Genomic DNA, 72,089 nt, shown 5'->3' with positions numbered 1-72,089 from the left:
TCAGTTTAACTTTTTCCTTAAACTTTTTTACCAATTATGAGTTGGAAACTGGATCACTTCACAAATAATGATCCTGATTCGTTAAAAATTTGTGCAACCTATCTTGACCCTACTTTACAAACTTGCTATAACATATTTCTTTTTATAAGGGAAAAGGGCTAAATTGTGATGACCCAAAATATCATCTTTAAATTTGATAATTAATTCTGTATTCTAAGATCTCTAAAAATACTAATTATCATTCCCCGACTTGCGTGCGCAGTCCGTACAATTTTTCAAAAAGTTTTTATGTGAAACAATGGATTAAAATACGAAATAGAACTTTAAAACTTAACTGAGTTGACTTTAGTAAATATTTTGAGCAAATGGACTCGGATCAGTATTTTGACAGTTCCGGTAGGTCCGTATCGTGATTTTGGACTTGGACGTATGCCCGGAATCGAATTCCGAGGTCCCTAGTCCGAGATATGGAATTTTGATGAAAAATTAAACGTTTGAAAGCTTAATAATTTTTAAGAATTTACTGATGTTGGATTTATTGATACCAGGTCAATATTTTGGTTTCGGATCCTGGTATAGGTCCACTATAATATTTATGACTTGTCTGCCGAATTTGGCGAGAAACGGAGTTGATTTAACGTGATTCGGACGTCCGGTTGTGAAAATATAAGTTTTAAAGTTTTCTTGAAAATTTCATTCGATTTGGGGTTCAATTCGTAGTTCTAGGTGTTATTTTGACGATTTGATCACACGAGCAAGTTCGTATGATGTTTTAGGACTTGTGTGCATGTTTAGGGTGGAGCCCCGAGGGCTCGGTGGAGTTTCAAATAGGCTACGGGATGATTTCGAACTTAGAAAATCTGGTTTTTGAGCTTCTGTTGTCATCTGGTGCATTGTGCTTCGCGATCGCAAAGCCATTTCTGCGATCATGAAGAGAAAATTGTGAGTCGTAAGTTTTACCCTTCGTGTTCGCGAAGATAGGCATGCAATCGCGGAAGGCTAACTCCCAGTGCACCGCGAACGCATGGGCAAAGCTGCGATCGCGTAGAGGAAATGAGGCACAAGCTGAAGCACTGAATTTGTGCTACGCGATCGCATAAGCCTGTACGCGATCGCGTAAGGTTGAGAAAATGTTCTCTGCAATCGCATGGCCATTTACGTGATCGCGTAGAGTTAATAAAATGGGCAGCCAAAATGTGCTTCGTGATCGCAAACAATTATCCGCGATCGCGAAGAGTAAATTGCACCTAGGTAGAAATTGTGCTACGCGATCGCGAACGAATTTTCGCGATTGCGATGAATAAAAATCTAAAAAAACATAAATTAAATTATGGAAATGGGATTTCGACCCATTTTCAACAATTTCCAATTTTTGAGCTCGGGTAAGGCGATTCTTGGGCGATTCTTACGGGAAAATATTGGGGTAAGTGTTCCTTATCCTATATCTATTATATTTCCATGATTCCATACTCATTTACATCATGAATCCATGAATTTATGGGAGAAAACCCAGATTTTTATAAAATCTTTCAAAAACCAAAATTTAAGATTTGAAGGTCCATTTGACATCGGAATTTGATAATTTTTTGTATGATTGGACTCGCCTCGGAATAGTTGTTCGGATTTCGTAAGTTTTTTCAAGATTTGAGATGGGGGCCCCACTGTCAATTTTTAAAGTGAATTTCGAATTTTATCCGGAAAATTAGTAAATTCATATGGAATTAATTCCTATGATATGTATTGAGTATATCGAATTGTTTGTGAATAGATTTGACGCTTTTGGAGACAAATTCAAAAGGAAAAGTTGTGGTCGAGTAATTGATTGAAATTGCAAGGTGAAGTAAGTGTCGTGGTTAACCTTGACTTGAGGGAATAGAACCCTTAAATTATTTGTTATGTGAAATGCATGTGAACGACGTATAGGCAAGGTGACGAGTGTCTATACGTCGTCAAATTAATTGTTTGCATAATTATTTGAAAATCATAAATTGCTCTAACACACTAATTAATTGTTATAATAATTATTTATCTCCTATTATTTGTTAAATATTAATTCTTGAATTCCTGCAATAATTGCTACATGCTATTTGATTTATGTGTCTTAATTGTTATTTGACATTTAGCATACTAAATATTAAACTGCTTATTTTCTCCACGATTTTTATAATTAATTGCTAATTGCCATTATTTATTTATAAATAAATTATAATTATTGTGTGCCTTGATACTTAATAGTTTCTCATTCGACGTGGTATTTATTGAAGTAATGTTTATTACATTTATGAGTTGTTTAAAGTTATATTGGGGGTACGGATTGTACGCCGCAACGAAAATGAAAGTAAATATAAATATATTGGAGGATCGGATTGCACACCGCAACAGACTTATTTAAAAATTCATATTGGGGGATCGGGTTGCACGCCGCAACAGATTTATTTAAAAGTCTATATATATACTTGATTAAAATAAATATATTGAAGGGTTGAAAATGAATATATTGTGGGAACGGGTTGCACGCTGCAACGGAAATTGGTTGAAATAATAATTGGTTATGACTGCTGAGTTGGCTTCAACTATTATAAATGAGTTACCTGATCTATTTCTATTATTTTTCGTTGATACTAATATTGCGTACAGGTTAATGTAAGTGACTTGCCTTAGCCTCATCACTACTTCGTCGAGGTTAGGCTCAACACTTACCAATACATGTGGTCGGTTGTATTGATACTATACTCTGCACTTCTTATACAGATTTCGGAGTTGGTCCCAGCGGCGTACTATAGCCTTACTCGGATTTCAGCTACCAGAGGAGACTTGAGGTATAACTGTACGGCGTCCGCAGTTCTGAAGTCCCCGTCTACTTTACTTTAGCTGTGTTTTTGTTTCAGACAGCTTTCTTTTATTCACACCTTTATTTGTATTATTCTAGAAGCTCGTGCACTTGTGCCACCAGTTCTGGGATGGTATTTAGACACCGCTATTATTATAGATTTTTCACTACATTTCAGACTTTACTTCTACATTGGTTTCCTTGTTATAAATTAATTTAAAATTATTTTAAAAAATGGCTAATATTATTCTAACGTTGGCTTGCCTAGCAAGTGAAATATTAGACGCCATTACAGTCCCGAAGGTAGGAATTTCGGGTCGTGACAGTTGGTATCAGAGCACTAGCTTACATAGGTCTCACGAGTCACGAGCAAGCTTAGTAGAGTCTGAAGGATTGGTACGGAGACGTCTGTACTTATCTCTCGGAAGCTATGGAGTTTAGGAACAATATCACTTCTTTCTTATTCTGTCGTGCGATTTTATTCTATCATCGATAATTGAACCATTATATTCTTATTCTCTCGCAGATGGTGAGAACGCGTAATACCTCTACTGATGGACATGGACCAGAGCCCCCCGGTGACAACTATGGCCAGAGGTAGAGGTCGAGGTCGAGGCCGAGGTCGTGCTAGGGGTCGAGGAAGAGGTAGATCTCAGTTTAGAGCTCGAGCAGTTGCACCTGTTATAGAACCTCAGGTGGATCTTCAGTAGGAGGTTCCAATTCAGAATGTACCAGTTGAACCAGTTCAGGTTCCGGAAGGATTCATAGCTACTCCAGTGCTTCAGGATGCTCTAGTCCATTTGGTGAGTCTTATGGAGGGCGTGGCCCAGAATGGTACATTTTCAATGGTACCAGCTGTTTCACAGGTTGGGGGAGGAGCACAAACTCCCACTACTCCCGCTCCGGAGCAGATGGCTCCCCAGAATCAGGCTCCAGCACCCCGCTAATTGGGGTAGTTCAGCTAGTTGTTGCGACACAGACCAGTGATAGGCCCGCCATGTCTTTTGAGGCCTTATTGAGACTGGATAAGTTTACTAAGCTCTTTCTAGTTCACTTCAGTGGTACACTTCCTGAGGACCCACATGATTATCTTGATCGCTGGCATGAGGTATTGCGGAACATGGGTATAGTTGAGACCAATGAGGTTAATTTTGCTATATTTCAGATGACGTGTTCCGCCAAGAGATGGTGGAGAGATTATACATTGACCAGACCAGTTGGATCGCCTGCACTTACCTGGGATCAGTTCTCTCAGCTATTTCTGGAGAAGTTCCTTCCTATCACACTGAGAGAGGATTTCCGCAAGCAATTTGAGTGCCTACAGCAGGGCAGTATGACTGTTACTCAATATGAGTCTCGTTTTGTGGATTTGGCCCGTCATGCTCTCATTTTACTACCTACTGAGGGAGAGAGAGTGATGAGGTTTATTGAGGGACTCACTCACCCTATAAGACTTCAGATGGCCAAAGAGACCGGAAGTGAGATTTTTTTTCAGGCGGTTGCTAATGTCGCGAGGAGGATCAAGATGGTTTTTGCACAGGAGAGAGGGAAGAGGTCTGATAAGTGTTACACCCCATATTTTCATACATGGAAGTACGCCATAAATAAATTGATATAAGCTCCGAAATGAGATGTTACCTTCCTCATTTTCGTACGTTAAAATTTCGTCATAAGTTAATCGACGTAAATTCGGGAATGAGGTTATTTTGAAATTAGAAAGCATTATGCTATTTCAAATACGTGATGAGTAAATTCGTGAAGGAGAAAGGGTAAGCAAATCGAAGAAAATGAGTTTCGTCGAAGTTTGACATGTTGGGATAAAATATGGCCCGAGCTAAAATGCCTGGTATTTATGGACTAGTGCCATACAAGGTACCACATAACCATGATAGTAGGATGTATAAGGTATGTGAGAAGTGAGTAGTATTTTAAGTAAGTAAAAATAATTCTTAATTATGTGGATGATTGGTTAATTATTGGGTAATGGGACATTACCTAGTTAATTAATAATTAATGGTTAATTAATTGAAGTCTTTGGATAAAGATTGGACACAAAACGTGGCAGCCACATAAAACTTCATTAAGTGACTAGTGTATTATGTAGCAAGGTGTCCATTAAGTGATTTGTGACTCATGTATTATCTAGCAAGGTGTCCATTAAGTGATTCACCCCTCTTTAATCTTCTGAACGAGATTTGCATACAAATCTTCACTTTAGCACATGCAAGCTAATGCTTGCTTACCCCTTGAGATTAGGAGCTACAAGCATCATTTTAGCACAAAGTTAAGCCAAATTTGACAATGGTTGGAGCTGGTATATTATCAAAACCGTGTATAATTTCATACAAATTGTATATGTAATTTTCTACAATCAAATCTCATACAAGACTACTTAATATTTAGCAACGTGGAATTTTGCGATTCTAAGGAAGTACGGTGTAATCGTTTTCAAGAATATGATACGGATTTTTTCCTATTTCGATCCGCCGTTATGTGTTCTTTCTTAAAAGACGCGTGTTAGAGAGATTCTCAAGAGAATCGGCTCAAGTATATTAAGGCTATCCCTTCTTTCTTTTTGGCATGATCAATACGATACAAACGAAACGAGCAAATGCACAATTTTCATAAATGACTCTATTCATAGAAATATTAGGGGTGTCTATATTCTTGATTCCCCATGTGAATTATTATTATAACTTCTGTTCATGAGTCTCAGAAAAATAAGTATTTTATAAAATTTATCTGACAGGCATATTATTTGTATGACATTCCGAAAAAATCTTATTAACGTATTTCTTATGTATTTCATGCATTTATACATGTACATTAACCCATGATCATATGGCGTTATATACGTGTATATATGTATATTATATATATGGGATATGGAAAAAGGTTATGGCGTTATATACGCACCACCACCTGATCAGTTGGTATACGTTGATGATTTGCCCACAGTGGCCGAAATGATATGATGGAATGCCCTCAGAGGCTTGATGATGTTATGAACGCATATACCTATGCATGGTATGACATTTATATGCATATGCATGACATTATAAAAATGAAATGATTCACAGAGCTATGCAGACGTACATGACGAGTCTTTTATTCCATGTTTATCTCATGTCTATTATTTACTGATTTTTTATTCTTACATACTCGATACATTATTTGTACTGACGTCCCTTTTGTCTGGGGACACTGCGTTTCATGCCCGCAGGTACTGATAGACAGGTCGAGCGTCCTCCAAGTAGGCTATCAGCTCAACGGAAGATATTGGTGCGCTCCATTTGCTCGGGAATTGCTTGTTTGGTTAGTATGATTTAGACATGTATTGATTGGTATGTTGGGGCCCTGTCTCGGCCTTATGACGTTTATGTACTCTTAGAGGCTTGTAGACATATGTCATATATATGAAAGATTGTATGGTCTTGTCAGCCTATGTTGAGTGTACGAATGATTATTTTGGCCATATAGGCCCGTACGCCATACGTATAAGTTCGGATTATATGTTGGGTCATCCAATATCGAGTATTTCCCTATGTTTTATTCTACTTATCTCACGATAGCCTCTCTGGCTCATTTATCTATGATATTATGATACGAAGATACGTTACGTAGGTACTCGGTTAAGTAAGGTACCGGGTGCCCGTTGCGGCCCATCGGTTTGGGTCATGACAAAAGTGGTATCAGAGGAGTCTACAAGCCGTGTCTAGTAGAGTCTTGTTTATGGGTGTGTCGTGCACCACACTTATAAGCAGGACGCTACAAGGCATTTAGGACTGTCACTCTTTCTTCTTGCTCTAGATCGTGTGGTTGAGCTCACTTATAAGAATTGACATTCCTAAATTCTATTCTATTCGTAATACAACAATGCCTACATCTAGAAAGACGGTTAGTAAGGGATTGAATGCGGCTGTGGAAGAGTTGAGTCAGAGGAACTCGATTTTTGCATCATGCTTATGATGAGTAAATGTGAGGTCTTCAACAGATTTTGTGGGTATTAAGATATGTAAGCTTCTTGATAAGGAGCCTTAAGGAAAGAATGTCGATCCACCCCTATGGTGAAGGGAAATGAGAGATTTAGAAGATAGATACAAGTTTCAACAAGTAAAAGAAGCAAGGTGAGGAAGGGTACGAGGCGCCCAGTTAATGAAGATTATCAGTATTTACAATTCAGGTAGAGGAATATAAGCATTTTGGATTACCTTCAATAGTAACAGAGGTATGTACAATTGGTCACATCCATTCCAGTTATGTCCTATGGGGGTCAACAAAAGTAGTGTAAGAGAAGGACGAGATATCAGGATCTGGTTGGGGTTAGAGTAACCCAAAATGATGGATGAATCCTTTTTGAGTTAGTTGACATTTCCGAAGGGTATTACAAAGGTGCTAATAGATCTCCTCGTGAGACACCCAGATGGTGCACTCTAAAATAGTACAGCTAGATATGAGAACTACAGAGATAGACACTGGAAGCCTTGAAGGGATAAATATTACCTTAGTATGGCTCCCGTCCCTAATAGAGGGAGAACGTTAAGCAACCTGAAGAGCCACTGGATGGAGAAAAGGGGAGAAAAAAGCAAAAGAATGTCTTGTTGAAGTTTTCAGAATAAAGTGATAGACATAAATGTTAGCGAAAAATAAGAAGAGAGTCAATAAAGTATTATGAGTAAGATATGATACATGGATGACAACGGTAGATTAAAAAAATGACAGTATTACATAGTCTATAATCAAGTGAAGGAAAAGACGGGAGGTGACAGGCCTTGAGACAACAAAAGAACATAGGCCATAAAGTCATGTCCTCATTTAGAAAAGAATAAGTTCGTGACTCTAACGTGATTACCAAAAGGAAACGCTAGACCCAGAGTAATAGAAATCAGTATGGACTGGTGAACAAGGTAAACTAATCATGAATTAGGAATTGAGTGATTTGATAATGATCGACATCATGAGAATTTCAGATTTTGTTTCGGCAATAACAGAATAGACAACAAAAGAAGATTCATGAGAAATTCAGAAAATGGTCATTCAGGAAGACGCTTCCCTAAAGCAAGCATTATGAGCAAAGTTAAGCTTAAGGGACTGTATGTGCCAGTTATACTAAGTGTCACCCTCGCGATTAAGGAATTTTGTTATCCTTGGTACAGAAGGATTACCGCAAAGCGAGTAAGGGTCATCAACGATGTGAAAAGACGCCAAAAATGAAGAGGTAAAACATCTATACGTAGATCATCGTAGCATTAAATCTTAGTACTCCCCTAAAGGGAGGAATATGGAGTGATGTGGCATTAAGTCAGAATTAAGTGGTTCTAGTAACTATAGACTGGTAAAGGAAGAATACGATAAAAATGAGAAAAGGGATGAAATTGCACTTACTCAAATCCTACAGATATGCTACGATTCCAGAACATTATGCAAACACGACGTCAAGGAGAGGAAGTAAGGGTTCCTGCCCGAGATGTTATTGATAGATAAAGAGCCAGTGCGGGGCGTAAGTTAAGACAAAGAAAATGACCCAAGAAAGATTATGCAGAATATTGATATGAATGGGTCAACGATTAGTTAGTAGTTGATTCAGGAAGAGCCTGTTTATGGTTAGATAAGAGGATACAGACAAATCAATAGATCGTGCAAGATAAACAAGAGTGACCCCCCCCCCAACATGGGGAATTCAGTCTCGCAGATATGACATCATGAATCCTTGAGAAATATTTAGATATGAGTTGGGGTAGTTAAAGGTACCATATGAGTATTACGGAAATAAAAGAGAATGCCAACGGGAAGACTGTCAAAATATCAAGCAACCCTACAAGACAAGGGCGTGGAGGTATGTAACTACGAATAATTATAGGCAAGGAAGGACATCAAAACTTCTATCGGGAATGCAATGTAATAAGCTCGCAGCTTTACAAGAGCCAGAAGGTCTCCCTAAGTACTACAACGAAAGACTAGCTGAGGAAATAAGGAAGAAGGCTTCAATCTAAGCACAGTGACTAAGAGGAAATGGTCATGTAACAATAGTCTTACAACAATATTGTATGCACTCCAAAAGAAAGTGGTATCAGCCGTGTCCAATGAACGGGGAGAAAATCGAAGGTAATATTCGAGACAATATGAGTTGCACAAAAATTCTGCAGGTGTGGGAACTAGGATAAGTTAAGTATGTTCGCAACAAGGGGGCGGAAAGACCAGGAAAAGTAATTGCATACGTTTAAAGAAAGCTGAGATGGAACGAAAGGAATTATTCGATCAATGATCCAGAGTTAGTACATTATGATTACACTCAATATTTTGGAGTATTATCCATGCAAGATATATGTTTGCAACCATATAGCCGTAGAAGATTCCGGTATAAGTTAAAAGAAAAAGAAATTGAGTCCCGGTCATAGACAAAGGATTGAATTGTTAGAAGATTATATCATGGATATTCCATAGCACCCATGAAAGGCTAAAGTAATAACTAATACCATGAGTCGTAGATCGAAAAATAGCTTAAGCCTACATAAAGGCTGATCAGAAGGAGGAGGAAACTAAACAGCTACATCAACAAAGTAAATCAGGAATCTGATCATTGGACCCAGAATATTATAGACCTCGTGATTGAGAACATTTCAGGATTACCTCTTAGATATCAGAGGTACCAGAGAGATAGTACATTAGCCATATTCTATAATAGCTCTACGATAAAGCCAGTTAGAAGAAGTACCAGCCTCATAAGAAGTCAGTATGAAGCTCCCACCGAATTGTGTATGCCCCAGAGGTGCAAGTATTATAATAGAACTTCAAGTTGTGGACGTGAATTATACCTATATGGAAGGGAGGTCATGAAAGAGATAGAAGATACGATGCAAGATTTTAAGGTAAGAAAGGTAAAGGTGAACAACGTACGAAATACTCAAATGCAGAAGGTTGTGAGTAGTCCATACTGCAGATAAAAGGCTAGAAGCATGGGGATTCAGTATCCAGGAATGATAGCAGCGTCGTCAGTAGCATACCTTCCAGCCTACGGTTTCTAAGTACTGAAAGGTCTAATTAAGAGAGTAAAGAAGAGTTAGAGACGATGTAATGTCTCACTTGATGTTCCAGAAAAGCATAAGGATATCGGTCGCAAGCTAAGTATGGTAGAGTGACAAAGGTTTACAAGACATGAGCAAGGATAAGGAAAGGCATGTAAGAAGGTGACGAAAATGGATAAGTCCTCAGGATTAAGCCCATGAAAACAAGAAGAGCTAATGGTTTCTCTAAGTTATAAAAATCTCAGTATAGCCTGAATGAAATCAAAGGAGTCTAATACTAGTAGCATTTAGAAGAGATGGAATGTTGCCCTGGTAGCAGAATGGGGGTGTAATTGTGATAAATAAAGGATGACATTTCGGCCTTCGCTTGAGTAAGGATTTGAAGAACAAAAATAAAAGGAAAGGGATCTCATGAATTTTATAGGATTAAAATATCTACGTAAGATGAATCACATTGGGATGCTATGAAATACAGTTATTAAACCTTGGTATTGCCCCGGGTGGATCAGGAAAATCACTTCAGATATTCCTCGATGCAACGTAAGCCCTAGTGGCAAGGTATGACGTAAGAAGTTTCAAGTTATCAGTGGTATATTGTAGATTAACATTGAGGTGAATCAACAATGGATGGATAAAAGTTACAAAGTATGAGATGAGATTAGGCAATCATTCTTAAGATGAACGGTAAGGAAGAAGTATTAAAGGACTTGGATTTATTCACAGAACAGTTGCCAAGATGGCAAGAAGAGTACTAAAGTATTCGGAAGGTAGAGGTTACAAAAATTATAAGTGCATCAATCAACATTCGAGGACGAATGTTCCAAAGGGGGGAATGATGTTACAACCCATGTTTTCGTACGTGGAAGTACGCCATAAGTAAATTGATATAAGCTCGGAAATGAGATGTTACCTTCTGCATTTTTGTACTTTAAAATTTCGTCGTAAGTTAATCGACGTGAATTCGGGAATGAGGTTATTTTGAAATTATAAATCATTATGCTATTTCAAACACATGATGAATTAATTCGTGAAGGAGAAAGGGTAAGCAAATCGATGAAAATGAGTTTCGTCGAAGTTTGACATGTTGGGATAAAATATGGCCCGAGCTAAAATACCCGGTATATATGGACTAGTGCCATACAAGGTACCACATGACCATGATAGTAAGATGTATAAGGTATGTGAGAAGTGAGTAGTATTTTAAGTAAGTAAAAATAATTCTTAATTTTGTGGATAATTGATTAATTATTGGATAATGGGATATTACCTAGTTAATTAATAATTAGTGGTTGATTAATTGAAGTCTTTAGATAAAGATTGGACACAAAACGTGACATCCACATAAAACTACATTAAGTGACTCATGTATTATGTAGCATGGTGTCCATTAAGTGATTTGTGACTCATGTATTATGTAGCAAGGTGTCCATTAAGTGATTCACCCCTCTTTAATCTTCTCAACGAGATTTGCATACAAATATTCACAATAGCACATGCAAGCTAATGCTTGCTTACCCCTTCTTGAGATTAGGAGCTACAAGCATCATTTTAGCACAAAGTTAAGCCAAATTTGACAATGGTTGGAGCTGGTATATTGTCAAAACCGTGTATAATTTCATACAAATTGTATATGTGATTTGCTACAATCAAATCTCATACAAGACTACTTAATATTTAGCAATGTGGGATTTTGCGATTCTAAGGAAGTACGGTGCAATCTTTTTCAAGAATATCATACGGATTTTTTCCTACTTCGATCCGCCGTTATGTGTTCTTCGCAAAATACGTGTGTTAGGTAGATTATCAAGAGAATTGGCTCAGGTATGTTAAAGCTATACCTTCTTTCTTTTTGGCATGATCAATACGATACAAACGAAACGAGCAAATGCACAATTTCTATAAATGACTCTATTCATAGAAATATTAGGGGTGTCTATATTCTTGTTTCTTCATGTGAATTATTATTATATCTTCTATTCATGGGTCTCATAAAAATACGTATTTGATAAAATTTATCCGACAGGCATATTATTTTTATGACATTCCGAGAAAATCTTATTAACGTATTTCTTATGCATTTCATACATTTATACATGTACATTGACCCATGACCAGATGGTGTTATATACGTGTATATATGTATATTATATGTATATGGGATATGGAAAAAGGTTATGGCATTATATACGCACCACCACCTGATCAGCTGGTATACGTTGATGATTTGCCCACAGTGGCCGAAATGATATGATGGGATGCCCTCAGAGGCTTAATGATGTTATATGCATATGCATGACATTATAAAAATGAAATGATTCACATAGCTATGCAGACGTACATGTCGAGTCTTTTACTCCATGTTTCTTTCATGTCTATTATTTACTGATTTTCATTCCTTACATACTCGGTACATTATTTGTACTGACGTTCCTTTTGTCTGGGGATACTGTGTTTCATGCCCGCAGGTCCCGATAAATAGGTCGAGCGTCCTCCAAGTAGGCTATCAGCTCAGCGGAAGATGTTGGTGCGCTTAATTTGCTCCGGAGTTGCTTTTTTGGTTAGTATGTTTAGACATGTATTGATTGGTATGTCGGGGCCCTGTCTCGGCCTTATGACGTTTATGTACTCTTAGAGGCTTGTAGACATATGTCATGTATATGAAAGATTGTATGGACTTGTCGGCCTATGTTCAGTGTACGAATGATTATTTTGGACATATAGACCCGTACGCCATACGTATAAGTTTGGATTACATGTTGGGTCATCCAATGTCGAGTATTTCCCCATATTTTATTCTACTTATCTCACGATAGCCTCTCTGGCTTATTTACCTATGATATTATGATACGAAGATACGTTATGTAGGTACTCGATTGAGTAAGGTACAGGGTGCCCGTTGCGGCCCATCGGTTTGGGTCGTGACAATAAGAGGCCTCGTCAGTTCGGTGGTTTCAGTGGTGCCTCGTCTGTAGGCAGGGGTAATTTTGGTAGGGGTCATCCTCCCAAACCATTTCATTCAGCACTTCATATATCTCACGGTGCTTCAAGGAGTCACGGTCCTATTATGCCTTACTCTGGGCAGCCATCAATCAGTGCACATTCAGCTCATATTAGTGCACCACCACTCAAGAGTTACTACAGTGGTTATCTGACCAATTCGGGTCAGCTTCAGCTTCAGCAGCCATGGCATCAGGATGGGTATTATGAGTGTGGGAACATTAGTCACATTATGAGGTATTGCCCTAGATTGGCGAGTAATAGATCTCGACAGGATTCTCGTGTCATCATACCGGCACTAGTTGCTTCACCGCCTGTTCAGCCAGCTAGAGGTAGGGGTCAAGCAGCTAGAGGTGGAGGTCAGACTATTAGAGGTGGAGGCCAGCCAGTTAGAGTCCATCCCAGAGATGCAGTTCAGAGTGGTGGGGCCCAGCCCCGATTTTATGCTTTTCCAGCTAGGCCTGAGGCCGAGTAATTTGATGTTGTGATCACAGGTATTATTCCAGTTTGCCATAGAGATGCTTCAATTCTATTTGATCCAGGATCTACTTATTCCTATGTGTCCTCCTATTTTGCTTCATATTTGGTTGTGCCTTGTGATTCTCTGAGTGCTTCTGTATGTGTATCTACACCGGTGGGAGACTCTGTTGTAGTAGATCATGTCTATCATTCGTGTATGATTACTATTGGTAGTCTTGAGACTAGTGTGGATCTTATACTTCTTGATATGGTAGATTTTGATGTCATCTTGGGTTTGGATTGGCTGTCACCTTATAATTCTATATTAGATTGTCATGCCAAGACAGTGACCCTAGCCATGTCGGGGTTACCTCAGTTAGAGTGGAAAGTAACTCCTGGTCATTCTACCAGCAGGGTTATTTCTTATATGAAAGCTCGACGTATGGTATAGAAAGGGTGTCAAGCCTATTTGGCTTATATTCGCGATCCTAGTGCGGATGTTCCTTCTATGGGCTCAGTACCAGTTGTTCGTGAATTTCCAGAATTATTTCCTGCAGATTTGCCGGGGCTGCCACCCGACAGAGATATTGACTTCTGTATTGATTTGGCTCCGGGCACTCAGCCTATTTCTTTTCCACCATACCGTATGGCCCCGTCGGAGTTGAAAGAATTGAAGGATCAGTTACAAGACTTTCTTGATCAGGGATTCATTAGACCTACTGTCTCACTCTGGGGTGCACCAGTATTTTTTGTAAAGAAGAAAGATGGCTCTATGAGGATGTGTATAGATTATCGGCAGTTGAACAAGGCCACTATCAAAAACAAATATTTGTTGCCAAGAATTGATGACTTATTTGATTAGCTTCATGGTGCCAAAGTATTGTCGAAGATTGATTTGAGGTCTGGTTACCATCAGTTAAAGATTAGGGCATATGATATCCCTAAGACAACTTTTTGGACTCGGTATGGGAATTACGAATTCCTAGTGATGTCATTTGGGTTGACAAATGCCCCAGTAGCATTTATGGATTTGATTAATTGGGTGTTCAAGCGCTATTTGGATTTTTTGTGGTTGTATTCATTGATGATATCTTGATTTACTCCAGCAGTCGAGAGGATCATGAGCAGCATCTTCGGAGTGTGCTTTAGACTTTGAAGAATAATCAGTTATATGCCAAATTTTCAAAATGTGAGTTTTGGTTAGACTTAGTTTCCTTTGGGGGGGCATGTTGTATCGGCAGAAGACATAAAGGTGGATCCTAAGAAGATAGAGGTTGTTCAGAATTGGCCTAGACCTACTTCAGTTATAGAGATCCGAAGTTTTCTGGGTTAGGCAGGTTATTATCGTGGAAGGGTTTTCATCTATAGCAAGCACATTGACCTGACTGACCCAGAAAGGTGTCCCATTCAGATGGTCAGACGAGTGTGATTTGAGCTTTCAGAAGCTCAAGACTGCTTTGACTACGGTGCCAGTGTTGGTGTTACCCACAGGTTTAGGATCGTATACGGTGTATTGTGAAAGCATCTCACATTAGGCTTGGTGCAGTATTAATGCAAGATGGCAAGGTGATTGCATATGCGTCGCGGTAGTTGAAAGTTCACAAGGAGAATTATCCTGTTCATGACTTAGAACTAATAGCCATTGTTCATGCGCTGAAGATTTGAGGCATTACCTCTACGGTGTCTCGTGTGAGGCATTTACTGATCATCGTAGCCTTAAGTATCTGTTCAAACAAAAAGATCTTAATTTGAGGCAGAGAAGATGGTTGGAATTGTTGAAAGACTATGATATCACCATTTTGTATCACCCACGGAAAGGCTAATATGGTGGCCGATGCTTTGAGTAGAAAGGCTGTGAGTATGGGTAGTCTTGCGTATATTCCGGTTGGTGAGAGTCCATTAGTTGTAGATATTCAGACTTTGGCTAATTAGTTCGCGAGGTTAGATGTTTCAGAACCCAGTCGGGTTCTAGCTTGCACAGTCGCTCGATCTTCTTTATATGAGCGCATCAGAGGGCGGCAGTATGATGACCCTCATTTACTTGTCCTCAAGGACACGATGCAGCACAGTGATGCCAAACAGGTTGTTGTGGGGGAAGATGGAGTTCTACAAATGCAAGGACGTATTTGTGTGCCTAATGTTGACAGGCTTTGTAAATTAATTCTTGAAGAGGCACACAGTTCCAGGTATTCTATTCATCCAGGTACCTCTAAATTATATCAGGATTTGCGGCAACATTATTGGTGGAGAAGAATAAAAAGGATATGGTTGCATATGTAGCTTGGTGTCTGAATTGTCAGCAAGTTAAGTACGAGCATCAGAGACTTGGTGGTTTGCTTCAGAAGTTAGAAATTCCTGAGTGAAAATAAGAGTGTATCACTATGGATTTTGTTGTTGGACTCCCACAGACTGAGAGAAAATTTGACGTAGTTTGGGTCATTGTGGATAGGTTGACCAAGTTAGCACATTTTATTCCAGTGGCAGTTACCTATTCCTCATAACGGTTAGCTAAAATTTACATTTGTGAGATTGTCCGCCTTCACGATGTGCCTGTGTCTATTATTTCAAATCGGGATACGCAGTTTACCTCACACTTCTGGAGGGTTGTACAGCGTGAGTTAGGCACACGGGTTGAGTTGAGTACAACATTTCATCCATAGACAGACAGACAGTCAGAGCGCACTATTCAGATATTGGAAGATATACTTCGCGTTTGTGTTATAGACTTTGGAGGTTCTTGGGATCAATTCTTGCCACTTGCTGCGTTTCCTTATAATAATAGCTACTAGTCGAGCATTCAGATGGCTCCATATGAGGCATTATACGGAAGGCGATGTCATTCGCCAGTCGGATGGTTTGAACCAGGAGAGGCTCGGTTGTTGGGTACCGATTTGGTACAGGATCCTTAGATAAGGTCAAGGTTATTCAGGATCGACTTCGCACAACTCAGTTTAGGCAAAAGAGTTATGCCGACAGTAAAGTTTATGATATTGCATTGATGGTTGGAGAAAGAATATTACTCCAGGTTTCACCTATGAAAGGTATAATGAGGTTCGAAAAGAAGGGAAAGTTGAGCCCTAGGTATATTGGACCCTTTGAAATTCTTGAAATGGTGGGTGAAGTGGCCTACAGGCTTGCATTACCACCTAGTTTATCAGCGGTTCATCCAGTGTTCCATGTGTCTATGCTCCGGAAATATCATGGTGATCCGTCCCATGTTTTAGATTTCAGCTCAGTCCAATAGGACAAAGATTTAACTTATGAGGAAGAGCCAGTAGCTATTCTAGCCCGGCAGGTCCGGTAGTTGAGGTCTAAGAGTTATCCTTCAGTTCGTGTGCAATTGAGAGGTCAGTCGATAGAGGTATCTACTTGGGAGTCCGAGTCGGACATGCGGAGTTAATATCCACACCTTTTCTCCAGCTCATGTACTTTTTCTAACTCTGTTCGAAGACGAACGTTTGTTTTAGAGGTAGAGAATGTGATGACCCAAAGTGTCATCTTTAAATTTGATAATTAATTCTGTATTCTAAGACCTCGAAAAGCACTAATTATCATTCCCCGACTTGCGTGCATAGTCCGTATAATTTTCCAAGAAGTTTTTATGTGAAACAATGGATTAAAATATGAAATAGAGCTTTAAAACTCAACTGAGTTGACTTTGGTAAATATTTTAAACAAACAGACTCGGATTAGTGTTTTGACAGTTCTGGTAGGTCGGTATCGTGATTTGGGACATGGGCGTATGCCCGGAATCGAATTCCGAGGTCCCTAGCCCGAGATATGAAATTTTGATGAAAAATTAAAAGTTTGAAAGCTTAATAATTTTTAAGAATTTACTGATGTTGGATTTATTGATACCGGGTCCGTATCTTGGTTCCGGAGCCCAGTATAGGTCCACTATAATATTTATGACTTGTCTGCCGAATTTGGCGAGAAACGGAGTTGATTTGACGTGATTCGGACGTCCGGTTGTGAAAATATAAGTTTTAAAATTTTCTTGAAAATTTCATTCGATTTGGATTATAATTCATAGTTCTAGTTGTTATTTTGATGATTTGATTGCACGAGCAAGTTCGTATGATATTTTAGGACTTGTGTGCATGTTTAGGGTAGAGCCTCGAGGGCTCGGGTGAGTTTCGGATAGGCTACGGGATGATTTTGAACTTAGAAAATCTGGTTTTTGAGCTTCTGGTGCATTGTGCTTCGCGATCCCGAAGCCATTTCTGCGATCGCAAAGAAGAAATTATGAGTCGTGAGTTTTACCTTTCGTGTTCGCGAAGATAGGCACGCGATCGCGGAAGGCTAACTCCCAGTGCACCGCGAACGCATGGGCAAAGTTGCGATCACGTAGAGGAAATGAGGCAGAAGCTGAAGCACTGAATTTGTGCAACGCGATCGCATAAGCCTGTACGCGATCACGTAAGGTTGAGAAAATCTTCTCTGCGACCGCATGGCCATTTACTCGATCGCGTAGAGTTAATAAAATAAGCAGCCAAAATGTTCTTCGCGATCGCAAAAAATTATCCGCGATCGCGAAGAATAAATTGCACCTAGGCAGAAATTGTGCTACGCGATCGCGAACGAATTTCCGCGATCGCGATGAATACAAATCTGAAAAAAACAGAACTTAAGTTCTGAAAATGAAATTTTGACCCATTTTCAACCATTTCCAATTTTTTAGCTTGGGTAAGGTGATTCTTGGGTGATTTTCACGGTAAAACATTGGGGTAAGTGTTCCTTATCCTATATCAATTATATTTCATGATTCTATACTCATTTACATCATGAATCAGCGAATTTATGGGAGAAAATTATATTTTTATAAAATCTTCCAAAAACGAATATTTAAGATTTGAGGTTCCATTTGACATCGGAATTTGACAATTTTTTGTATGGTTGGACTCGTCTCGGAATGGGTGTTCGGATTTCGTAAGTTATTCCGAGATTTGAGACGTGATCCCCACTGTCAATTTTTAAAATGAATTTTGGATTTTATCCGGAAAATTAGTAAATTCATATGGAATTAATCCCTATGATTTTTATTGAGTATATCGAATTATTTGTGAATAGATTTGACGCTTTTGGAGACAAATTCAAAAGGAAAAGTTGTGGTCGAGTAATTGATTGAAATTGCAAGGCGAGGTAAGTGTCGTGGTTAACCTTGACTTGAGGGAATAGAACCCTTAAATTATTTGTTATGTGAAATGCATGTGAACGACGTATCAGCGAGGTAACAAGTGTCTATACGTCGTTAAATTAATTGTTTGCATAATTATTTGAAAATCATAAATTTCTCTAAGACACTAATTAATTATTATAATAATTATTTCTCTCATATTCTTTGTCAAATATTAATTCTTGAATTCCTGCAATAATTGTTACAGGCTATTTGATTTATGTGTCTTGATTGTTATTTGACATTTAGCATACTAAATATTAAACTACCTATTTTCTCCACGATTTTCATAATTAATTGCTAATTGTCATTGTTTGTTCATAAATAAATTTTAATTATTGTGTGCCTTGATACTTAATAGTTTCTCATTGGACGTGGTATTTATTGGAGTAATTTTTATTACATTTATGAGCTGTTTAAAGTTATATTGGGAAAACGGGTTGCACGCCGCAACGGAAATGAAAGTGTGTGTGTGTGTGTGTGTGTATATATATATATATATATATATATATATATATATATATATATATATATATTGGGGGATCGGATTGCACGCCGCAACAGACTTATTTAAAAGTCTATATTGGGGGATCGGATCTCTCTCTCTCTCTCTCTCTCTCTCTCTCTCTATATATATATATATATATATATATATATATATATATATATATATACACACACACACTTGATTAAAATAAATATATTGGAGGGTTGAAAATGAATATATTATGGGAACGGGTTGCACGCTGCTACGGAAATTGGTTGAAATAATAATTGGTTATGACTGTTGAGTTGGCTTCAACTATTATAAATGAGTTACCTGATATATTTCTATTATTTGTTGTTGTTACTAATATTGCGTACAGGTTAATGTAAGTGACCTGCCTTAGCCTCGTTACTTCTTCGTCGAGGTTAGGCTCGGCACTTACCGGTACATGGGGTCGGTTGTACTGATACTACACTCTGCACTTCTTGTGCAGATTTTGGAGTTGGTCCCAACGGCGTACTATAGACTTGCTCGGATTTCAGCCACCAGAGGAGACTTGAGGTATAATTGTACGGCGTCCGCAGTTCTGAAGTCCCCGTCTACTTTACTTTAGCTATGTGTTTGTTTCTAGACAGCTTGATTTTATTCAGACCTTTATTTATATTATTCTAGAAGCTCGTGCACTTGTGACACCAGTTCTGGGATGGTATTTAGACACCGCTATTATTATGGATTTTTCACTATATTTCAGACTTTACTTCCGCATCGGTTTCCTTGTTATAAATTAATTTAAAATTGTTTTAACAAATGGCTAATATTATTCTAACGTTGGCTTACCTAGCAAGTGAAATGTTAGGCGCCATCGCGGTCCCGAAGGTGGGAATTTCGGGTCATGACACAAATATACCCCTCTACTTTGATATATTGCTCATATTTACCCTCCGTTATACTATCGGGTCAAATCTATCCTCATTGTTAGCAAAGTTTTCAAATTTACCCTCTAATCTAACGGAAACCCCCAAAATCCCAAATTTCTTCTATTTACTACAATTGTTTCTCACAACTTACTTACCCCTACGTGTGCTCTACCAGAGAAGATAATATCCTCGACAAGTTGATTTCTTGTTCCACTTGATTAATTAGTGCAGGAAGACTTAACAAACTCGCCACCTCTAGGCATGAGAATACTAGTAAATATTCCTTTGAAAGGTTGTTCTGAAACTGGACATAAATTTAAACAGATTATTTAATTTAGGATTTCTCAGACAATACCAAAGAATCATATGTCACAAATTTCATGCAGAAGTGCATGCACAAGCAAAATTTGTATCAAATGACATGCTAAATCCAAATCCAAAAGGGAATGCATTTACATGGATACCTACGACCTTGTTATGCCTGTAGTCCGTAAAAGATAGTAAATATTAGTAACAACTTCATAAGCGAATGCATTTCGATCACCTGAAGAATCAAATAAATATCTTCCAAATTATCTACGGTATTTCACTCATCCTCATTCCGTTGGAGACATACCAATAAACTGTGAATTTTGCCTTTCATTTACGATTTGAGCATAACCAAAGACAAGGGAAATAATTATGCTATAACTCCACACTACCATTTCTATAATATGGACCTTTTTTCTTCTCTGGTAGAGCACACGAAGGAGATGACTTATTTGTGAGGAAGAATTGCAGTAAATAGAAGGGATTTGGGGCTTTCTGTTAGGTTGGAGGGTAAATTTGAAAACTTTGCTAACGGTGAGGGTAGATTTGACTTTATAGTATAACGAAGGGTAAATGTGAATAATATATCAAAGTAGAGGGCTATATTTGGCCCTTTTCCCTTTTTATAATGAGTAAGGGGTCATTACCAGGTAAGATAGGCAAGAATATCCCATAGGTGAGATATCTAATTCCACTATTTTAGTATGAAATTTATCTCATCACTAGCTAATATTCATAACGAAATATGAGATAAATACAATCTCATATTCTATTCTATGATTGGTGGAGTCTATTACTTAAATGGTGACTCAACTATCCAAAATTATCTAGTAAAGTCATCTTTCTTTCGTTTGTAACAGGAAAGTCACTTAACTATGCCTATAGCACTCACTCAGAAGGTCACTCAACCAGATTTCTCAAACTTTTGATTGTCAAATACCTATTTTACCCTTTAAATTATCAACTTTTTTCTTCTTTTTTTTTTTAACTTTTTTAATATAATAATTTTTCTCTTTTTAATCTACATTATGGACTTACCTATAGAACAAATAAATTTTATATATGAATAAAAAAGAAAATTTTATTTTCTAGCATATATAATATCGGAAAAATAATATAATTGAGCATAGTTTTTAAAAATGTATAATGTATATTATAAAAATACCTTTATTTTAAATAATTATTTTTGTATTACGTGCATGGAATATATATAAAAAAATTCATTCTCAATTGTGTAAAAATATTTTTGAGTTTTGTTGTTAATATCAAAATTATTATTATGAACAAATTGTTCTAATTAACTTTTTTTACTATGCTCAATATTATTTTATTATTCCAATATTATATATGCTTAAATATTGTTTTTATTTTTTAATTTATAAATAAAATTTATTTATTCTATAGGTAAGTCCATAAAAAGAAGACAAAAGTTGATAATATAGAGGGTAACATAGGTATTTGGCAATCAAAAGTTTAAAAAATCTAGTTGAGTGGCTTTCTGAGTGTTGTAGGTATAGTTAAGTGACTTTGTTATTACAAACGAAAGAAAGATGACTTTAGTAGATAATTTACAATAGTTGAGTGACCATTTAAGTAATTAACTCATGATTGGTGTTCTAATCGTGTAACCAAACGTCCCCTAAAAGGATAAGTTGTTACAAGGAAACAGGAACCTCAAATCAAGACACCAATTATCTCAGGACAATAAAACCACACTAAGATCCAATAAGGAACTTTTACCTTCCTATACAATATTTGAAACTTTATTACCCTCCCTACTGTAACGACCCGGTCAGTCATTCCAAGGGTTGTAGCCCCGTTTTTCCCATTTCTGCTTATTTATATGTTGTTTAGCTATGTTCAGTTGTATCGAGTTGGTAGGTTTAGGTTCGGAGTAGTTTTGGAGTGAAATGAGACACTTAGTCTCTTAGTTAGAAAGCTAAGTTAGAAAAGTCAATCGAAAGTTGACTTATGAGTAAATGAGTTCAGACTTGGACTTTAATGATTCGGTTAGCTTCGTTGAGTGATTTTAGACTTAAGAGTGTGTCCGAATTGTTATTTGGAGGTCCTTGGTAGAATTAGGCTTGAATTGTCGAAAGTTAGAAATTTGGCGATTTTGGTTGCTAGTGGAAAATTAGGTATCAAGGTCGGAATGGAATTTCGGAAGTTGGAATAGGTTTGTAGTGTCATTTGCAACGTGTGTGCAAAATTTGAGGTCATTCGGACGTGGTTTGTTAGGTTTCGGTGTCGTTGGCGAATTTTGAAAGTTTAGAAGTTCTTAGGCTTGAATCCGAGGTTGAATTGGTGTTTTGGTATTGTTTTGGGCGTTCCGAAGGTTGGACTAAGTTAGGATAGTGGTATATGACTTGTTTGAATTATTGGTTGAGGTCCCTAGGGGCTTGGGATGATTTCGGATGGGTATCGGGGAGTTTGGAAGTTGGAAATTTTATAAGACTAAAGTTTCAAGTGAGTTCGCATAAGATCTAACTTCGAATGAGCATAACTCTCATGATACAAAGTTCTATATGGTTTATTACCTATCCAAAGAAAGGTCTATGTGTCTAGTTTCCAAATCTTTAAACCGTTTGTCATTTGGACATTCTTACGAGAAGTTATGACCAAATTACCAACGTCTGGAAAAGTGCGATTCTGAGACCAATTCTGTGATCGCAGAAGTAGTTATGCGACCGGAAAATGGTCGCAGACCTGTCCAGTGAAGCCCATTTCTAGGCATCGATTTTGTGGTGTATTTTGCGACCCGCATACCCATTCTGCGGTCCATTATGCGACTGCAGACCTACTTTCGGAGGATTAATTTTTCTATTTTCATAACCCAACCCCATTTTGATAAATAGGCTTGGGGACTCATTTTGGAGCAAAAATCTGACATTTTTAGAGAGAAGAGAGAGTGTTCTAGAGAAAGGAAGAATCTCAAGTGCTTTGTTCATCAATATCTTGTTCAAGCTTTGAAATCCAACAAGGAATTATCACAAGATCTTCACCCAAGAGGTAAGGTTTTAACCCCTAGTATTCAATTTCGAGTTTGGGTAAAGATGGGTGATTAAGATTATGATTCTTGGGTGTAATAGTATTATTTATACATATCAATAAGGTTTATGAAAAGATTGTTGAGTTCAAATGGGTAAAGATTAGATTGAAAATGGTAAACATCTTCAATGACTTTAATTGAAGATTTGAGGGTCGAGTTAATGTCAGAATTTGGTAAAATTTATATGGTTGGAATCGTGGTTGGATGGGCGTACATATTTTGTAACTTTTGTCAGGTTCTAAGATGTGGACCCCACTGGCGATTTTTGAGTTAATTTCGGATTTTATTGGAAAAATTAATATTTTGATATGGAATTAATTCCTATAAATTTTGTGGGATGAATCAAATTAATTGTGACTAGATTCAAGTCGTTCGGAAGATAATTGTCACGGCCGAATACCACCTCCGTGTGACGTAAGTTAAGATCTTTTTGCTTAAACAGATGCTGCAAACTCCGACGATCGGTGTAAATCTCACAACGAACATCGTACAAATAATGCCGTCATATCTTCAAGGCATGAAAAATAGTTGCTAACTCAAGGTCGTGGACAAGATAGTTCTTTTCGTGCACCTTCAGCTGTCTGGATGCGTAGGCAATCACCCTACCTCCCTGCATCAACACTGCGCCAAGACCAATCCGCGATGCATCACAATATACAATATAAGACCCCGAACCTGTAGGTAATACCAATACTGGGGCTGTAGTCAAAGCTGTCTTGAGCTTCTGAAAGCTCTCCTCACATTCCTCTGTCCACCTGAACGGAGCACCCTTCTAGGTCAGCCTGGTCATAGGTGCTGCAATAGATGAGAATCTCTCTACAAAGCGACGGTAATACCCCGCCAAACCAAGAAAACTCTGGATCTCTATAGCTGAGGATGGCCTGGGCCAACTCTGCACTGCTTCAATCTTCTTCGGATCCACCTGGATCCCCTCACTCGATACTATATGACCCAAGAATGCCACTGAGTCTAGCCAAAACTCACACTTTGAAAATTTTGCATATAACGTCTTTTCTCTCAAGGTCTGAAGTGCAGTCCTCAGGTGCTGCTCATGATCCTCCCGACTCCGGGAGTATACCAGAATGTCGTCAATAAATACAATGATGAATGAGTCAAGATAATACCGGAACACACTGTGCATCAAGTGCATAAAAGCTGTTGGGGTATTGGTCAGCCTAAAAGACATCACAAGAAACTCATAGTGACCATATCTGGTCCTGAAAGCAGTCTTTGGGATATCTGGCTCCTGAATCTTCAACTGTTGATAACCTGAATGTAAGTCAATCTTGGAAAACACTCTAGCACATGTAACTGATCAAATAAGTCATCAATACGAGGCAATGGATACTTGTTCTTCACCGTGACTTTGTTCAACTGGCGGTAATCAATACACATCCTCATAGAACTATTCTTCTTCTTCACAAATAAGACAGGAGAACCCCAAGGTGACACACTGGGCCGAATGAAGCCTTTATCAAGTAATTCTTGTAACTGCTCTTTCAACTCCTTCAATTCAGGAGGAGCCATACGATATGGAGGAATAGAGATGGGATGAGTGCCCGACAACAAATCACTGCCAAAATCCATATCTCTGTCGGGCGGCATGCCCGGAAGATCAGTTGGAAACACATCTGGAAAGTTCATCACTACTGGAACTGACTCCATTGTAGGGGTATCAATACTGACGTCTCTCACATAAGCTAGATACGTGTCACACCCCTTCTCAACCATTCGTTGAGCTTTAAGAAATAAAATAACTCTGGTGGGAGTATACTCTAAATTACCTCTCCACTCTAACCAAGGTGAACCTGGCATAGCCAGCATCACGGTTTTAGCGTGGCAATCAAGAATAGAATAATGGGGCGACAACCAGTCCATGCCCAAATAATATCAAAGTCCATAATGTTTAATAAATTGGTTCTGGTCTCAAAACCACTAAGAGCAATCAAACACGACTGATACACGCGGTCCACAACAAGAGAATCTCCCACATGAGTAGATACATAAATAGGGGAACTCAAAGAATCCCGGGATATGCCCCAATACGGGGCAAAATAAGAGGACACATAAGAATATGTAGAGCCTGGGTCAAATAATACTGACGCATCTCTATGACAGACCGGAACAATACCTGTAATGACAGAATTAGAAGCAACTGCCTCTGTATGAGCAGGAAATGCATAATATCTATCCTGGCCTCCCCCTCTAGGGCGACCTCTACCTCTCCGACCTGGTTGAGCAGGTGGGGTGGCAGCTGGTGCTGTAATCATAGCCTGAAGACCCGGTGGAGCACGCTGTGGCTGAAAAGTCTGTGGAGGTGCACCCTTCCTAATCCTGGGGAAATCCCTCACCATGTGGCGAGTGTCGCCACACTCAAAACAAGCTCTGGGAGGGCGTTGCTACTGTGATTGGCTAGTGCCAGGTCTGCTGGACTGGCCGCTAGGAACACCCCGTGCAGGAGGCACACTAGATACTGGCGGTGCATAATAAGGCTCATGTGGTCTAAAAGGAGCTGGAACATCGTTGGAGGCTGGAAGAGCTGAATGAATGGGGCGGCTCACATAACCCCTACCATGGCGAGCTGCTGGGGCACGAGCTCCAGAATAATAACCAGCCTCTCGAGACCTCTTGGCCTCCCTCTCCTCTCTATCCCGGGCAAACATGCCCTCGAATCTCCTGGCAATACCCACAACCTGCTGATAAGAAATATCCATCTCCAATTCCCTGGCCATACTACTCTGGATGCTGGGATGGAGACCCTCAATAAACCGTCGAACCCTCTCTCGAACTGTGGCAACTAAGGCCAGTACATGTCGGGCCAAATCACTGAAGCGAATTGCATACTCTGACATAGTCATAGCACCCTGGTGTAGCTGCTCAAACTCCGCGCGTCATGAGTCCCTGAGGCTTTGAGGGACATACTCTCTCAAAAATATGTCCGAGAACTGAGTCCATGTAAGTGAAGCTGCCTCAGCCGGACTACCCAACTCATAAGCATGCCACCGCTGATAGGCTTCTCCTATAAGCTGGAATGTGGTAAAAGAAACCCCGCTTGTCTCCGCTACACCCATAGTACGGAGAATACGATGACATTTCTCCAGAAAACCCTAAGCATCATCTGTAGCCAATCCGCTTAAAGTAGGTGGGTGGTACTTCTTCTACCTCTCAAGTCTGAGCTGCTCCGCCTTAGAAGTTGCTTCCCTAACCTCGGGATGAGCTGGAGCTACCAGCTATATTGGTACAATCTCTGGAACCTGGTTGACCTGAACCCGTTGCTCTAGAGTACCGGCTACAAGAGTCTGTGCTCCTCCCCCAGCCTGAGATGTGGTAGGAGCAAGTGGAATCAATTCAACCTGAGCTAAGGTGCTGAACATGCTCAGAAACTGGGCTTCAGTCTCCTGGGGGCTGGTGCAGCAACAGGTATCTCAGGTGTCTGGCCTCCAGCTTGAGATACTAGGGCTCCTCTGTAGCAACTTTTGCAGGTGCTCTGGCTGCACCATATGGACGTCCTCGACCACTACCCCGGCCCCGGCCCCGGCCTCTCACGGCTCTAGCAGGGGGCACAGGTGCTTGTTCGTCAGATCCGCTTGTACGTGTCCTCACCATCTATGAGAGAATAGAATACAGAAATTTAGAATCTCTAAAGTCAATAATTTTTGCACGACAAGGAATCAAAGTAGTGAAATTTTTCTAACAGTTTCATAGCCTCCCGAAGATAAGTACAGACGTCTCCGTACCGATCCGCGAGACTCTAATAAACCGGTTTGTGACTCACAACACCTATGAACCTAGAGCTTTGATACCAACTTGCCACGACCCAATTTCCCCTCCATGTGACGTAAGTTAATATCTTTTTGCTTAAACAGATGCTGCAAACTCCGATGATTGGTGTAAATCTCACAAGGAACACCGTACAAATAATGCCGACATATCTTCAAGGCATGAACAACAGCAGCTAACTCAAGGTCATGGACAGGATAGTTCTTTTCGTGCACCTTCAGTTGTCTGGACGCGTAGGCAATCATTCTACCGTCTCACATCAACACTGCGCCGAGACCAATCTGCGATGCATCACAATATACAGTATAAGAACCTAAACCTGTAGGTAATACCAATACTGGGCTGTAGTCAAAGCTGTCTTGAGCTTCTGAAAGCTCTCCTCACATTCCTCTGTCCACCTGAACGGAACACCCTTCTAGGTCAGCCTGGTCATAGGTGCTGCAATAGATGAGAATCCCTCTACAAAGTGACGGTAATACCCCGCCAAATCAAAAAAACTCCGGATTTCTGTAGCTGAGGACGGCCTGGGCCAACTCTGCACTACTTCAATCTTCTTCGAATCCACCTGGATCCCCTCACTCGATATTATATGATCCAAGAATGCCCCTGAGTCTAGCCAAAACTCACACTTTGAAAATTTTGCATATAACTTCTTTTCTCTCAAGGTCTGAAGTGCAGTCCTCAGGTGCTACTCATGATCCTCTCGACTCCAGGAGAATACCAGAATGTCGTCAATAAACACAATGACGAATGAGTCAAGATAAGTCCGAAACACACTGTGCATCAATTGCATAAAAGTTGTTGGGGCATTGGTCAACCCAAAAGACATCATAAGAAACTCATAGTGACCATATCTGGTCCTGAAAGCAGTCTTTAGGATATCTGGCTCCCGAATCTTCAACTGATGATAACCTGAACGTAAGTCAATCTTGAAAAACACTCTAGCACCCTGTAACTAATAAAATAAATCATTAATATGAGGCAATGGATACTTGTTATTCACCGTGACTTTGTTCAACTGACGGTAATCAATACACATCCGCATAGAACCATCCTTCTTTTTCACAAATAAGACAAGAGCACCCTAAGGTGACATATTGGGCCGAATGAAGCCTTTATCAAGCAATTCTTGTAACTGTTATTTCAACTCCTTCAATTCAGGAAGAGCCATACGATATGGAGGAATAGAGATGGGTTGAGTGCCCGACAACAAATCAATGCCAAAATCAATATCTCTGTCGGGCGGCATGCCCGGAAGATCAGCTAGAAACACATCTGGAAAGTCCCTCACTACTAGAACTGACTCCACTGTAGGGGTATCAATACTTATGTCAGCGGAGGTGGTTGGAGCTACTTAAGGATTATGATATCACTATTTTGTACCACCCTGGGAAGGACAATGTGGTGGCCGATGCTTTGAGTCACCGGGCAGAGAGTTTGGGGAGTTTATTATATTTGCCAGTAGCAGAGAGGCCATTAGCGTTGGATGTTCAGGCCTTAGCCTGCCAGTTTGTGAGATTGGATATTTCTGAGTCGAATCGAGTATTGGCTTGTGTGGTCTCTCGGTATTCTCTTTATGCTCGTATCAGGGAGCGTTAGTATGATGACCCCCATCTGTTTGTCCTTAAGGACACGGTCTAGCACGGTGATGCTAAGGAGGTTACTATTGGAGATGATGGTGCATTGAGGATGCAGGGCAGGCTATGTGTTCCCAATGTAAATGGTTTGTATGAGTTGATTCTTTAAGAGGTTCACAGTTCGCGGTACTCTATTCATCCGGGTGCCGCAAAGATGTATCAGGACTTGAAACAGCATTACTGGTGGAGGAGAATGAAGAAAAACATAGTAGAGTATGTGGCTCAATGTCTGAATTGCCAGCAGGTAAAATAGGAGCATCATCGACCAGGTGGATTGCTTCAAAAGTTAGAGATTCCGGAGTGGAAATGGGAGCAGATCACTATGGATTTCGTTATTGGACTCCCACGGACTCAGCGGAGGTTTGATGCAATTTGGGTGATTGTGGATAGGTTGACCAAGTCGGCACATTTCATTCTTGTGATGACTACCTATTTTTTCGAGCAGCTAGCTCGAATCAACATCCGTGAGATTGTCAGGCTTCATGGCATACCGGTATCTATTATCTCTGACTGGGGTACGCAGTTTACATCACGGTTTTGGAGAGTTGTACAGCATGAATTGGGTACTAGGGTTGGGTTGAGCACAACATTTCACCCTCAGACGGACGGGCAGTCCGAGCGCACTATTCAGATATTAGAGGATATGCTTTGTGCGTGTGTGATAGATTTTGGGGATACTTGGGACCAGTTCTTGCCACTTACGGATATTGCTTAGCATTTAGATGGTACCATATGAGGCTCTGTACGGTAGGCGGTATCGATCCCTAGTGGGTTGGTTCAAACCCGATGAGGCCAGATTATTGGGTACGGACTTGGTTCAGGATGCCTTGGAAAAAGTGAAGGTGATTCAAGATAGACTTCGCACAGCCCAGTCCAGACATAAGAGTTGGACCAAAAGGTTCACGATGTGGCATTCATGGTTGGAGAACGAATCTTGCTCTGGGTTTCGCCTATGAAGGGCTTATGTAGAAAGAAGAGCAAGTTGAGCCTAAAGTTCATTGGTCCATTAGAGGTGTTGCGTCGAGTTGGGGAGGTTGCTTATGAGCTTGCCTTGCCTCCCAGTCTAGCAGGAGTTCATCCGGTATTCCATGTTTCTATGCTCCGAAAGTATCACGGCGATTCATCCCATGTGTTGGATTTTAGCTCAGTTCAATTGGACAAGGATCTATCTTATGTTAAGGAGCCAATGGCTATTTTAGACAGGCAGGTCAGAAAGCTAAGATCAAAGAACATTGCTACCGTGAAGGTTCATTGGAGGGGACAGCGGTCGAGGATGCGACTAGGGAGACCGAGCAGGATATGTGCATCCGTTATCCTCATCTTTTCACCACTTCAGGTGTGTCTCTATGCTCGTTCGAGGATGAATGATTGTTTTAAAAGGGGGAGGATGTAACGACCCGGCAGGTCATTTTGAGAGTTAGAACCCCGAACCCCTATTAACAGCTTTCCCCATATCTATTTCTGCTATTGTAACTTACCGGGATGATTGGTTTTGAGTTTCGGAGTGTTTTGGGACACTTAGTCCCTAAATGAGAGCTTAAGTCTTAGAATTTGGACTGTAGTCAAAACTATGTGAAGATGGTTCTGGAATGGAATTCAGTCAGTTCCGTTATCTCCGTTAGGTGATTTTGGACTTAGGGGCGTGTCCGGATTGTTTTTTGGAGGTCCGTAGCTTATTTAGGCTTGAATTGGCAAAAAATTGAATTTTTGGAGTTTTGGACCGGTAGTAGAAATTTTGATATCGGGATCGGATTCCGATTCCGGAAGTTGGAGTAGGTCCGTAATGTTGAATATGACTTGTGTGTAAAATTTGGGGTCATTCTGACATGGTTTGATAGGTTTCGGCATCGGTTGTAGGAATTTGAAGTTTCAAGTTCTTTAAATTTGAATTGGAGGGTGATTCATAATTTTAGCGTTAGTTGATGTGATATGTGGGCTCAACTAAGTTCATATGGTGTTTTATTATTAGTTGGTATATTTGGTTGAGGTCTCGGGGGCCTCGGGTGTGTTTCGGATGCTCAACGGAATAAAATTGGACCTATGAAACATCTGGTGCTTTTGTTGGTTCTATTGTAATCGCACATGTGCAAGGCTGCCCGCAAGTGCGAGAAAATTGGCGCAGAAGAGGGAAAATGGAGGAGTGCCAGGGGTCGCAGGTGCGAAGGCAGAGGGGGCAAGTGAATTGCGCAGATGCGCACAATTTCTGCATGAGCGCACCCGCAGGTGCGAGCTCAGGTTCTGCAGGTGCGGAAATACCTCGGCAGTGGTTAAAACCGAAGGGCTTCGCGATTTTTGTCATTTTTGGACTTTGCAACTCGGTTTAGGGCGATTTTTGAGAGCATTTTCGAGATATTTCTTGAGGTAAGTCCATTGTGCTTATTTTTTATCAATAATCTTGCTTTCCCGTGTATTTTCCCACCTAGTTAGTATGTATTTAAGGTGGAAATTAGAAATTTGAGGCTAGGGATTTGGAAGTTTGATTTGTGGATTTGGAGGACCATTTGGTGTCGGATTTTAGTAAACTTGATATGGTTAGACTCATGAGTGAACGGGCTTTTGTATTTTTTGACTTTTACCTGATTCCAAGACTTGGGCCCCGTAGGCGAATTTTGAGTTAAAATTGGAATTTTCGTTAAAATGTTGATTTCGTTAATTAGATGAGTTTGTTATTGTTGTAATTATGATATGTAATTGCTTTTGGCTAGATTTGGGTCATTCAGAGCCGGATATTCATGGAAATGGCATTCTTACGGATTGATTGAGCTTGACTCGAGGTAAGTGTCTTGCCTAACTTTGTATGGGGGAAATCCCCTTAAGATTTGGAACTATTGTGATATGTAAGCGCCGTGTACGTGAGGTGACGAGTACGTACACGGGATAGTTGTGGTAAAACCCAATTTTTCTTACTGAGTAGCAACAAGTTTTTCCTGTTATTTTGAGTTATACCATTTTAATGAGTACTAATCTATTTTCATTCTTAATTGAGTTATTCCAATATGCGTAGCTATCATGTTTAGTCTAATACAACATGTCTACGTGTCTTAACTGTTTATGTGAATTATGTGCAACATGCTTAGTGAATTTTCTGCTTCTTCCCTGACTGGTACTTAGTCTAAATTGTAAGAATTTTGTGATGTAGTTGTATTTCTATCATTCGTGCTGCATATTTAATTAGGGACTACGGAACGGTATTCCGGGAGATCCCCATGTACTGCATATTTACTTTGGGACTATGGAACGGTATTTCGGGAGATCCCCCTGTCTTGCATATTTACTTTGGGACTACAGAACGTTATTCCAGGAGATCCCCCTGCACATTTACTTTGGGACTACGGAACGGTATTCCGGGAGATCCCCCTGCACATTTACATTTGGGACTACGAGACGGTATCTCAGGAGATCCCCTGTTGTGTTTCTGTGTACTAAGTTGTTACCTTCTATGATTTTATTTTTGTTAAATTTCAGGCTTTATTTTATTGCGATATTACACTCTATATTATTTTATTATATATTTACCAGTAGGGCCCTGACCTGACCTCGTCACTACTCGACCGAGGTTAGGCTTGGCACTTACTGGGTATCGATTGTGGTGTACTCATGCTACTCTCTGCACATGTTTTAAGTGTGCAGATCCACTTATCAGCCGTACTATCAGTGAGCCGGGACAGCTTTGGAGACTTCAATATATATCTGCCGTGTCCGCAGACCACGGAGTCGCCTTCTACTCTTTCTCAGGTCCATTATCTTCTGTATTTTTCCCTGTTAGACTCTGATGTATAGAGACACGAGATTTTTCCTTCTGTAGTTTGTGATTCCCGATGTTCCGAGTTTTGGGATTTGTTGTGTATTTTTGAATAATTGGTTAAATTTATATTTTTATTTCATTATTCCGCAAAATGTTAGGCTTACCTAGTTGTAGAGACTAGGTGTCGTCACGACGTCACACAGAGGGAAAATTAGTTCGTGACATTGATACGCACAGAATGGGATTTCTGGAGAATTGTTTAGCTTGCTCGGCATTGGATTTGGCTTGTTCGAGGTAAGTAACTCTTCTAATCTTGGAGCTGAGGGTATGAACCCTGAATATATGTATTTCGTGAATTGTTGGGAGGTGACGCACATGCTAGGTGACGGGCGTGTGGGCGTGCACTATAAAAATTATGACATAATTGTTTCTATGGAATTTTGTAGTTAAATGGTCTTGGCATTTTTCATGCGGTTTTATGAGTGAAAGAAATTGAGCTGAAAAGCATATTAAAAATTATATTGAGGCTATGTGCCAGTATTATTGGGACCCACAAAGGTCATATTGCTGTGAATTATTTGTTTAAATTGAAAATTCATACACAGTCATATTCATTTCATTGAATATCATATCTCAGTCTCTGTTGTTATTTATTGATACATCATATAATCATTTTTGGGCTATTCCCACGACATTGTGAGCCCATGAGAGATAGACTGGAGAGATTGATGACTGTGGGAGGCTGAGGGCCTGATTGTAAGGATATTTTTGGGATCGGGCTGCACGCCGCAGCAGGCCATGTTGGCTTTATATATTATTACTATTATATGAATCGGGGATGCCCGCCTGCAGCAGGCCTTATTGGCTTATTATGGCACGTGAGTTGTCCATGCGGATCCAGATATTATTATAGCACGTGAGTTATCCGTATAATATGTGAGTTGTCTGTGTGGATCCAGATATGATATTATAGCACATGAGTTGTCCGTGCAGCACGTGAGTTGCCCGTGCTTTTAGAGCTTGGGCTGTAGGAGCCCCTCATGAGTCTGTACACACCCTCAGTGAGCACAGTCGACTATAAACAGGGATCGGGCTGCACGCCACAGCAGGTAATGTATAGCGCTGAGTGATTGAGTGTGCTGAGCATAGGGAGAGAGAATGCGAGACAGTGAGATTGAGTACTCTGAGAGTGTGAGTACATGAGTACAATCTCTGAGATATATTATATTGACATGCACACATGATATACATGCATAGAGATATATTTTTCTCATGTTGTACAGTATCACATCATTCATGATTTCTCACACATGTTGATAGATGGGCATAGTGATACATTTGTTTTACACGGGTTATCTGGAAAGAAAATGAAACATACCATTTATTATTGAAAGGATTTTAGGAAAATTATTGCTTTCAAACTTATTCATATTTTTGGCAACTCCGGCAAAAGATTTGGGTTTTCACTCATGGATTTGAAAGGGAAGTACTATTATTTTTAGAAATCATTATTTAGCTGAGTATTTTATTTCTGAGTTACTTCTTATATTATTGGATTTGCATTGTTATGGACAGTGGTGAACTATTGGTTTTGGACCCGACCTTGGTAAAAGCTCGTCACTGCTTTCAACCTAAGGTTAGGTTTGTTACTTACTCAGTAAATGGGGTCGGTTGTACTGATACTACACTTCTGCACATTGCGTGCAGATGTTGGCTGTTGTTGTTGTTGTGTTCGACGGTTGCCGAATTTGAAGATGTACCTGTGTTCCTGTTGCAGCTGCCTCTTGTTCATGGTAGCCTTAAAGTTATAACAGCTCTGTTTATGTATTATTCAAACAGACTATGTATTTATTTCATTTTCGCTTTGTATACTCTATTCTTAGAAGCTCATGATTTGTACTACCAGTTCTTGGGGGATGTATAAGATTAAGATCTTTATTCGCTTAAATTGCTTTAATAATTATTATTGGAATTGGATAGTTGGTAATTCGCTTACCTATCGGGTTGGGTTAGGTGCCATCACGACTAGTTGGATTTTGGGTCGTGACACCTACTCAAGTTTCAATTTAATTACATAGGCATATACAATTTACCAATTATATACACTTTAGGAATTAAATGAGTATCCCTTTAAATTAGGAATTGAATAAGGAATCAATTATTTCTCATCCTTATTCTCTCTCTCTTCTGCGCTCTCTCTCTCTCTCTCCGTCTCTCTCTCTCTCTCTCACCTGCACTCTCTCTCTCTCTCTCTCTCTCCGTCACTCTCTCTCTCTCTCTCATTTTTTGTTCTTTCCCCAATTTTTCTTCCTCTGATGTCCTTTATTTTTTATCCTTTCATGTTGTATATATTTTTAATAGAATTCATCAATGGATTTCAATCGTTTTACTATAGAGTTTTAACTTAACAATTTTCTTTCATGTTGCACAATTGGTGTTCAAATTAAAATTGTCAATCAATAAATTTTGAAGGTGTTTGAATCTCCACCATTGACAGCCATTAAAAAGCTTTGAAGTTTTGAATTCGAATTTGAGTTTTCAAAAACCATTATTTGTTTAGATTGGATGTTGTTGCAAATAATTGGGAGTATTATTTGGAGGTTATATCTCAATTTTGAGGGTGTTTGGTGAAGATTAGACTTGATTTTGGCAGAATCTCAGCCAAATAATTGAGATTTAGCCAAATAATTGAGATTTAGCCAAATAATTGAGATTTAGCCAAAATCAATTCTAATCTTCACCAAACATCCTCAAAATTGAGATATAAACTCCAAACAATATTCTCAATTATTTGCAACAACACACAATCCAAATAAATAATGGGTTTTGAAAATTCGAATTCGAATTCAAAGCTTCAAAACTTTTTAATTGCTGTCAATGGTGGAGAGTCAAATACCTAAATACTAAAAACTCTTTACTGCTCATCGTCGAGGAGGATTTTCATCCAACTCATTTCATCCAACTTTGGACTGTAGTACAATGTTTCAACAAAGCCATTCAATGGAAAAACCAATCACCTTCAAAGAGTTCAATACCAAATTTCGCTTATCACTTGTACAGACAATTTCTTGAAATGTTTGGAGATGTGGTAAATAATCTTATCAATGTTTTTACCTGTTCTAATATTTTTTTTCTTTTTTAAATTTTTTCTACATTTCTTGAAAGGGGAACATATTGTTGGTCAAAATCTATTAGTAGATTTTATCTCATATGGTTCTCGCGGTCCTCTATTTGATTGAATTTGGAAAGGAAAATGCTTATTGAAAGAGGTGTGGAGAGAAAATAGGAAAAGAATATAACTAAATCCCCTAATTTAAGGCATTAATAATGAATTGTATATAATTTGTAAGTAATCCTTGTTTAGGGCGGGTAATATACAAAATTAGGATAATTTTTGTAAGTAAGTTTCAAATATTGTATAGGAAGAAAACAGGGGCGGCCCTTCCATAAAGTAAGTAAAGCAACTGTTTTAGGCCCCATATTTGTGGGGGGGGGGGGCATTTTTTGTTACACCTAATAGGATATGTATAAGTTTAAAAAAAGGTTTAGTAAAGTGAAAAATTTTGATTTCTTTCTTTAACAAGTATAGAGAAGAAGGATTTGCAACTGCTATGATTTCTGCCATGAAAATTGCACTTGAAATGAATATCGAACCAGAATTTTGTAAGAAATGTGTGATATATAGGAAGTAACAATTTGATGATAATGTTGATAATAAAATTTCAAAATCTTTCGAAGAGTCCTTTAGAGTTGATTACTTTATACATAGTAGACAAGGCTATTTTTTCACTTCAAAATAGATTTGAACAATTCGAAGCATACGAAAATATTTTTGATTTTCTATTTAGCGGTAAGAATTAAGATCACTAGATGATGAAAATATTTTCGGAATTAAAAATATTTTTAAAAAAAGTACAATTAGAAGATAATAGTTTAATTGATACACTCAGTTAAATAAAAAGATTTGATTCGTTTTCCAATGCCTATATTACTTATGGAATAATGTTAATAACTCTTGTTACCGTCGTTTCAGCATAAAGAAATTTTCAAAATTAAAATTGATTAAATCATACATAAGATCAACAATGTCTCAAGAAAGGTTAAATGGATTAGGTATATTGTCAATTAAGAAAGAATTATTAGAAGTTATTGATTATAAGAAAATTATTAATAACTTTGTATCTAAGAAACACTAAATAATATTTTTTTTTTTAAAAAACAAGTTAAGACCCTTCACAAAGTTTGGTTTTAGGCCATAAAACTCTTCGGGCCGCCCCCGGAAGGAAAAAAATCTCATCTAATAATAAACATAGGCCCAAAAGTAAGGAAGGGTAGCTCGCCCACAGTGAATACTGTTAACAGAATGGAGTTTGTTTCCAAAAAGTGTTGAAACAAGGAATTCGATTTCTCTTTGGAAAAAAAATAATCAAAAACTAATAGAGGAAAAAAAAATCACCTTCGCAGTACAAAAACTGAAAACAAATTACACATTGCAAATACTCAATAAATAGGATCTTAAAACTCTTTCAAATTGTAAGAACCCATAAGTACCAAGTTATATAAGAAACAAATATCGAAACAATATGACTCTATGAGCTATGAATAAAACCTTCGAGCGACTCAAGGCAATAAACCAATCACAAATGATACCAAGATATACGTAAAAAAATAAAAAAAATAAAAAGACCTTGCAAATCGAATAAGAAAACTTATTTCTCTTTTCATGAAAGGAACAAAGAAGTAGCACCCAGAAAATTAAATATATCTCTTCTTTTTGCTAGTACTGAAGCATTCCAGTGAGACTGTAGCAGTCAACTGTAAAAGCACATGAATACGACAAACTAGTACCTTTTCTTTCTTGCTGCTCAAGAAAAACAAAAAATATATCCCACTGAACCGAAAAATCAAATCGATTTAATTAACTGTTTCATCAATTTAGTATGGTATGGCGTGAAATTCTGAAAACTGATTATAGTTAGTTTCATTTAGTTGAAATATAAGGAAAGTTAAAGTGTTAAACGGAAAAGGAACAAATTTAATTATGTATATCTATGTATCATTTTATTTTCTTTTATATATAACAATATTTGCTTTAGATTGTTTGAAACATAAATCCAAAATTAACCACAAGGGACAAAGAATATGGCCAGTAGTACTTAAGTAGAATTCCAGTGACTGTACCAGCCAATTGAAAAAACGCATGAATAAGACAAACTAGCTAGTACCCTTTTCTTTCTTGGTGCTCAAGAAAAACAAAAACATCCCTCTGAGACTGAACCGAAAAATCAAATCGATTTATTTTTAAAATATAAATCCAGCATTCTAAATCGATTTAATTAACTGTTTCATCAATTTAGTATGGTATGGTGTGAAATTCTGAAAACTGAAAACATTTAGTTCCATTTAGTAGAAATAAAGAAAGTTAAAGTGCTAAACGGAAAACGAACAAATTTAATTTGTTTATGTATATGTATCATTTTATTATCCGTACAAATTGAAGAAGAAATTGAGAAAAAAAATTGTGTATTTCATCACTGTAATTGTACATGTATATATATACACTTACATCTGAAAAATAAAGAATAGCAGAAAAGAGAAAACTATGTACACTTGTCCTATTCTAATTTGCCTATTAATAACAGATTTATTCTTTTTACACAACTAACTATATTCCTTCACATGTTAGTCACGTGAGGGAAGCTTCTAGTACTAAAACTATCCGATAGTCTATAATTAATCTATCATGAGTTGATTGAGTTGATCCAAAGGTTGAGGCTCTTCCACGTGTTCCAAGCAGTGAGCTGAGTATAACCCGTATAATATAGGTTATATCGAACATAGCACATTTGGTCGGAACAGATGAGGTTCTAGGTCATCTACTTCTTCACCCCCTCTTCTCCATCTCTAGGCAAAGCTCCATGAAAATTAGAATTAGGATGGGGTTTCTTCTTCTCAACAACCAACCCCCGCCCCTCCCTCAAGTTGGAGGGTACTTTGTGACCCCTAACTTGCCCAAAATCTCGTGATGAGAAACCCCAAAAAGAGGCTTTGTGAAGAGGTATGCGAGCTAATCTTTAGAAGGAACAAAAAAAAGAGTAATTAACCCCGAAAGAAACTATTGACACACAAAATGACAGTCAATTTCGACATGTTTTATGCATTCATGGAAGACGGGGTTACGGGCGATGCAGATGGATGCTTTGCTATCAGAGTGGAGAGGAATTGGGAGAGTGATTGGTGCAGAGAGATCTTCAAGCACTCGTACTAACCATATAAGTTCTGTAGTGACTCTTCTCATAGATCTGTATACTGCTTCTGTAGAAGACAAAGAAATTGATACCTACTTCTTTGATTTCCAGAAAATGGGAGCTCATCCTAGTGGTATGAAGAAGACACTGACGGACCTCCTAGAATCCTTGCAAGAAGCCCAATTAGCATCGTAAAATGCAAGCAAAGAAAATGATGGATATGCTGATAGGAGGATTCCTTGTCCCGTATCAGAGCTCAGATATTTGAGTACTCGTAAAGCAGCAGAAAAGTGAGATACACAAGGTTTCTGCATGTATTGACTGAGGGTAAGCACTGCAAAAGAAAGATCTGGTCGAGTATTGGTTAAATAATTTAACTTTTCGGCCTAGTGACGAAATATAGCGGGATTCTACAAAGGATGTCCATCATCAGTCTGAAGCTTGGAGGAAGGGTCCAAAGGGGAGTTGACTCGAGGCAAATGAGAGACATCAAACTCCTTTAATATGTCTAAGGTAAATTTTCTTTGACTTACAATAAATCTTGCCTTTTCTCTCAAAATTTCCATACCTAGAAAATAATGTATATTTCCCAAATTCTTGACCTTGAATTCAGTATTTAGAAAGTCCTTGATGTGCTAAATTTCTTCTAAGTCATCCCCAGTGAGTAGTATGTCATTGACATAGACATCTAGGATAGAAATAAGGTTTCCTATCCATTTAAAGAACAAAGAATAGTCATTTAATGATGAAGAGTATCCCTCAAAACTCAAAGCCCCTGCAAGCCTAGCATACCATTGCTTGGAAGCATGTTTTAAACCATACAATTATTTCCTCAATAGGCAAACATGTTTGGGGCTAGGAAGTTTTAAACCTGCTGGGAACCTCATGTACACCTCTTCTTGTAGATCACAAAGCAGAAATGCATTGTTAAAATCTAATTGAGACACATTCCAATCTCTCTTGGCTATAATAGTAAGTAAGCACCTTATGGTTGTCATCTTTACCACTAGTAAAAAGGTCTTACTATAATCTATGCCTTTTCTTTGGATATCCCCCTGATCACTAGCCTTGCCTTCAACCTTTCAATTCTGCCATTCTGACAAGTATTTTACCTTGTACACCCATTTACAAGGTAGATCTCTTTTTCCTTTAGGTAATTCAACCACATCCCATGTGTGGTTGTCCTCTAGAGCTTTAATCTCTATATTCATAGCTTCTATCCAACCTGGATATTGACAAGCTTGGCTATAAGTATAAGGCTCTATTAGTGTATAAAGGGATTGCATCACATGCTGATTATTAGGTGAGAGAGATAAGAAACAATATTCCCTAGGCTTTCAAGGTTGAGAAAAATAAGTTGCTGCTACATCTGTAAACATGATACTACTTCACACATAATCTTTCAAGTAGGTTGGTTGATTAGAAACCCTTCCTGACTTTCTTAGTGGTATAGGTTCCTGTGGTATAAATATATGTGATATATTGTGTGGTGAGTCTAGGATGTGGAAAAGTGAAAGTAGGCTAGGAGACAATTGATGATGGTGGGGAGTATATGAAGGACTTGATGATGGTAGTGAGAAGACATTTGCTACTTCTGATTCTGAGGAAATAGGTAATGAGTGATCCTGTGATGAGATTGATTAAGTAGGTTATATGGTGAAAGGTGAGGTTGGAAAAATAGGGTGGTGTGATGTATTGATTTCAGCAGGGAAGTGTGCTTCATGAAAGTTCACATCCCTGGACACAAAAACTCTCCTTGTGGACAGTTCCAGTAATTTGTATCCCTTTTGATGAAGAGGGTAACCAAGTAGAACACAAGTTGTTGCCCTCTTATCAAACTTCCCTCTTACTTGTGCTAATATATAGGCATAACACAGACACCCAAAGTTTCTCAAATAATCATACTTGGGTTTTTGCTGAAATGGGACCTCATGTGGTGTTTTTCCATTAAGAACACTAGAAGTTAACCTATTAATAAAATGTATGGCAGTCAAAATAGATTCACCCCAATATGACATATGCAACCTGGATTGAAACATTAACCCTCTTGCAATCTCTAAAAGGTGTCTATGTTTTCTCTCAACTATCACATTCTGTTAAGGAGTTGCTACACAAGACAGTTGGTGCAGAATTCCTTCTAAAGCTAGAAAAGTTGGCTCTTGTGTGCCCTTCCCCAATTCTAGTGCATTGTCGAATCTTCTCATTCTCACTTTTATATTGAACTGCCTTTCAACCATGGATAGAAAAGATTTAAGTATAGGAAAAACATTGCTCTTAGCACTTAATAATAATGTCCATGTTCCTCTACTATAGCCATCTACTATAGTAAGAAAATATTTGAACCCATTATAGGTATTGGACTTATAAAGTCCCCATGTGTCTACATGTATAAGATCAAAAATATGTTTGGACTTGATGGTGCTGACAGGAAAAGGATTCCTGGTTTGTTTAGCCTTAGGACAAACATCACAGATAAATTCAGAACTTGAGTCACAATGAAGGAAATCTAAATGTTTCATTGTTGGAAATGGGAGATGTCCCAATCTTACATGCCAAAACTTAATATTAGGAGTAGCATTAACATGAACTAGACTAGAAAAAGAAATAAACTCTGAAATGGAATTTCTTCCTTTTGGAATTGAAGATACATTACTACTGAACAGAACCTTAGACTTAAGACTACTTGGTTCCAATATGTAGAGTCCCTTTCTAACTTCACCAAAAGCTTGTGGACTCTTCATTGAAAGGCCCTACAACACACATCCAATAGATGTGAATAGGACATCATATTTGAACTGAATACAAAACCTATTAACTGACAATAAATTGTATTTGAAATCTGAAACATGTAGCACATTGTTCAAGACATGACCTGGTAGAATAAAAATACTTCCTATATGAGTAACAATCACCTTGAAAGAGTTAGGTAAACTGACGTTCAAAGGTACAGGAAGTGAGTTAGAAACAGAAAAGAATTAGGATCAAAACACATGTGCTCTGAAGCACCTGAATCAATGATCCAGGTGTATGAATTTAGAGTAGTAAACATTGAACCTGAGTATTTTAGAATAGTACCAGCAACTGCTTTAGCATTGATTCCTGAGTTTCCTGCGTGTGCCAACTTTGCCTGCTTATACATGTTCATCATTTCTGCAACTTGTTCCTTGTTGAGTTGATGCCCAAAGTTGATATTGTTGTGTTCAGTACTTTGTCCTCCTGTATTCTCATGTTCTTGTATTAAGACTGTATTTCCCTTGATTTGATTCTAGTAACCTTTGTGATTGGTAAATTCAAAATCATCTGGAAATCCAATGATTCTGTAGTAGTCTTCTTATGCATGTCATGTCTTTCCACAACAAGTATAATATATATTTGGATTGTACTTCTTCTTTCCTTTAAACCTCTGTTGAGGTTAAGAAAACTTCTGTCATGAATTGTTGTATTTAGGTGTTATGACTGCACCTCCTTGTGGTTGGTTTCTATTTTTCTGAAAATTCATGCTCTGTCCTGTGACCGTAAAAGCTGCAAAATCAACTAAAAGCTGGGCATTAGGTTGTTTGGCCTCTCCAGCTGCCATGAATGAAACTGAGTCAGAGTTGAAGTGTGCATTTGCATAAACTTCTCTTTGATTTTTATCTTGCAAAAGAAGTGAATAAGCAATATCCATGGTAGAGAAAGGGTTCATCATGAGAATATTTCCTCTTGCTTGTGCGTAAATATCATTCCTCTGATCTTCAAGGGACTTAGTCAACTTTGCCTTTCCTTCACAAACACAAACATATGAACAACATATGATAACATTCAAAGCATATAATTCATCCTAAAGTCGTTTGAGCTTAGTGAAGTATCATGCAATGTCACTATTACCCTGTACTAATCCCGATAGCTCCTTATGCAGATGATAAAGATTGTCTCCATTTGATCTTCCAAATCTCTGCTCCAGGCTGTCCCAAACTCTTTTGCAGTTTTTGAGTATATCACATTGTCTGCAATATCCTTTGAGAGAGCATTCAGGATCCAAGAAATGACCATGTTATTGACACAACTCTATTGCTCGTGATCTGGATATTTCATATTTGGAGATTGACAAGCTCCATTGACGAAACCAAGCTTCTTCTTGGCTGACAATGATAGGAGAATAGATCCCCTCCATCCTTGATACCCTCTTCCATCAAACACAGTATTGACTAGAGTCATTCCAGGTGAATCATAATTGTTGAGATGATAAGGATGATTGACATCATAACTGACTAGCTTTACAGGATTGCTAGTATCACCGGTAGATGTGATGGTTATTTTAGGCATCTTAGCTTACTGATTATGGAGATGAATTTGATGTAAATGAACTAAATGATTGAGCTGTTGGATTGAGCCTATTGCTCTCATACCATGTACGAATTGAAGAAGAAACTGAAGAAAAAAAAACTGTGTATTTCATCACTGTTATTTTACATGTATATACACACTTACATCTAAAAAATAAAGAATAGCAGGAAAGAGAAAACTATGTACACTTGTCCTATTCTAATTTGCCTATTAATAATAGATTTATTTTCTTTACACAACTAACTATATTCCCTCACATGTTAGTCACGTGAGGGAAGCTTCTAGTATTAAAACTATCTGATAGTCTTTAATTAATCTATTATGAGTTGATTGAGTTGATCCAAAAACTAGGGCTCTTCCACATGTTCCAAGCAGTAAGCTGAGTATAACCCGTATAACATAGGTTATATCGAACACAACACATTTGGTCGGAACAAATGAGGTTCTAGGTCATCTTCTTCTTCACCCCCTCGTCTCCATCTCTAGGCAAAACTTCATGAAAATTAAAATTAGGACGGGTTTCTTCTTCCCAACATTATCTTTTATATATAACAATATTTGTTTTAGAGTTTTTGAAACGTAGATACATATATATCAATGTTAAATTACAGACTACCAATTTGAAAAGTTAAATTAATTGTGCATGGAACACCAAATCAATTTATTTTACCTTACTTTTCCTCTCAGTAAACGAAATATTCATTATATTCTAAAAATTTGAAAAGAGAAAAAAGAACCCGTAGAAAAACGAAACTGCAATAACCTTTATCTTTTTAACAATACGCTTAAAATGGGAATAATATACAAACCCCGATTCTAATAAAAGAAAGTGAAAACGAAATAGCGAAAGAGAAGGGGAACAAACCGTCTGAATAGGTCAAGCAAGTTACCATATGCCTCCTGTAAACTATAAAATCTCCTCGTCCTCATCCATCTTCTCTTTTGCCGTTAGAAAATTTCATAGGAAAGTAAATTGGGGCTAAAAATGATGGACCTTAATTTTTTCACTAATGATAGTAAATGTTATTTTTCTTCAGGACATTTTTAAAACATTGACATAATATATTACTAGTCAATAACTTTATCAAGAAAAACATTCACGAAAAATATATTTCCTCCCAAATAAAAAAATACCTTTAAAAAAAAAAAGCGAAAAGATCATTCACAAAAGGATATCTATTTTTTTCCAAAGGACATTTGTTGGATAATTACTTTTCAATTGGCTGGGTGGGAGTTTCCTAATTCCTATATCTGGGTTTTCAATTCTCTAAAATTGTTCATTTCGGAATTTTAAATCTCTAAGTTCCCAATTCAAGAATTTTTCCATTTAATTTCTGCACGTATATCCATTTACGTACAAGCACTAGTCTCCCTGCAACCTGCAAACCTGACCACCTTTCCATATATATTTAGCTTAGGGTTTCCAATCCCATTGCAGAAAACCACCCCACCTTACCATTTTTCTTCCCTATTAGCTCTTTCTTTCTTTCTTTCCAAAACGAATTGAAGAATATGGCAGTGAAAGTAACAAAAGGTGAGAAGAAGGTTAACTATGACAAGAAGCTATGCAAGCTTCTGGATACATATCAACAGATCCTAATTGTGGGTGCAGATAATGTGGGTTCTAATCAGCTACAGATGATCCGCAAGGGATTACGTGGTGACTCTATCGTTTTAATGGGAAAAAATACAATGATGAAGAGGTCTATTAGGATCCATGCCGAGAAGACCGGCAATAATTCATTCCTTGCCCTCATCCCTTGCCTTGTGGTTTGTTTTACACCTTTTTTCTTCATTATATATATATTACATCTTATCTACTATGTGTTTTCTTACTGCTTGTTTTTGTTGTGTTTTATTACTGCTTATTTGTTTGGTTGTGTGATATATAGATTATCTTTTTGGGTCTTTCTTATTTTGGTTTTGTTTCTTGGGACCAGAGAAATCGGTACACATTTTGATTTAAAGTGCTCTTATGTATATGTGTAAATTTTTGTCTCAATATTTTATTTTATTTTATTTTATTGGAAATGAACGTTCAGATTGTCACACTAGAAATTAAACTTATTTATTTCTGTTTTTGAGATCCATTAATTCTTTTTTTGGATAGAGGAATATCTTTTTAGAATCAGATCTGGCTTCGTACTAATAATAATGGGTTGTGGGATTTTTTTACGTCTGTAAGATGATCCTTTTTTTCTTTCTTTCCTTTTCGGATCACTGTTATTTTGGTTTCTTGGGACTAAAGGAATAGGCACTGTTTTTCCTTAAGAGGTAAGGTAGAGGGACTTGAGCTGGAATTTGGCTAGTTTATTGTAGCTATTATTATTGTTGTTATTTCTACATTTTATTATTCCATAAATAGATTAGAAAAAATGTTTCTAAATAGAGCAGAATATGTAGAAGATTCATATCATCAATTCAACTATAGAATTTGGCTTGTGTGTCAATTTAAGCTATCTTTAGTTGTTGCCTAATGGTTCTTCCCGCCCCATATATATGTAATATTGTAACAGGGTAACGTGGGATTGATCTTCACTAGAGGAGATCTGAAAGAAGTCAGTGATGAAGTATCCAAGTACAAGGTATAATGTAAATTATGACCACTTTTTCCTTTCTCGTTTCCCATTTTCTTCTTTTCCCAAGTCATTGTGATCTGGCTGCTTAGTTTTGCAATATTTGATGATAAAACGCCATACAAAATAGTTTTACATTTATCAATCTTCACTTGGTTTTCTTGAGTTGTGTATACTTAGTTTATCTGAAGTATGAGAATTCTAACTTTAACACTTGATAAAAAAAGGTTGGAGCACCTGCTCGCGTTGGCCTGGTTGCACCAATTGATGTGGTTGTTCCTCCTGGAAACACTGGACTTGATCCTTCCCAAACCAGTTTCTTTCAGGTTCAATATAATTCTTTGAATATTTCCTAAGCTGCTTATGCTTTTATCTATATGGATAATCTCAAGACACCTTGTTTTTAGGTACTCAATATCCCAACTAAAATCAACAGGGGCACGGTTGAGATCACCATCCCTGTGGAGATTATAAAGAAGGGGGAGAAAGTCGGCTCATCTGAGTCTGCACTTCTGTCTAAGTTGGGTATTAAGCCATTCTCTTATGGTCTCATAGTCCAATTTGTCTATGACAGTGGTTCTGTTTTCAGTCCTGAGGTTCTTGACCTCACAGAAAATGATCTTATTGCTAAGTTTGCTGCTGGACTTTCCAATGTTGTTGGTCTTTCTATGCTTCTTTCATATCCTACTCTTGCTGCTATTCCTCACATGTTCATCAACGGGTACAAGAATGTTCTGTCATTTGCCATAGCAACAGAATACTCATTCCCACAGGCTGAAAAAGTGAAGGAGTACCTGAAGGTTAGCACTTTGTGCAATTCTTGACAGACCTTTATATAATTAATTAACCTGTTCTTCTCGACATAATCTGAACAAAAAATTTTAAACTTGCAGGACCCAAGCAAGTTTGCTGCAGCTACTGCTGCCCCCGTTGCTGCTAAACCTGCTGCTAAACCTGCTACTGCCAAGGAGGAAAAGAAAGAAGAACCTGCTGAGGAGGACGATGATGACTTTGTCGGCGGATTGTTTGATTAAGTAGTTCAATCTAGTGACGGCTTCAGGTCCTGCCTATATTAGCAATGATGAATGCTATTATGGGTGTCTATTAGGATGCTTTTAAACAATTTCCATTTTGCTTGCTATCATTCCGATGTTTCATGCACTGATGTATTAGTTCTGTTGTTTCAGTGGAGTTCTAACTTTTGGGTTTGTGTTATCCTTGGCATTATGCGCCTCTCATTGGCTTTGATTGTTGCATTTGGGGATATCTATATGCTTCTTTGCCTTAGCTTATAATATAGAATCAGCATGCAATATAGCTCTTTGGTTCATAGGAATCATGCTCTAATTTAATTTGCAATGATGTCCAAAAGATTAGACTACCTGGATAAGGATATCCATTTGAAAGTTAACTTTCATTCATAGTTGGAGAAGAGATTAGCTGATCTTGTTACAAACAGAAATTTCCAGAGTGCAGAATTTCCTTGGTGATGATATTAAGTTATGCTTTGAGTTCAAAGAGTTGCTCAAGTAGAAAGAGGATTACTATAGTTGCTTTATATTTGCTAAGTGGTGGAATCCACGAAGGGCAATTTGGAGAGAGCAAAAGCATGCTCTTCTCAGTCTAATAAGCTTCCAGTTAGCTTAAAGCTCATTGTTACTCCTTTTCGCCTTTAGATGAAAAGGCCCAGAAAATTAATCTCTTCCTCCACAAAATGTCAGTGTAGCTCCCCTACTAATTTGCAGTTACGTTCATAGGTGATGGGGCTTCTAAGAAAAGAAATGCTCACGATTATGCTTTCAACCTTTCACTAAAATCAGCAGTGTGGCATTTACCATGTTAATTTTTTTATTTAGTCCGGAGATTCTTGAAATTGAGAATCTGCATACGGTAAAAACACACGCTAGAATTTACATGTTACACATTAGTGTACATTTACAACTCTCTTTATCACTATTTTTCCTTATAATGCAGCTTTTTTCCAACTATAATAAAATCGTTGAGAACTAAAAGTATGATAAGACAGCCGCAAGGAAAATGCCAACATTTAAATGGACCCAGATGTTCTTGTTCCTTCCACCCATAGTCGCCTTAACAAGGTTTGATGTCTGTTTTCACACTGTACATAGTCAATATATATTCAGTTCCAATAATGCATAGCGAACTACAAGGAAAAAAACTAACCTTCATGCCTGGACCATAAATTGGTTGTTTGTAGCAACGGAATAAATAATAGAGAATCACAATCTTGCACTAAGTTGTTTATCACACTTGTTGAAGACAATTTCGAAAGAAGCGTATTCCCTGAGCCAAAATCAGCGTCATATGTTAGTTGCATCACTTCATCTTTTAAAAGCATTCAAATATGATTAGCAGGTGCCTCTAAGAAACCAGATCAGAAAAGAGGGACGAAATAAGTTTATACCTGCAATGCAAAGGTGATGTCTGCTTCATCAACCTTTAGAGTTACTCTACTTAATTTTTCTTCTCGAGCCTTTCCTACCTTTAGAATCCCCTGCAATTATATTTACATCTTGAGCTATGCTTCTTCCCATTCTTTAACTAAGCACTCATGATTGAGAAAAATAAAGAGAAAAGGAAACTTGAAATGGAGAACATGTAGTTTACATGCTTTTCAAGACTTTTACCTGGTCTCCTAGCACTCTACACATGCTTGATAGCTCCATGATTCCAACTGGTGGTATTAAAGTTGATTTACAGACATCGAGGTACGAGATGTTCAGCTGCAACAGAATATAGAATGTTTCACATCTTGTTTCTCCTTATGCTATTTAAATCTCACCGTTATAGTAACAAATAGAAATTACCTCGCCTATTGTCGCATCCTTCTTCTTCCCCCTGAATAGCTTGACAGCAGAGCAAAGTATAATCTGCAGCAAAGTACATTTAAGCATTACTCACCACCACCATGTGATTTTTATATACACATACATGATACAACAATAATCTAGAAGGACCTCATAAAAGAAGTGGCTCCATTGAGCAGTTTTTTTCGAGCGTTAATAGATTTGCAAATCACTAAAATCCTACATTCTATGATGATGCTTTTGGTAAAGAGGAAAGACATCCCATGCAAAACAACTTTTGAATCTAGCTCTTGCATTAAATGCCTGCCAATACAGCACAAATATTTGAATACTTCAACCATAATCCAATAGCTTTCGTCTTTCGTTCTTTGCTTTTTATTTTCTCCTTGTTGGGGGTGGGGGTGGGGTGGGGGGTCCTTTGGTAGTCGAGAACTCTCTTGTACTAAACTGACTAGGAAATTAAACCAAATGAGCATTAGATATCTTCTTATGTCAAGACAGCCAGGAACGTTTACCTGTTGATGTTGTGGAAGTGATTGTATAGTATCCACCACCGGCGATCTATATGCCTTTGATAAAGCAATAGCCACATGATCGACCCTAACCTGTTAAAGAGTTCCAACTTATAAGAAAACACAAAATGCAGCATAAAAAGTAAAAGCAAATGAGGATACATAATTAAGTTACAGCTAAGTTCTAACTGGAGATTAAGGGACCAAGATAATAAACTACAAGAAGTGCTATTTATGAACTAGATATAGAGTGCTGGACTCTTTTTCAAAAAAAAAAAAAAAAGATAGATTGCTGGACAATGTGCTCATTGAATAATGAAAATTTTAGTAGTAACAAGCGGTGCACTGAAACTAGTAGTACCCATTTACTAAGCAGGTTCATAAGGGAGAATATACATCAGTAGCTCAGGCTGGAATACTACTATCAATTGATTATAACAATTCAACTAAACTTGTCTGCTTTTATCACATAAGAATAATGAGGACCCTAGGTTGATAACGTACACCTTAGTTATGTGATTTCCGATCTTCAGGCCTTAGAATTGTCATTTATAACTCTCAAATACTTCTCTTTTTTAGAAAGCTAACAGTGATAATTCTCAAATACTTATACATAATGCTTTCCTTAGGCCTGGTATGTTGTAGAACTGGATATCTCAATGGATCTCAAGGTAACAAACGAGCACAAATGTGAAGCAGCAGCAGTTCAAAACTAACTTTAGTCTGCAGTACCATTACCCTTCGGCCTACCCTTTGAAATTCTAGAAATTATTAATATCTACAGCTACAAGAAACTTAATAATATGGAATCAGAGAAAAAGAAGCAACAAGAAAAAACTATACAGCTGCTGAAGTTGGGAATCACGCTATGACTTGGCTTATAAAAGCCACACAGACCCTCTCAATCATAGGTCCTCCAGAATCAATAGTTTGACAAACTCAAAACCATTAACAAGTGAAATGACACTAATACTCACAACATTGCTTTCGTGTATAGGTGATTTATCGCAAGCGCCATCTCTCTGTTGATGAGAAACTCCCCCGTGTAATGATGGTAAATCAAGACTGCTGATAGAATCTCTTATTTCAGCTTCTAACATCTCAATTGCACTCCTGAAACAATGATGGAAGGAAAGAATTACTTTTAATCAAGGGAAAACAATACAACAAGCTATTGAAACATCCGTGATATATGATCCTCTGCCTAAATGAAGAACTTAAGCATCAGTTCTGGAAAAGTTGCATAGTTATCTGCTAAGGATACTTTCAACAAAACTTAAACACCCCCACCCCACCCCCCCAAAGGCAAATAACTCATACTGCCACAAATAGACAGGCAAACTGTAGATATAGGTTCGCTTAGATGCCCGATGCTGCCGGTTTAGTTAAGTACCAGCGTATCACTTTATGACGAGAACGCGATCTCGTCAAATAAAATAATAAAGTAGTTAGGCCATAATCTATATGAAATCAGGAAATTTTGTCAAACTGTGATCAGCCTATCTTGCAGTAATATTCACCAACCTGCAAACCCATAGAGCCTTCCTCATATCTCCAGATGCGGAAGCAACTTTCTGTCACATTAGAAGCACTTACATTAGGAAACTGAGAATTATTTTGAAATAAATAAATCTTGGATTAGTAGTTTGAAGTAGCAAGGAATAAATGAGTGCCACTAGGATTCTCTTACTGCACAAGTAAACAAAAAGAAATCAAACTAAGTAAAACACAGATGTCACAGTACCTACCCTTGCACATAGTTCCAATGCTTGAGGCTGAAAGATAGTGTAAGGAAATACCTGTTCAAGTAGTCAAAATTGTCATACAAAGTCTATTAATTACAGAACCATAAGAAATGATTTTGCATCCATGCTTTGTGCAGATAACATACACAGATGTAAATATCACCAGCAATCTACACATTTTTTTACCTCAAATCTTTGCTGAAGAATGGAGATGATCTGGTCCTTAGAATAGGCACGAAATGTTATAACTGCAGGCTTGCCTGAAAAAATAAAGCACAAGTCAGAGATTAAATACCGGTGTACATACAAAAAGTAATCTAGCATTAGTTGCATTGACAGGTTAATTGGCAAGCAGGTCCTTTGTACCACAACCTTGAGAAGAGCTGAATGGGCTAATTTTGTGAAAGAAAATTCATACAACACAAAAAATCAAAGAATCCCATAACCAAAGCTAGTTAGTTTTCCTCTCTCAAATTGCTTGCGTCAAGACAACAAATTTTCGCAGCAGTCATCAAGCATGGTCTGACAATTTTTAAACTCATACTTCCTGTATTAAATTTAAGAAGCTTGGAGAAAAAAATTTGTTAACACCTTGAAGACCTAGGTCCAAAAGTTAACACCTGTTTAACCTCTCCTTCCAAAACTAAATGGAGTCAACGAAGATGGAAAAGAATTTAGAAAGAAATGAATCTGACAGGAAGGGAAATACTCACAGTTCAAGGATTGTAGCTTTGGAAGAAATCTATCTGCTAGGTCTATTGCATTAGCAATTCCTGTCAAAAGCAGAGCCCAATATGAATAACCATAGTAATACCAAAAGTAGTACTAGAAAAAAAGTTAAATGATTAGACCAAGATATTTTGATCATTACAGTCTAAGAGCACCAGTACCTATCAGAACAAATCTGGAGAAAGGAAACGTTGTTAGCATGAACAGCTCATGAAGCACGACTCTGTCTTTTGTGATTAAATAATCCAACTCATCAGCAACTATTAACCTGTTCAATTGTTAAGCAGACAAGTAGTTTGATTAAGAAAATCTAACAAGCACTATAACTGCTTCTTTGAGTTGAAATGACTTTCTTGACTTTTAGGCGTCCGATGGTTTAATTTGAAATACAACAGAATCTTGAAAGGGCAAAAAGGGGGTCCCCAACTGTAGATGTTATTAAAACCGTCTAAAAGGTGACTCACAGCATCTTCGTGCCTGCTGGCTGCTGCTTCTCAGAAAACATTTTCTGAAGATACTGCAATGGTGATGCTGAAGAATTAAGCTTTCTCCGTGGTTGAATCTTATCAAGTATCTGTAACGGCTACCAAAACGTAAGCAAATGTGCATCGCGTTATTTAGCATCTGAATCAGTATAATAGCAATTTACCTTTCCAAATATATCAGATGTGTTTGACAGAGAAGTGCAGTTGACGGATAATGTGTCTGGAGCCTGAAAGCCAGACTGAAATGAGAAAACAAATAGTTGGTTAGCAACGGTCTTCAGAGAGTTAGATATGCGACTCCGGGAGATAGTTGATAAAGAAAATCTTTTGTCAACCCCTCAACAACTTAGGTACTCGCATATGCAGAAGATCTCCATTGAGTTTATTCAAGATCAGCTTACAGTCAAAGTTTGAAATGCTTCTTGCACATGATAAAAAACCAAACATGTCAAAATCAAAACACTGATTTAGCTCTTGGGCTTTGAACTTTTACATGAACCCCATCAATTGAGGACTTAAAAATATGACCAATGGTAACACAACTGTGGACAACTCCAGCCATATATGTGTATGTTATAGATGACAATATATCCTTGGAGAAGCTCAGATCATCAAACAAGAAGAGCAAACAGAAAACAATACAAACTTGACCAAAAAAGTCCAGCTGACCTGAAAAACTGGTATAATTTTTGGTCAAAAAATTTTAAGATTATGCACAATAAAGAACATATGTAAGAGTCTCTAAAGGAGTTACTTGCAATTATACGGTCAAATGAACTCCATCTCCGATGTAAAAGCCCGGGAATCAGAATAAATTACCCCTTATTACTTTATTCAAGGGTTCTGTAGTAACTGCAATAGGAATATTTTACTTTGAAGACTCATTCCCAATGAAGTATGGTACCTTTGTTAAAGATCTACAGGTACTTCACTACATTATAAAAGCGATAGCTAGTAATTTGACAACATTTATTTTCACGGTTTATAGCACTTCAAACTTTAAGATACTGCAAATGGAAATAGTTCATGACACGGATAGATGAACTTGTTTGGCCAAGGAAATGCAGATCATTAAGCATTCGTGTCATTCTCTCAGAAAACATTCATAGAAGACCAACAAGTCAAGTTTGGAACACACAAGCAATAAGCTATACCTCATCTGCCCAATTACCCAGGACCTCTTTGACCTTCTCCATTGACAAAGACTTTCCAGTTCCTGGGCAGCCACAAACATACAAACTCCCAGCCTTCTCTTTTTCCACAGCTTGCTTACAAAACTCCAGAACTCTATTCTGCTCAACTTGTCGACACACCAGATTTGATGGGGCCCTAGACACATGCAATGCCTCCTTCACTGCATTTAATTGCTCCATATCTACGGATAGAAATGGCAATTAACACAACTTGAAATCAAAAAATCACATGTCACTAAATATAAAGTTCAGATCCTTCTCAATTTAACAAAATTAAAATAGATTATGTCTCAGTTAAAGAAAGTGTTTAAGTTACGTGCACTCATGGTGTGAAAAATATTTACACAATCACATCATATTCTAATTGTAGGTAACTCTACTTAATAAACGATAAATAACCTGTTTGTTATAACAAGTAAGTACAGTGATGGTGTAAAAACTTTATTAGACTGTCAATATAACTTAAATCCTTAAAGTAACAAGAACAACAATTACACCACAATCCCAGACTAGTTGAGACATGTTATATGAATACTAATATATATCTATTTTGCTCCATGTGAACATAGTATATTTATTTCAAAATGAATTTATGGTTCTTTAGTGCTAGAGATACTTGACATTCCGCGAATACACAAATCTCTAAAAACAAACTGAAAAACTCCTAGAAAACATTGAGCCTTATCAGTGAGAACAAACTCGATTTGAGAAATAAGTTAAACCAAATAATCAAACTCACTTCTTGGATTCCACATAGGCTTCTCAAGAAAACATTCAGATAATCTCCTTTTCACAGGTGATTTGCTCAAATTTATTGCTTTATCTCCACGATTCGCCTGAATTCCACAGGAAAAAAAAAGATCAATTAACACGAATCACTGGGAAAATGCCTTCTATAGGAAACATCTACTGAAAACATCGCGTAATTGGAGAAGTTGAGTTACATTAAGAGGACTCTTAGGGCTGTCATTGACACATCGACGCGGTGATTTCCATTTGGACGGAGAGATTCCCATGGGCGACGGAGTTAAAGTTGAAGTTACTACATTGTCTTCAGTAGTGGAATTGGATCTGAATTTGCGTTTTGAAGGAGTGGAGACTCCGATCTCATTCCTACTTACCGTTTGACCGGCGACTTTGCTACCACCGGAGACGCGTGGTGAACGACGGACGGGGATTGTCGGCATTTTGAACTTCCGGTGATTTGAGAGTTTTTTGCGGCGTTCGTCGAAAGTGAAGTGAATGTAGATTGCGAAGATTAAGTATAATGGTAAATTGTTTAAATAGGATGGATTGTACGCAGAGATTCTATCCGTTTCGCGCGCAAGAGGCAACTGCTACAAGTGCATTTCCCGCCGTTTCGTAGTGTTTTTTGAAGTCACGAGTTATTATTTGTGGATTCCTTAGTGAATTTGCATTGCAAAGCAGTCGGCCCAATACATAAATCATGGCCCAAATATCATGGAAAATCTGGTTTGCAAAATGGATAATATACTACTCCTAATTTTTATAAACAATTAACTGGATTAGCAGCCTATATTACTAATAAACTATAAATAAATAAACCTAGTCTTTATATTTTATTAATACAGCCTTTAATATACGTGCGTCGCGCGCTGTTATTGCGTCAATCAATAGAAAATATATACAAAAAGCAATAAATTATTATAGGTGTACCCCATACCATTGAATATACAACTTAAAAATATTACGTAAATATTATTAAATAATTTATTGAGCTATAAAATAAATAAAAAATTATAAAATTTTGACAATATTGAAGTTAATCGATTTAGCTAGCAAAAGAAAAATAATAACCCCCCCCCCCCCCCCCCCCCACACCTCAAATGTCTTATTGAGGAAAAGAAATTGGAGAAAATATCCTTATACTCATGATAATTGAATAGTGATTTAGAAATGATAACAGATGGTTCAAACCTATCTTGATTAAAATATCAAGCATTTCTAGATTTTTAGATCTGCCACAATATTAACACTTAAATTTAGTAACTCTATCGAAGATATTATTGCTTGGTATTTGAAACCAATGTATACCACCAAGCTGAAAAATCATTAATATTTTTTAAATCAAGAATATTTATAAGACTTAGTCTCACACAAGCTGAGAACGAAGACATCTAAAAGTTATATGCTCAACATCTTCACCTTCAGAATCATGTATCTTACATATTTTCTCCACACTTAATATTTCCTTATTACTTACATGTAATTAAGGAATTATGCAGACACTTACTTAGAAAATGCTTAAGTTAATTTTTATCTCCCAACTTCCACAACAAGAGTCCAAAAATGATTTAGGAAAGAAATGACAGCTAAATTAAGCATCTAAACTACTATCGGGCTTTCTACTAAACATTTGCTTTGCCAAATAATATGAGAAAACTACCCTCTATAGCCCCTCAAAATTTTAATAGCCCATATTTTTACCCATTAACACAAAATGGCCCCCGGCCCAAACATATTACATCTAATAGCCCGAAATGTCTATTTTGTATATTTTTTGTATAGTGACAGTCTATTTTGTATATTTATTGTATAATAACAGTCTATTTTTTGTATATTTTTTTGTATAGTGACAATCTATTTAATATATATTTTATATAGCGACACTCTATTGTATATAAATTGTATTATGACAGTCTATATAGTATATATTTTTGTATAGTCACGGTCTATTTTGTATATATTTTATATAGTGACAATCTATTTAGTATATATTTTGTATAATGACAATCTATTTTTATATATATTTTGTATAGTGATAGTCTATTGTATATAAATTGTATAGTGACAATCTATTTTATATATATATATATATATATATATATATATATATATATATCAATATTCAAAAGAAATGTTCTCCAGTCTAATACATAATCTAAAATAATTTTTAAATATTAGCCTCATATGCAATTTTTTATGAAAAAGTTGGTCCAAAAAAGAGATTGATAAAATATTCATGTTTGATATGCACGGATTGCAACAGAGGATAGGGATTGATACTTGGGACCGTATGGGAGCCAACCCTCTGAAGCATATTACAAAGAGGAAATGAAAATGATTAGAAAAGAAGCAATGAGCTTTTATGGAGGTGAAAATCGCTCCCCAAAACTCCTAAATGCCATGGTATTTATAGATAGAGAGAGATTTCAAATTCCAAGCGATCAAAGAACTGTTTTAAAATGCAGCATAGAAATTGACCTTTTGTATAGGCATATCTCTAGAAAAAGATTAGAGAGGGGGCTTCACGTGATCTGCTTAAGAAAATATCAGAATTATTTGGCTTATTGTGTTGACCAAATCTCGTTGCAGACGAGAAAAAAGAAAAAGTCATGGGTTTTGAAGAGAAAACCGAGAGAGACAAAAGACTTAATCAAAATTGGAGGGGGTAAGCTTCTGCTATGGTCAAAAGCAAGTTGAACTTTAGCATAGAAGAGGAAAAGGTTGATAAGGGGGTAGTAGGAAAAGAAAGATTAAAAATCTGATTTTTGTCTCTAGGGTGAGATATTTGGGATTGCAGGTTTGGTCTTTGATCGTTTGGGCTTGGAATTGGGCTAGTAGCTTAGTTATAATTGATATTAGATGGACTAGCTACTTAATTGGCTAGCCGTTATAATTGATTTTGGGCTATAAAATGCATATTACAATTTGTGGCCAGCGGCTGATATTAGTTTCTAGCGGACGACCATAAATGAAGTTTGCTCAAATAATATTCTGATTTATTTTCATAAATTTTAAATTTTGTATAGTGCCATAATAATATACTATAGACACTAATAGTCTAACTTCTTTTCTGCCAGTAAAATATATTATGCAAATTAGATAACATAAGTGTCATTTGTAGGTTACTATCTATATAAACATTAATTGACTAGTAACTTGGAAAGAATATAAGTAACATGTTATAATGTTTCAAATTACAGTGACAATGCAAAATAAAATAAAATAAATTACACCGTCTTTAACCTCTATACATTTTAATTTATTAAAAAGTCATGCCATGACAAGTAATTCTTGATATCAACCATTTATTGGTAATATACGAAACATGGTAATTTACTTCTTAGAGTCGTAAAACCACTTTCATAATAAATAAAAGTTATTCATAATATTAGTGTATATAAGTAATTAGGTATTCACAAAGATTCTAAATCAATGGTTAAAAAGTCGCCGAGATTTGAGCTCAGGAAATGTTATGGTTCTAATTGTTGTCTCCTTGGATACATTATCATGAAACTGCTTTATTAAACACTTCACATGTAGCGTACTGCATCTCAACTAACTAAAAGTTATCATCTGTTTGGACATATTCAAAGATATACACTTGAGTAGCACTATATATGGAAAACACTTGCTTGCATTTGGTGCAATATGCCCAAAGCGACAAATGCATAAAATGTTTATTTTATATTTTTTAACACTTAATTATAATTAATTAATATAATATTTTTAAATAAATTTATTTTATATTCATAAAGTTTTTTTTCTATTAATACTGTCGTTCAAGCCAGTGAATCAAACTTTTCAGTTGTGTTACAACGCCTAAGTGCGAACTCACAGTAAGAAGGCAATTACGGTCATTGAATCAAGTCTTTGTCTGTCTTTCTAACAGTTTCAACAAACATTCAGTAAGTTTAGAGTAAAAATGCTAGCCTTAAACTTTTTTTTAAACAAACAAAAGAAAGAAAATTCCTTTCTTCCTAGCTCCCCAACTTTCCAAACAAAAGTATATAATAATACTAATAAATACTCCATCATTAGAGGACAACTTCGATTCAAAGCTGAACTGTCTAACCATAGCTAGCTGACTCGCTCCATTCTTTCCTCAAACAAAGAAGCAAGAGAGGCAGCAAATTAACACAAGAATATTTGAAGTATAAAGTCGACGGTAAACGTCCTTTCAACAGTCGAAGAGACCACGTGAATATCCACCAAAATACAATTCAGTAGGACCAAAATCCAAAACAGTCTTTGTTAATACTTTCATCACTTCATGATATTTGTCTTGGGCTCTTGGCTGCTTTTTCTTTTCCTTTCTAATTTCACATCGAAAATCTTCTCTTATAAATGACGCTCATTATGAGGAAATATGCAAATAAAAACCAATTGTCTTATAAGTTTTAGATCTACCTTCAATTTATCGCCTGCAAATCCAATACTTGCAAGTATTTTTTTCATACATGTAGATAAAAGATAGACAAAATTTTGACCTTTTCTCAACTCATGTTGTCATCCAAGAAATACGGTGCCATAACAGGAGTTACTTGTTAAATCCAGTAGTTTTGATTCAAACTTTATATTTATATTTAAAAATTCACATAACATGTATATATGTTCTATCATGAAACCAATAAGCTAAAAGGGCTGTGATTCAAAAACCATTAATTTTGATTTCAAGAAGTGTGAAAAGTGCTAGGAGATTTTCACGTGCATGGAAAAAAGATTACAGTTGGATTTTTAGGACTTATATATTTGTATAGATGTGAATGGAGCTAATAGGGATGATCAAAACAACTCAGATGGGATTGCGTGAAATCCATGCGAATTTACTGTCAACAATTATATCAAATTGTCAAACTGATGGTTGCCGTTCCCACCGGCTCGAGCCCCTACCTTATAACGACTCCTTCGTCGACATTACTCCATATAATGTGACTTCTTCCATTTTTGGAAACTGACTTTTCAAAGTTCCTTAAGATATTTTCCCTAGCCAAATTTCCATTCTACCCTTAACCCTAGGGGCGACGTATTCATTCCCATGCACACAATGGAACGAGGTGTGCATGTCAGGGGGGATACAAATGCAATGTACAGCTTGTCTTCCTGAGGTGAGAGACGGATTCAGAATTTGAAGTTTATGGATTTCTACAACAATCTCAAGTTAATAACTGAGTTCACACTCAAATATTTATTGATATTTAGTGAATTTCCTTATTGCATATACAGGGGGTGAGCAAATGTTACACGGTTTCTATGAACCCATAACTTGTGCATATAGATTAACTCAATTGGTAACACTCAATCCGAAGTCGTCCATCCTTTGCTAGTTCTTCCACACAAAAATTACAATTACGTCGCTGCGCCATAACCTTTGGCGGTGGAAATAACCAAACAGCAAATTTTGCTATATATGTGTGCATGGGCGTGCGTGTGTATGATAAATTGTACCATGCGATTAGTTAGTATTCGTTTGGTAAATTAATGTAAAACCAAAATCTACGAAAAGTTAGAAATTTCTGGCAATAATCAGAATCTACTCTTTTGTCGAACAAGATTCCGTTATTATATGGCCAAAGTTACCTCTTTCTTTGTAGTTGAGAGAATGCTAATTAAAAAGGGAACAATAAACAGCAGGTTCTAGCACAAGTGGATTTTATGTGCGTGTAATAAATTGCAGCCACAAATGACAAAGAGGAGGAGAGTTAGAGTCTCGTCTACGGGTTCGACCGAATCTAGTATAAGTTTTGGTTCAAATTTGATGTTTGTTTTAAAATTTTTATTGAATATGTATGAATTATTAATTTAGAATCAAATAAATAAAAAAGATTAGAATTCAGAACCTATAAGTTTTAAATCCTGGTTTCCGTTCTATGACAAATTGAACTTATTAACACTAAATCATTGAGACACACCTTTGTGTCCAAGTACTATAACTATATGTTCGTCATTAGTATTGTTTGTTTGGCGAATTAATTGTATATAAGTGTAGAACCTGACAATCAAGAAAAGTTCAAAAAATTCTGGTAATAATCGGAAGATAGTAAACTCCTCTTTTCTCGAAGAAGAAAATTTTGAGATTCTGTTATTATACAAAGATTACCTCTTTCTTTAGAATTGAGATAATATTAAATGAAGAGCAACCACGAAAAGGATGAGAATTCCAAATGAAAGAATGAAGATGTGCCTGCTCTAAGCATCTGTATTCTGCATAGTTGGGTTTTGGCACCTAAATTTTCCTCTTCTAGTGTGGGATTTTAGATTCTGCAGATATCAATGTATTCTATGAGTTTTCTTTTTCCGTTGTTTATGTGATCTCACAATTGTTTTCTTGGAATTTTCCTTTTTTTGGATATTGCATCATATCACCGTCATTTATTAATTTCCCCTACTATCTAAAAGATGATAAGAACATGCGAGGGACCAAATTTTCTTCTTGTATTCAACTTTTTTATTTTTATTTTATTTTTTGGTGTTTTGCTGATGCATAATGGAAGGAGGAGAAATCATCTCGTTTGGATATTATCTTCCTCATCATATATACTTTTATAAGATCTCTGAAATTTTTTAAAAGATGTAATTTTGAAAGATGTTAACCCCAAATTGGAATTTGTCACAACAATTGTATACGTGTTATTTTGAATATTGAATGATCTTATATGAACGTTGACATGCAAAAACTGAGTGGTTTGTATGGTGTTTTCGTAATTTGCCGAACAACAAGGGAATGTGACATGCATATTAGTTCAATCAAAAAAGAAGTTTCTTTATAAGAGAAGATGAGAAATGGAAGATGGAATTTCAAAGGAGGTATGAGAAGATAAGGAGATTGTCGTGGCATTGGCGTCTACAATCTCTGTCCACTTCTTGCAACCTAATTATCCCTTTCATCTCCATCTAAAAATATCCCAGTGTGCTCCACATAAAATTACGTAAATTTTCTCTTGAATATAAATTTCATATATAAGGAACATGCATAAGTACAAGAAGTGTCAAATTTTAACAAATGAAATCAAACTTGGCCAATTCATGCAGGTTTGGATGGATTGAGCTGGACAGATTTTCATTTACGGGTCAATTTGGTCATAACCAAAGTTAGCTCATCTAAAAGTTTGGGCCAATTTGGGCGGTCTAAATAACCCAAATTTACTCGTACGAAAATTTATCAATACACAGAAAATAATATTTTGTGAGTTTGGTTGGTTAAATAGAGCTAGTCACGATAAATAAAAGAAAAATAGAACTGTTAGTTTGATTTGTCACTAAACAAAGAACAAATTAAATAAATAAAAAATAATTTTGAGTTGAGAAGGTTGGATTATGATCATCATTTTGCCCAAATTAACTCATCCACTTGGCCAAGCAAAGTACAGACAACCTATGATCCAACACATTACAATTTAACTTATTTTTACCCGTTTAAATTTAATCCAAGTCGCTCGTTTGATACGCCTAACTTTTTATCGTTAAATTGAAAAAGCAAAAGACAAGCAATAACATCATTATTACCATAAGCGAAGTTGATATATGAACTACACTCACATGTCTAGTGAATTGATTATTTTTTATATAGCTAAGCAGCAACGTGCAACAAACATGAAATGAGGAGTAAAACCAAAGCATGTGACTTTATTTGTTAATTATAACAAAGAGATAAGCATTTACAGAAGGTTGTTAATTGAGTCATGAGCCACGCATTGAAAAGGAAATATATATAAGGATTAGTAAAAAGCATGCCATGTGGAAAAGAAGATCTAGGGGCCAAATATATTGATGCGCTCGACCATCTTCTTTTGCTGTTTTAAGGCCAGACTAGTGCATGCTTTCATACCAACCTATGCTTGTTATGACACGATTCAACCACCTTTTCCAAAATAGAGAGTACGATCGGCAAGAACCTAAAGTAGAATGACAATATCATTGAAGAATGGAGGTGTATATAATTGAATCCCCTAAATGGACCTCAACGGCAAGGCTATTTCTTTTGAACATGATGAATCTCAACTTCCATGTGCCGCTGGAGGCAAATCTAGGACAGATGTCAAGGATTCAACTGACTGCGGAGCATGGGCGAATTTAGGGTGTGTTTGGTATGAAAGAAAATATTTTTCTTAGTTGGTTAGTGAAAAATAAATTTCGGAATAGTGTTTGGTTAGTGAATAGAAAATATTTTTTTGAAAAACATACTATAATTTAAGCAAACACTATGGGGAAGGGATGGAAGAGTAGGGATTGGATGGTGGGGTTGGGGACGGGCGGGGATGGGCGGGGTTGAGGGTGGGTGGGTTCGGGCTAGGGGTGGGGCGGGGTATTAGGGGTGGTGGGTGGTGGGTGTGGGTTGGAGGGGATGGGGAATAGGATTAAGGTTTAAAGAGAGTTTTGGAAAATATTTTCCCTCCTCTTGGTAGGGAAAATATTTTCTTCCAACTGGAGGAAAAGAAGTTCATGAGAAAAATATTTTTCAAAATATTTAAGCCAATCAAACATTGAAAAATAGAAAAATATTTTCAAAAACTGTTTTCCTCCATACCAAACACACCCTTAAAGCCTAATATATGGGACACGTGAACCTATGGTCTCTCCGTCGAATTAGATTTTTCTATGTATATATTTTTCTAGAGTTGATCTAATATTATCTGTTGGCACCCATGCTCCAAAGAGGTTAAATGATACACTTGGTGAATGTTGAGTTATTTATCTAGAGGAGCAGGAATCAATTTCCATATACCCTTACCTTATGTGAGCGTAGAAATTTTGTTTTCTATATAAGGATTTTAATTTTAATTTTTAGTCAAATACTTAAGATAAGTGTATAACTCCAACAAGTTATATGTTCTCATTTATAAGTTTGGATACGGGTGAAATCGAGCTCATGGTGCATCCTACCCTCCGACAAAATAAGCTAGGCTCGAGACATGGCAACAAAGGACCGAAATCGAGCCAAAATCCCACCGTGCTAGAATCCGGGGGGCGTGACGCCTGCCTTCGAGAATATCGAGGCCATGGTCCCGAAATCGGCCTTAGCCTCGATCGACTTCGAAGGACATTGTCGGACAATCCAGAATAGCCAACAGAAGATCGAAATATCCGTAACCGGCCGAATGTTATGGCGGAAATCTCAACACGTATTGATAAGGAACTGGCAATCAGCGAATCAGAAGATTTGTTTACCTTTTATAGAGTTGTACCTAAAATAGGACTCCTATACTATATAAATGGGGTCTAATAATTCATTTGACACATTGTAACACGCACTCAAAAGTAATACATTATTATTTTCTATGTCTTTAAGTTCTTGTTCTTTTTTTATCAACACCGGTCGTGATGAGCCCGGCTCGAGAGCGATTATACCATCAAAGTTGAAACTATCCAATTCGTATGGTTTGAATTTATTTTATCTTTATTTATTCACAAGCAACTTAATTTATCATTTTGTATCAAGTTAATCCGCGTATCATTAAAATCAATTACAAATTTAATTATTATCCGATTTTAAGGGTAAACAGTTTGGCGCCCACCATGTGGCTAAGGATAATAGCGGCGATTTGATACAAATTTCCGTAACACGCCCTATTTTACACTTGTTCTTTGAAGTGTCTTTGATTCCAGGTTAAAATTGAAATGTCAAACCCAAAATCTGCCCCTCTAAACACAGATGCGGAGTCCAGCCACCTTGGCGATAACAACAATGCATCACCCAGTAACGAGGTGCCCCCAGACAATCTCGGAGGAGATCCGGGGGCAGACCCCATCGACTCCAGTTCGCATTTGGCCATCAACATAAATTTGCCTTCCGACCTCGAGAACAACGTGCGCGGGGAAGTCCGATCAATTGCCCAGAATACTCGAAGCGACAAAAATGATGGGATCAACTTGCTACTGATCTTCGAAATGTTACAGGCTCAACAGACAGCGATAGCCCAGTTGCAAAACCAAAGCCGAGCACCGAGCAGGGTTGAGCCCGAGCTATCCCGGGAAGTCACCCACAGAAATAAACCGATCACGGAGAGGCCGAATGAAAATGAATCGGGGACTAGCCACAAGATCATAAAAATGTCCGAGGAATTGACAAAACGGATAGAATCGGGGGAGAAAAAAATCGAAGCCATTGACAAAAAGGTGGAAACCTACAATTCCAGGGTCTAACAAATCCTACGAGCACCTATGATATTTAAGGGCCTGGATTCCAAGAAGTTTGTTCAAAAATCTTTTCCTTCGAGTGCAACGGCGAAGCCGATCCCAGAAATGTTCCGCATGCCCGAGATTCTTAAGTACAATAGAACGACCGATCCAAATGAGCATGTGACCTCCAACACATGCGCCATCAAAGGGAACGACTTGGAGGATGACGAGATCGATTCTGTCATGTTGAAAAGGTTTGGGGAAACTCTATCCTAGGGAGCTATGATATGGTATCACAATCTACCTCCTAATTCTATTGACTCTTTTGCTATGCTTGCAGATTCATTCGTAAAAGCACACGTCGGGGATATCAAGGTCGAGACTAGGAAGTCAGACCTTTTCAAAGTGAAGCAGAGGGATAATGAGATGCTCAGGAAATTCGTGTCCCGGTTTCAAATGGAACAGATGGACTTGACTCCGGTCGTAGATGATTGGGCCGTTCAAGCCTTCACCCAGGTACTCAATATTCGGAGCTCGTTGGCTTCACAGCAGTTGAAGCAAAATCTGGTGGAGTACCCGGCTGTCACCTGGGTTGACGTGCATAATCGGTATGATCAACTCGGGGCCTCTTCTGGGTCCGTTTATCCCGTCAGACCAGTTGACAGAGTCAGGAGAGACATAGATCATGAGCCAAGGTCGAACATGGATCGGTATCAGCCATAAAATGAAGACTGAAGAGGTAGTGGATCTGGGAGAAACCCCATGAAAAGTGAAATAAGAAGTGATCAACAACTAGGGACTCATGAGCAAAAATAGTTTCGACAGGCCCATCGGGCCGAAAGAAGCGCCAAGATTATCAAAGTACAATTTTAACGTTGTTGTCGCCGCCATCGTATCTGCCATTAGACGTATCAAAGACATAAAATGGCCTCCACCCCTACAATATGATACATCCCAAAGGGATCCTAACCTAATATGCAAATATCATGGCACTCACGGTCACAGGACAGAAGATTGCCGACAATTAAGAGAGGAAGTAGCCCGGCTATTCAATAACGGGCATATCCGAGAGATCCTAAGTGATCGAGCCAAGAACCACTTTAGGAACAGAGATTCTGGCAAACAGGTTGAACAAGAGGAACCTCAGCACATCATTAACATGATAATCAGTGGGATCGATGTCCCCAGGAGCTGATGCTGAAGCGCACCAAAGTATCTATCACAAAGGAAACATGGACTCGGGATTACGTTCCGGAGGGAACCTTATCTTTCAACGACGAAGACGCTGATAGGATCATGCAGCCCCACAACAATGCACTGGTAATATCAGTACTCATAAATAAATCTCGAGTTAAACGTGTGTTAATTGATCCAGGTAGCTCAACCAACATCATCAGATCTAGGGTCGTGGAACAGCTCGCCCTACAGGATCAGATCGTGCTGCGGTCCGAGTCCTAAATGGGTTCAACATGGCATGTGAGACCACTAAAGGGGAGATAACGTTACCGGTGAACACCGCCGGGACCGTTCAGGAAACAAAGTTCTATATGATCGAGGGGGACATGAGGTACAATGCTCTGTTCGGAAGACCATGAATTCACAACATGAGGGTGGTACCCTCAACTCTGCACCAGGTGTTGAAGTTCCTAACATCGGAAGGAATAAAAATAGTTTACGGGGACCAACCGGCCGCCAAAGAGATGTTCGCGGTCGATGAGGTATTCCCAATATCAACACTTTCGGCACCAAAGGAGCTGGGTCCGGTCACCAAGGGAGAAACCAAATAGCAACTGCTGACACCGGCTCCATCCCAACCAGAGAAGCAGGAGTTGGGTGAGGACGACGATAACGGGGTTCCCAAGTCTTTTGTAGCTCCTGATGACTCCGACGCTACCAAATTGATGATCTAGGAATTGGAGCAAGTCGTATTGATCGAACACTCACCTGATCGAAAGGTATACCTAGGCACGGGGTTGAATCCTGACCTCAGGAAAAAACTCATTCAATTTCTTATAGCTAACGAAATTTTTTTCGCTTGGTCCCACTTTGATATGACAGGGATCCCGCCGAAAATAACCACTCACAGGCTAAGCTTGGACCCGAAGTTCTACCCGGTCAAGCAGAAGAATAGACCGCAATCCGAGGTCAAACATGCTTTCATCAAGGATGAGGTATCTGAACTCCTTAAATAGGGTCCATCCAGGAGGTAAAATACACTGACTGGTTAGCAAACGTAGTAGTAGTCCCCCAAAAAAAGAACAAATTAAGGATGTGTGTAGATTATAAAGATTTGAATAAAGCATGTCCTAAGGAATCTTTCCCTTAGCCTAACATCGATCGCATGATCGATGCTACGGCTGGCCACGAGATCCTCAATTTTCTCGACGCTTATTTCGGGTACAATCAAATTCGGATGGACCCGGGTGATAAGGAAAAAACTTCCTTCATCACCAAGTACGGTGCCTACTTCTATAATATGATGTCGTTCGGACTAAAAAACATCGGCGCCACTTACCAACGCATAGTAAATCGGATGTTCGAAGAATAAATAGGAAAATCAATGGAGGTTTATATTGACGATATGTTGGTTAAGTCCTTGCGAGCAGCAGATGACCATTTGAAATATTTGCAGGAAACCTTCAGCATATTGAAAAAGTACAATATAAAGCTGAAGCCGAAGAAATGTGCATTTGGAGTCGGGTCCGGTAAATTCCCCGGATTCATGGTATCCAACCGGGGGATCGAGGTTAACCTCGATAAGATCAAGGCCATCGAATATATCACTATTGTGGACAACGTGAAGGCCATACGAAGGTTAACCGGACGCATAGCCTCCTTGGGACTATTTATTTCGAGGTCATCCGACAAGAGCCACTGTTTCTTCTCACTATTGAAGAAAAAGAATAACTTCTCATGGACCCCGGAGTGCCAACGGGCCTTGGAGGAACTCAAGCGATATCTATCGAGCCCACCGTCACTTCACACGCCGAAGATAGATGAACAACTATACCACTTGGCAGTATCGTAGATAGCGGTAAGTGGAGTCCTGGTCTGCGAAGAGAAAGGTACTCAATTTCCAATTTACTATGTTAGCAGGACTCTCGTCGAAACCGAAACTAGGTACCCTCACCTAGAAAAGTTGGCGCTCGCTTTACTAAGCGCCTCTACGAAGCTAAAACCGTACTTCCAATGAGGAATGTAATGTATAAACCCGAGCTCTCGGGACGGTTGGCCAAATGGGCCATAGAGATCAGTGAGTACGACATCGAATATCGGCCTCAGACCGCCATTAAATCTCAAATTTTGGAAGACTGTGTGGCCGACTTTACACTGCCCCTAATACCTGAGGTCGAAAGAGATTTGTTGTTGAACTCGGGGACCTCTTCGGGAATCTGGACCCTCTTTACGGACGGCACCTCGAATGCGAAGGGGTCTGGGCTTGGAATTGTATTAAAACCACCCGCAAGTAAGATAGTTAGACAATCTTTCAGGACTGTAAAATTAACTAACAATGAAGCCGAGTATGAGTCCATAATTGCAGGTCTCGAACTGGCCAAAAGCTTGGGGGCAGAGGTGGTCGAAGCTAAGTGCGATTCCTTCCTTGCGGTGAACCAATTTAATAGGACCTTCGAAGTCAGAGAGGAACGAATGTAAAGGTACTTGGATAAACTGCAGGTAACGTTACATCGGTTCATGGACTCTACAACACGTGCCTCGGGATCAAAACAGCAAGGACGGTGCCTTTGCTAACTTGGGGTCGTCGATCGATGATGACGAGTTCAACTCGGGTGCGGTTGTCCAACTTATGAGATCGGTAGTGGAAGAAGGTGATGCCGAGATGAACTCAACGAGCCTGACTTAGGACTGCAGAAACAAATATATAGAATATCTGAAGACCGAAAAACTGCCTTCAGACCCAAAGGAATCGAGGACTCTGTGTACGAAGGCGGCCCGGTTCAGCCAGTCTGTAGACGGTACATTGTTTCGGAGAACGTTCGATGGCCCACTCGCAATATGTCTAGGACCCGGAGACACTGAGTATATTCTGAGGGAAATCCACGAAGTCACCTACAGAAATCATTCGGGCGCCGAATCATTAGTTCAGAAAATAATCAGACCGGCTACTATTGGATCGACATGGAAAAGAACGCGAAGGAGTTCATACGAAAATACGATGGGTGTCAGAGGCATGCTTCGATGATTCATCAGCCCGGGGAGCTACTACATTCGGTCTTGGCCCCCTGGCCATTCATGAAATGGGGAATGGACATAGTTGAGCTCCTTCCATGGGCACCAGGTAAGGCTCAATTTATATTATTTATGACTGATTATTTTTTAAAATGGGTGGAAGCCCAAGTTTTTGAGAAAGTCAGGGAGAAGGAAGTCATTGATTTTATCTGGGACCACATAATATGTCGGTTTGGAATGCCGGACAAGATCGTGTGTGACAATGGGAAACAGTTCATCGGCAGAAAAGTAAGCAAGTTTCTCGAGGATCATAAGATCAAAAGAATCCTGTCGACACCCTAATACCCAAATGGGAACGGGCAAGTGCAGTCGACGAACAAAACCATACTCCAAAACCTCAGAAAGAGATTGACCGATGCCAAAATAAATTGAAAAGAAATCTTGCCTGAAGTCCTATGGGCTTATCGTACGACCTCGAAGTCCAGTACCGGGGCTACCCCATTCTCGTTGGTTTACGATGCTGAAGCTCTAATACCGGTAAAAGTTGGAGAACCCAGTGTCAGGTTCCGATATACAATCGAAGAATCAAACAACGAGACCATGAATACGAGCCTAGAACTGTTAGATGAAAGGCGCGAAGCCGCCCTCGTCCAGATGGCAGCCCAAAAACAATGGATCGGGAGGTATTACAATCGAAGAGCCAACCTTCGACACTTCAATGTTAGGACTTAGTGTTGATTAAGATCACATTAAACACCCGAAACCCGAACAAAGGAAAGTTGGGACCGAACTGGGAAGGTCCGTATCAAATTATCAAGATCATCGGGAAAGGGTCGTACAAGCTCGGAGCAATGAACGGTGAGCGACTACCGAACAACTGGAACATAACTCACTAGAAACGATATTACTGATAAAGTGCAACCCCGTTTACTTCTTTTATTTATTTACATTTTGGACTAACACTTGCAGGTAACCGTCAAAGAACGATACAATTTTTAAGGCTTGAAAGCACGCGTTGCACTCTTTTTCCTTGAACTGGTTTTGTACCAAATGGGTTTTCCGGCAAGGTTTTTAACGAGGCAGTAGTGTATTGTGCTAACTTAGAATCAAAGATCAGTTGTCAACAGTATCCGAGGCTTTTCTATGATCGACCTTAAACACTAGGGGCATCACTCTTGGAAAACGATTTTGGCAAGGAAAGAAACTTTGTGCTCGAATAGTCTAGGCTCGATTGATATGATTTACTGTAAGGGCCAAACAGTCGAATGAACTGTGCCCACATAGACCACCTGAGCCCGGAGACGAAGCTTGAACACATGTGTAACTTTGTATATTACACACAAAATTGAAAAGAAGTTTATCCCTTGCGGATAAATATTTTGCCCTTTGAAAATTTTTCTTTGTTACATTTGATCCTCCGAAGACATCGAGTCCAAGGGCCACCTCACTCGGAGATTTCTTCCCAAGGCAGGTTCGAACATCCCGGGATAATAAAGTCCGGGGGCACAAAGCTTATTTGGCAGTGCTCGAACTTTAAAGGCAACGGCCACCCCTATTCGAGAACGGTTATCTCGGTTAAGCCTGAATGACTCGGGGTAACATGCCCACTGGGCAACACCCGAACTAAAAAGGTTACGGCCGTACTAAAACGGCTCGGAGACATCCGAGACCCGTAACAAAAAACAAGGTCTTCAAAATTTCTAAACCGGTTCAAAAGGCTATTCTCGACAAATTATATTGTAAAATAAAATTCTAAGTACTTTGGGGAAAGCTTCCAGTTATACCGAGCCCTTACGAGTCTTAAAAAAATAATATCGAGAGGCATGTTCGAACCTCTTAACAAGACCTAATTATTACATGCTAAGGCATTCGATATCTTTGCAATCATAAAGAACAAAGTGAAAGGAAACGGGCTTAAAATAATGTGGAAGGGAATTTTTTTTTTTATATATATATATATATATATATATATATATATATATATATATATATGTGTGTGTGTGTGTGTGTGTGTGTGTGTGTGTGTGTGTGTGTGTGTGTGTGTGTCGACATTGACAAAAAAGGTACAAAAATACGAAAGTACAAAAACAAAGAAAAATATGCAAGGAACGTAAACGGCTTGGTCTCCACTGGAGCCCGCCTCATCACCATCACCATCACCATCAGAGTCTTCTCCTCCCCTGGATTCGTCTGAACCCTCGGAGTCTTCTTCATCCTTGGGATATGCCAGTTTCTTGGCCTCGGCTTCGAACCCCTTAGCACTTTCGTCCTCGGCCGATAAATCAAAACTCCGAGCATGAACTTCTTCGAAGGCCTGGGCTGCCTCACCATCGGCCTTATACTGGGCCACCATCTTGTCGACATCAGCTTTCGTCTCTTCAACCACCGACTTGGCCACTTTAAGCTCTTTGGCAATTGTCTCTCGATCGAAAACGACCGAGCTTAGCTGAGACTGAAGCTCCTCAACTCTTTGGGACCGAGCATCATCCTTCTCCTCCTCCGCCGCCTGAAGTTGGGCCTCCGCCGAGGCCAACTGTGCCTGGGCATTCTCCTTTTCTAAGGCCAGGCGGTCCATCCTGCCTCTCCACTCTTCGGCCTCGACCTTGACTGCATCTATCTCGGCTCGAAATTGGTCGATCCGATCAATCTTCTGCTGGACCTGCAGGTTCCGACCATTAGTCACCGTGTCTATCTCATCGTCACTAACTTCAAAGATTTTTACCTGTTCAACAAGGTCGGCATGTTCTTTCCGAGCCGCTTCTAACTCAGCTCGAAGGCCCTTAGCCTCTTCTTCATGTTGCTCATTGAGAAGTTTGTACGTGTCTCTCTTCTCAGTAAACCCTCTGACTTCGGCTTCGAGCTGGTTCAACTCATCCCGATACCTGAGGAAAGTTTCATGATGAAGCACCAAGACCTACAAATGCAAAGAAAAATATTAGGATTATCAATGAATTAGTTCAATTATAAGAGGAGAAATTGAAATCATCGAGGGTTGTCTAAAGTTATCCGGTTCAGCGCATGTTGTGCTTCGTTCAACAAGCAGCGCACGTCTACCTCGTTCATTTTGGCTTGATCTTCTTCGGTCACCAGGCACCGTAGGTAACTGGCCACCCCTATAGGGGCGAAAAGAACCCGGGCATCCTCCAGAATAGAGATGATGATGGATCGCTTCCGGTCAGGATCCACGCTCGTGGAAGGGAACCAAATGATCAGTTTCGGGCTCGAGGTAGGCCCACTTGCTCCCGAAGATGGACTATTCTTCGGTACATCTAAGTCACCTAATCCGGTGACGTCCTCCGTGGTAGTGAAATCCATGCCATCAAAAACAACCGCGAAAAGGTTCGTCCGCCCCATGGGCCCCCTTGTTGGGGCATTCTTTTACAGTTTGGGACTCGTTGTACATAGACTCGGTAAACGAGTGTGACTCGGTGATATCTATCACAACGAGTGCCTTCTTCGGGTCACTGCCTGCATCCCGGGAAGCCTCGGCCCCCGCCTCCTCATCGACCTCTTTAGCTTGAGGCAGATCGGCCTCGCGGCTCTCTGGTTCGGAGGCCCCCTACCCTTCGGGCTGCGACGGCAGGCAGGCCACCAGAACAAAGGGTTCTTCTTCTTCTTCTTCTTCTTCTTCTTCTTCATCATCTTCTTCTTCTTCATATTTGTCTCTCAGCCTATAGAGCAAATCCGAAGATGGTGCCCGTTCTTTTGACTTGCGCACCAGCCTTCTTCTTGTTTTCTTTTTCTTCGAGCTCGGGGAACTCGGAGCCCTTTTTCTTTTCTTTTCTTTGGCCTTTCTCGGAGAAGGGGACTGCTAGAGGCCTAAGCTTGACATCCTTAGATAAACCTGCAAAAAGAAGTAAAGGGAGTAAGGGCTTAATATCCTAATACTACCTACTCGGGAAAGAAGTCTCACCATGGGAACAGGCCTCTCAACGGCCCTTAGAGAGCTTGCGCCACGCGCTCTCTGAATACGGCATCTGTGATA

At 38.3% G+C, this 72,089-nt stretch overlaps 2 protein-coding genes across 2 annotated transcripts; one reads left to right on the top strand and one right to left on the bottom strand.

The window, feature by feature from the left end:
• The first annotated feature begins 44,198 nt into the window (after positions 1–44,198).
• On the top strand, positions 44,199–46,776 carry LOC107789531 (large ribosomal subunit protein uL10z-like). The gene is made up of 5 exons (XM_016611396.2): positions 44,199–44,755; positions 45,502–45,570; positions 45,789–45,887; positions 45,969–46,361; positions 46,455–46,776. Exons 1-5 carry the CDS (start codon positions 44,498–44,500, stop codon positions 46,593–46,595), a joined length of 960 nt encoding a protein of 319 aa, XP_016466882.1. The 5' UTR covers positions 44,199–44,497; the 3' UTR covers positions 46,596–46,776.
• Positions 46,777–47,447: 671 nt separating this feature from the next.
• Positions 47,448–54,413, bottom strand: LOC107789612 (cell division control protein 6 homolog B-like). The gene is made up of 17 exons (XM_016611494.2): positions 53,998–54,413; positions 53,793–53,889; positions 53,015–53,235; positions 52,025–52,099; positions 51,840–51,949; positions 51,537–51,643; positions 51,360–51,419; positions 50,833–50,906; positions 50,650–50,700; positions 50,426–50,475; positions 49,879–50,014; positions 48,905–48,994; positions 48,390–48,452; positions 48,210–48,305; positions 47,987–48,076; positions 47,746–47,865; positions 47,448–47,669 (listed from the first exon to the last, which is right to left on the bottom strand). The coding sequence occupies exons 1-16, from the start codon at positions 54,238–54,240 to the stop codon at positions 47,827–47,829; spliced, it is 1,602 nt and encodes a 533-aa protein (XP_016466980.1). The 5' UTR covers positions 54,241–54,413; the 3' UTR covers positions 47,448–47,669; positions 47,746–47,826.
• Positions 54,414–72,089: the final 17,676 nt, after the last annotated feature.

This window comes from Nicotiana tabacum, chromosome 22, assembly GCF_000715075.1.
Source record: "Nicotiana tabacum cultivar K326 chromosome 22, ASM71507v2, whole genome shotgun sequence".
NCBI classification, from domain to species: domain Eukaryota; kingdom Viridiplantae; phylum Streptophyta; class Magnoliopsida; order Solanales; family Solanaceae; genus Nicotiana; species Nicotiana tabacum.
This window is presented reverse-complemented; position numbering and strand designations above follow the sequence as displayed.

Bases quoted from the DNA above. Each gene is read 5' to 3' on its own strand.
- LOC107789531 (XM_016611396.2), top strand. From the start codon at position 44,498: ATGGCAGTGAAAGTAACAAAAGGTGAGAAGAAGGTTAACTATGACAAG. The intron at 44,756-45,501 runs GTTTGTTTTACA...ATATTGTAACAG, and splicing joins CCCTCATCCCTTGCCTTGTG to GGTAACGTGGGATTGATCTT. The intron at 45,571-45,788 runs GTATAATGTAAA...TGATAAAAAAAG, and splicing joins ATGAAGTATCCAAGTACAAG to GTTGGAGCACCTGCTCGCGT.
- LOC107789612 (XM_016611494.2), bottom strand. From the start codon at position 54,240: ATGCCGACAATCCCCGTCCGTCGTTCACCACGCGTCTCCGGTGGTAGC. The intron at 51,644-51,839 runs GTGAGTCACCTT...ACAATTGAACAG, and splicing joins CCAGCAGGCACGAAGATGCT to GTTAATAGTTGCTGATGAGT. The intron at 48,453-48,904 runs GTAAACGTTCCT...ACTTTGCTGCAG, and splicing joins CACTTCCACAACATCAACAG to ATTATACTTTGCTCTGCTGT.